The sequence below is a fragment of the Phaenicophaeus curvirostris genome, chromosome 5 (genome assembly GCF_032191515.1).
Source record: "Phaenicophaeus curvirostris isolate KB17595 chromosome 5, BPBGC_Pcur_1.0, whole genome shotgun sequence".
NCBI lineage: Eukaryota > Metazoa > Chordata > Aves > Cuculiformes > Cuculidae > Phaenicophaeus > Phaenicophaeus curvirostris.
Genome location: NC_091396.1, coordinates 50229080 through 50301168, shown reverse-complemented (window position 1 = coordinate 50301168; position 72089 = coordinate 50229080). Strand labels below are relative to the sequence as shown.

The following is a 72089-nucleotide window of genomic DNA, read 5'->3' as shown; positions in this document are numbered from 1 at the left end:
TTCTTCCACATACCTGTCTAAAGGAAACATTACCCAAATAGAACATAAAATGTGCTTCAATTTTTTTTTTAATGGAATTCAAAGTAAAACTTTTCTTACACAGACATTTTTTTTTACAGTGTAAAAAAAATGTAAAATTGCTCAAACTTGGAAAATTTGAGACAGTTCAAGTCAACCTCATTTTATGAAAACAATGTATATTAAAAGGTCAAAATCCATGGATTTTTTCCTGACATCCTGTGCCCCTTCGTGGTGGTTCATCTGCCTTTCCACTACTGTCCAAAGGAGACAAAGTTCAGTCCCAAGCTGTATCACAGTCATTCACTGAGGGGAAAGAGAAAAACAATTCACATAAGTAACAGTCCTCCTCGTCTGTAAAGATGATTTGAGAACTGATTCGCATCCTATCCCTGTAATGGTTAAGACCCTGCAGATGAGATTAAGGCTTAACTGATTTGACTGCCTCCCGCTTTGGGAAGTTTATGAAATCATGGATAGATGATGGGAAGGAGCTGTTCTGCCAGAAACACTTGCGAGAAACATCTGACTGTTATGTGGAAAAGACAAATAAAACAATAGTAAAGAAGAGCTGAAGCTGGATTTTCAGCTTTATTCAAATAAAACTCAGTAAACACAACTTGTCAGGATTCCAGTGACTCAGCCACAGCCAAGCTGCAGGGCACTTGTTTTTCAGTGTTGCATCACTTTAGTTAATGTTTATACTACTAAACCCAATTGGTACAGGGTTCTCTCTAAAAGAAAGATGCCTCTAACAGATGTCTGTCTTTGTACAATCTTCATTCAGCACACACCCACCCACACGTTACTCCTGTGAGTAAAACTACATTGGTGACTTAAGTCACAACATAAACTCTAAACCTAACCAAGAAAAACAAAATGAAAGTGCCTCACCTGGTTTGGGTTCGAGTCCATTTCAAGGCGTGGCGTGGAGGTACAGCAATAGTTGGATGGTAAAAAGTGCAGTCTGGTCTTGTACACTGGGTATTAAATCTACAATGCTAAAAAATGAAAGCATTTCAGAGAAGGCTACACAACACTGGTTCTCTGAACTCCTGAACAAGCTAACCTAGAATGTATTACATGCAAACTTGTATTCCTGTACAACATATCTGATGGATCAATGAATCAACTGCTACATAGGCAGTGCTGTCAGTTCAACCCCCTGACAGGTGGAAATCCTTTTTCTAAAGTATTAATTAAATTAGATGCTCCAAAACTGCCACTGCACTAACAGGTGGAAGTTCCTTTGCTTTTATGGGTTTACAGACTTCAGTTTTAATTTATCTGTTGTCTACAATTTAGGAGCATGACACAGCTTTATCTGAAAGAGAGAGGAAAAGATGGTGAATCTGGCTAACAATATCAAGCAAGAGTCCTGGGGACCCAGTGCATTTCAGCATCGTTAGGGCTTCAAAAAGTACTGAACTTATTAAGAATATACAGGGACACAATTCTGTAGAACAGAAGTACCTGAGTTATAAACTCTTGCACTGTATAAATCATATTAATATACATTCCAGGGTAACTGGGCAGTCTTTAAAGTTCTTGTACACCACAGCCCACCTGAATGAAGAGTCAAGTCTAAAACTAATTCCTTCCACATAAGCTACAATTTCACCTTCTCTGGGCCCAGCATCCTGGCTGGGCAGATTTTTGACAAGCGCTGTGGCTGGCTGCCTGTTTGAAACTCCTCAGAACATCCCATAGAAAGGTTTTTTTAAAATGTAATTTTTTAAATTCTTTAAATAGCTGCTTTTCATGTTCTTGTTTCTGAACTGAAGTTAAAATGTGGAAAGTACAAGGAAAAGGTATGAAACGTTAGTGACATTTCTTGACCCACAGTAACGTATTTCAACTACCTTTCTGGCAAGGAAGGGAAGGAGTAGGAGATAATTCTTACTTTTGGATGGTAAAACGGACATTCCATTTTCTTACAAGCAGGAAAAAACTTGCACAGTGGATTAGTGGAGGACGGAGATGGCACAGGTAGTGGTGCTAATTGTAGAGAAGAAAAGAATGGGAAGTGAGCCTGGATCAGAATAAACTGCTGTTTTTAATATCGTTCCACACAAACAAATACATCAACCCTTCTGCAAGAGATTACATTTTATATTACCCCAAAGTTCTGCAAGAAACTGGAAGCATACCACAATCCACTAATCATTAGTCTTGGCTCTTTGCTGTTTCAGGAGAGAAGGTACCAGTCGTGGCAATGCTTCCAACAAATTAAGCAGAGATTCTGGTAGGCAAGGACATTTAAATGTTAACTGGAGACAGCAGCAAGCCAGCTAACTGGACTGAAAAGCACAGGCAGTGCACTTTCCAGGAATACACAAGGAGCTGCTGGAAATGATGCAGGAGATAAGCACGTGGTGTTCTGCTTTCTGGCAAAGATACAAAACTGCATCGTGCTATGTCTAAGGGCTAAACCACTTCCAAAAGATCATGACTTCAGTGGAGTAAAGGTCCTCCACCTTGGCACTGTTCAAAGGTGCAGGAATACCAACCCGTAATCCAAACACAGCTGCTGCCTTCACTGGGTAACCTCATCCTCATTGTTACATAAAGTTAACTCCTACTGGGTCATTAAAGAAAATAACGTTCACACAGAGACAGAAACCTGTTTTCAACTGGTGTCAAAAGCTCTCGGTACAGTATGTATCTAATTTAAGAAACGAACTGTGGTAAAACTACAGTGCAGGCTAATCCCTCCAGAAGAAGGGACAACTTGTACAAGTCATCACTTCAGCCTTGCATAGATTTCACAGGGACTCTTGCGTAAGAGTGTCCAGGGATTTTTCCAGTAACAGTTTTTGTGGTAACCATGGATTATTATTCTTCATCTAGCATTAAGAGTTGAGAGAAAACTAAGTCAAATCAAGCAAAAAATTATTCCCTTCACCACTGTCAGATTCTGCTTCCAAAAATAGCTTTCCCCTCAGCACTTTCATTTAAAGCTTAGAAAAACAAGAGGTGCTTACCTGGTTTAGAAGATGTATGGGTGGTTCGTCGACTGGCATGAGTGTAGGGACAGTCTGGCTTAGTGCATTTTGCGTCATATTTACAGTTTGGATGAATGAACAAGCATTTATCAGCAAATTTGCAGTTAGGAAAAAGTCTAAGGGAAAAGAAATAGAGTCATAAGCCCAGACTCAGAGCAAAATCCTCAGATAGCTGTTGTGCATGAAAGCCAGAATATCACAGATAGCCAGAGCTACAACCAGGCTTGCTTTGGTGTCAATTAACGCCAAAAGCAGGGCATGCAGGTGTGTAGTGTGCTGGCTGTACACAAACAGATCTGTATTTATTTTCCCTGCAGATGCTCTTTATGCCCAGTAGATAACTGAGCTACCCCATGCTCAGTGGAGTTGAGTGGCAACTTACTTATTGCAAGTGAAGAGGTATTGTTCTTAGTGTGCAGTGCAGAGCAGCAAAGGCACTGTGAATTCAGACCTTCGCCTAGAGGGGTACAGAACTCCCTAAGCAGCACGACTCTTTCACTGAAGAGAAAGTGTTATTTTGAATTTAGTTGTGTCAGATTTTAAAAGAGAATTCAAATATCTGAGTAGATAATGCTACCCAATCTTATAGCACTTATCTTAAAACAGAAATTGTTTTTCTAGATTCTTGCTGCTTGTGGAAGAGAACTGAAGGCACACTGCATATTCAAGAGTCAGCCTTTGTGTTCAAATAAAAACAATCACTGCATTACTATGTAGCGGTACCCTAACATGCTTAAAAGCATTCTGACAGCTAGCAGAAGAGTGCCTGTTGTTCTGAGACATCAATTCCCACATCTCTAAGCAACATAAAACCACCAGCCTGTATGCCAGACTGAGCCTTCTCTTCATGAGCACAGTTGTGACTCTACTTACTAGAAACATCACTGTATTCTGACACAAGTAGATGGAAGGAAATCAGCAGAAATTACAGTGTGATATTCAAGCTCTGATCCTACCCCAACAGACTTAAGCAAGTGGATGAGTTTTGCACTACTCACTTGCAAGGCAGTGTGGGGTGATGGTACACACATTCGTCTCCGTTTTTACAGGCAGGCCAGTACTTGCAGCGCTCAAGAACCTTCTCCTGTTTTTGCAACACATTTAACTGTTCCACATCCCCTAGGAAGGAAAGAAAAAAAAAAACCAAACACAACACCCAACTTTTATGATTCTATATTGTACACAATTTAGCACAATGGAAATTTACACTATTTCTTCATCTCCTTCTCCTTTTAACTCAGTTTTTAATAAGCCTCCATTAATCCAAAAAAGTCATGAGAGTAAAAATTTAGGTATGATCATACTATCTGAAGAAAATTTCCAAAACTACGAAGTGAAAGAAGCCATAAAATTGGGCTGACAGCTGCCTTTTGGTAATAGATCAAACTTGCATTGTTTACAAGCAAAATAAATCAATTTTCTTCACAAATCCAAATTAAGGTATGAAAGTCAAACAGACCAGATGTCAATCAGACAAATCAAAGATTTTACAGCTAAATCATAGTTACAACTGTTCTGCTGAGCCATGTGTTAATAATAGCTATGCTTCCTTTCTCCATGATATTTTTGGCTCTAGAAAATTATTTCAGGAGATAAAGTAAAAAGTAAACTTTTACATTAACCAGATAGGATTTACTAGCATGGGGCACACACCCAAAAAAGAACCACTTTCATGTGATTTGCTTGGACAGATATCACATTCACTTCAGTAACCTGAGCCCAGACTCCAATCCAAAATGTATTTTAAGAAGCTGAAATATTCAATACCTTCACTACTCTTAGGGGAACCTGGGACTTTGACTTTCTCATTTTTTAAATTATTTGTAAAACCTTATTCTGCAAATTCAAGCACTTAATCATTCACTGTTCTTTTAGTTTCCCAAATATGCTTAAACTTTTGGATCTTCCAAGCTTTCCAGGACTGCTGAACTTACCTCTCTAACCTTCCTAGTGACACCTTTACTCCATCAACGTTCCATCCACAGCCTTATTTGTGCCTTCTCCTGGCACTGCACTGAAGCAAAGTAAAGCTCTCCTATCGTAAACCCACACCGCTTGCACAAATCACTTCCACACTGATCTGATTCTGTGCGAACTTCAGTCACACCTGTGCTACTTCTGGCTAAGGTAGCTAATTAAATAAGAATCCCTAACAGAGATATAACTGTAAAAATAACACTCTTCTGTACCAAACAGCTTTAGTCAGGAGTATGAAAGAGACTATACCAGTAAAAGCAAGGATTTGCAAGGGTACTCCTCTAACATGTATTTCATTGTACTAGTAAAAATGTGCCTATGCCTTGATTTAAGAGATAATTACCCTCATTGCCTTCTAGCTGCCTGGCTACAATTTGCATCTGCTGCACTCGAAGGCCTTTTAATCCTTTGCTGCCACATATATTTTGGGTAACTGGCTTTAATCCTTCAGTTATATACATATCTTCCTCTTCTTGATCAGAAAGGTATCCTGGTGGACTGGGCACACCATCCAGTGTCACGATGAACTTGGGACTGCCAGGTTTCTCTGCCTGTGCAAGCTGGTCTCTATCAAACAAAAGAAATGTAAAAATAGATTTTCTGACTCAAGAGGTTTGAGTAAAAAAGTGAGCTGCACTAGTAACTAAAAGTAGTACAAGCTAATCTTTGGAGAGTCACACAGTAACAAACCTTCTGTTAATATAAGACTACTAATAATGTACTCCAATTAACAATTTGCCTTCTAGTCTCCCTGGAGCACTAATAGGAAATACAGATTTCAATGTCATACAGCAGAGAATTTGGCAGGTACATTTCAGTTTGTTGCATTCAGCTCAATAGATAAATCCAAAAACTCATTTATAGACACAGTTAGAGTAAGGAAAGTGATCAATCTTTTGAGGAATTCACAGTTTTGAGATAAAAAAAAGGGTAAATATCATTCTTGGAATCGTGAACCATTTAACATGCCAAATAGGCATCTCCTCAAAAATTTCCATGATTTCACAGATCCTGACTGAGTGATTCCATCTAAACCACAAACAAGCATTATGACCACTAACAGTCCTAAAAGAAATAATTTTTTACCGTGTCTGTATTAAACGTCCTGAGAGTACTCGTATTGCCTCTGTGGCCCTCTTCCCCAGCTGCTGATTCTGCAGCACTATCTCCTCAGATAACTTAGGCTTCTTCAGGATAAATGACCTGGTATCTGTGTGGACCATAGATTCTGCATCATAGTAATCTGAATTGGGAGAAAAATCACATAGCAAATTGAAAAATAAGGATGTAGTGCTCTTAACTTATAGCATATTTTTAATATCAATTTACCTGGTCGATAAGCTGATTTTATTTCAGTTTAACTTCTTATTAGTAGCTTCAAAAAGACATTTTTACTTCCAAGCTAATTCCACAGAACTGGATCAACAGGAGCCATAAGCCATACCAGACCAGAACAAGAAACTATAGTACTGAAATGGCTGTGTTGAAACAGCATTGAAGGAGTCTACAGGCCTACAAAATCTCTCAGGTTTTGAACATCTACTGATGGACTGCTCTTATTCCTTAGAGATGCAGAAAGTAGAAAATACTAGAGATTCGTATATTTAATTGAAAAGGAATTTATAGTTTAACATGCGGTGGCCAGCAGTATTCAATTTGAAAATAAAAGATCACAAGACTTCACCTTGAGTCACTTGCAAGGTATCTTCAATCACAGGATCAATCTGGAGCTGACAAGAGAGGTCTTTTTGTTCAACTCCTAAAACAAACAATAATTAGAAGCATATTTTACTGCATGTCAAAATGAAACTATAAAGAACTAAAGCGTACTCTTCTAATTCCTTTGATTAAAAAACAACAAAACCCCCTTCACAGTTCCAACAAAAAAGCCCACTCTCATTGTTATGAAACCCTTTCACATTGTTTCAGAAACAGTAACAATTTTCTCCAGACAGATGGCATAGCAACATCTAAATACTCAAAGACTTTAGTCTGCCCCATGATCATTGCTCAATACAAACCAGGTCTGTGGGTATGGCAACTTTTAAAGTCCAAATTCTTCCTCCTCATTTGTAGAGGTGTGGACTGTTCAGAGAACACACACACTGGAGAGCAGCCAACTACAAGGGACTACTTTATGGTCTTCTTAAAAGAGGTGAAATAAATCAGAGTAGCACTGTTCTACATGTGACTTATGGTTTAAAGAAAATTATTTTGCTTTTTGTAGGTTTCCTAAGTAAGCTGCCATTTCCATTTCAATGGCAAAAGAGCAAAAATATATATATTTCATAAATACTTTCTGTACATTAATTCAAAGACTGATAAAACTTCTTTTTATGTAATTTAGAGATAAAATTTCTGCTATTTTATGTTGGCAGAATGATTCCAAACACATTAATATGACAAATAAGGGACTGAAAAAATAGATTTTTTTTTAATAACAGATGTTTTCCATTCCTTAACAATGACAATGGCCTGATATAACAAAGATTTTACTCAAGCCAAATTTTACTTGACAATCTAAATATCTAATCACTGAGCAAGAGTAAATTAAAGAGAATTTACCCCAATATAAATGGATACATTTGCTTATTGCATTTGCTTATGCAAATTATTCTTCAGTGATATGCCACAATGCTATACCTCCCTTTGCTTACTGATTAATTCCTTTGAGCTTATCTGCGTGTGTACGGGTTTGTGTGTATCTATCTTACAGCCATACTTTAGAAAGCTTCTTGGTTTTCAGGGCATTTCCACACGCAACCTTTAATGTTGACTTAAAAATTAAAAGCATTTCTTTTCTCTACTCAGCCTGTTGTAAAATGGCATGGCCTGGTATAAATTTTTTAAGAACATTATCAGGTGACCTTGAATTCCTTCAACTGTCTGCTCCTTTGGCTCTTCTACTCGAAGCTGAGAACTCAGAGCAGGTAGTCTGTTTTGCACATGGATTGCTTCTAACTGTGATTGTTCTGGGCTAATTCGAGTTCTTGGTGCAACTGGAACAGTCTGTTTCTGTGGAACTTTAAATAAAGAAACAATGTTAAATCATTTACATACAACTCAGTGACACAACAGTACTAATTTTACTTGGCGGTGCTAAAATAACTCTAATAAATTCCTACACACACACAAAAAAAGAAATCCTAAGCATCTGTCTCCTCAAAAAGCATCATGAGCTATCTGTAAAAGTCTTAGTATAAAAGCATATTCATACGTGTTCATAGAGCACTCTTGAGTGGCACCTCAGAAAATCTACTTGTAAAATAAAACAGCATCAGAAGGGTTAGAGTGACATCAGAAAACTATTAATTCATCCACTTCTACACATAATGAATTTGGTACTTTTTTATGGTATTGCAATCAATCACTTTTCATTTCACCTTTCATATAAACTGTCACAGATTATTAATGTGTGTTTTTCATATGGTGCCAGCTACCCTATGCTAAAGTGCTAGCAAATAGAATAAAACTTGATAGTAGTAAAATCATAGAATCATTTAGGTTGGAAAAGACCCTAAAGATCATTGAGTTCAACCCTTAACCTAACACTGCCAAATCCATTACCAAACCATGTCCCTAAGTGCTACACTTACGCATCTTTTACATACCTTGAGAGATGGTAACTCCACAACTTTCCTGGGCAGCCTGTTCTGATGCTTGACAACCCTTCTGGTGAAGAAACTTTTACTAATATCCAACTGAAAACCTCCCCTGATGCAATTTGCAGCCATTTCCTCTTATCTAATCACTTGTTACTTGGGAAAAAGAGACCAACATCCCCCTCGCTACAACCTCCATTCAGGTAGTTGTAGCATGGAATTTGAGGGTAGCAGGACAACAGGTTGACTTCTTGACCTGCCTTCTGCTAAGACCATCAGAACTGGTTGTAAAAGCCAAAGCATATTCTTCCCTTGCTGAATATCACATCAGCACTCAACTTCTAGCACATACAACTAAAAGAGACAGCTCAGTACTGGGTTCCTAATCTATGATCTTACCATTTAGTTTTACCCACATAGTTCAAATGAGCTTATTCCGCTATTCAAAATACTTCAAAAAATACATGAAGCATTTGAAGTGGAAGAGCTTGCACGATACTTCAGATAAAATTCACACATTAGCTCTATATTAAACTGCAAAGGTATCTTTTTGGCCTCTCCACTGAAACATTCTCCTGTTGTTAAGTAAAACTACAAAATCAAAATCTTTAAAAATCTGTTCACAGGACATGGAAAATCTTTTATGTGTATCACTGACATCCACTACTTACCATTCTGTTTTATCTCTAAGTGCTGTCTTTAGCTCGGACTTATAAAACAACACTTGGAAATATTATTGCTTAGCACAAATAAAAATAATGCTAATTACCAGTGGAATAATTGGTTGTTTTTGTAACCGATTCCTGTGCTTCAGAGATTGCTTTCAGTATTAAATTCTTATTGGCCTGTTTTGAAGGTGGCAAAGAAGGTCTAAGGTAGATTAAAAAAAAAAATTAATTGTACATGAATTGCAACAGCAACTGTACCCATGTTAAACACAGATATTTCAACAGGTTAATGCAGTTGTACATAAAACTGATAGAAATTATCATCTAAAATCACTTGACTGAATTGTTTTCAGCTTGTTATTTTATTCTGAGTGGATGGAGGTCCACAAATCACTCTCAAAAAGGGGTCCAGCGGCATGATTTCACTTCACATACCAAGGTGCTATGAATCCATGCTGCATCTGAAAGGCACATACGCTGCCATACATTTCATCCCACCTCTGCTGTTCACATGCCTGTTGGCTACATTTGGGTTGGCACTAGAAATTATGCAGTTGCCCTGGGGAGCAAGATCTAGCTGAAAACTGACTTTATCAAAAACATCTTAGTTGCAAAATAAACTTTGTTTATTGTTTTGTTTGTCTTTCAATATCAACAATAAGGAAATTTTAATCAGATAAATGTGCTGTGGTGCTCAAGATAAATTGAGTAAGATTCTATGTTAAAACAAATCTTATCCAAGCTAGCACTGTAGATCAGTAGAACCATCTCTTCCCTAGTTTAAATGTTCTTCCTCTTATTGTCAAAAATCAGATTAAAACCATTTATGTACTTTGACTGACACCTCACATTCAGAAAGAAATAGGGAGCAGGAAAAACTTCAAACCTCTCAATTCTTTTAAAAAGTTAAAATCGCCATAAAGAACAACTGATAATTGGTTTGAAAACTATTCCAAAAATAAACACAAAGCAATTAGAACTCCTCTAAAATTTTTTTACCACATTAAATACCTGGTCTGAAACATACTGACATGAATCTATACTGTATAAACAGACATCTCACTCAGAGTTGCAAGATAGTACAAAAAATACAAAAAGGACTTACTGAATCTTATCTGTCAGTTCTCAAAACTGCAAACAGTTTTCTCCAATTTCCACTTTCAAATTTTTTGTTATTAAAATCATTCAGTAAACCACAAGGAATCACCAAGATCTTAAGTACCTTCTTTCTGGCTTTGCAGGTACAGACACACTGCTGGAGATGCTTCCAGTTCGCAATCCATAGTCTTCCTCCTCCTCCTCATCTTCCCCATCGTTACAGAACTTTTTCACTTTAACTACTGAGCTTACAACAGGCAATCGCCTCTTCCTGGAACCTTCTTCCTACAATAAACAGAGGAGCCAAAACAACTCAATCAATACATAGAACATATATAAGCGAGAAAGGAAAATACTGCAATTCTAACTATATCCAGAAGATGGAGAACTTCCACTCAAGTTGTGTGAGTCTAGGACTACTGTACTGTCTACAGAAAAAAGTGACAGCACTAAGAGAATTTGAAAATCAGACATATTTACACTGAAACATCTTATTAAAAATGTAACAGTATATAAAATTTACAAAAGGAGAAGTCTAAAGTACAGATAATTTATCCAATATCTACAAACAAAGCAGGGTTTTCAAAAGGAATTCATACTACCAGTCTAGCTGCACCTGTTGAAAGTCTGACAGAGAAAAGTGAAACCAATATGAATGACTTTCTCCTCTGTATCAACTCTTATTTCAGATTAGTGTAAGAATTAATTTCTAGCAAGCCGACATATTCCAAAGGATGCCAATAGCTACACAGGGCCAGTATGGTGCAGCTTGGGCAGTGCAAGGTCCCTGTTCTGATACAGCCACTTACCACCACAACAGGACATGTGGTGGCGACAAATATAAATGCTAGGCTCTGTGAAAGCATAGGAGAAAGCACATGCAGTAATTCCTGTAGGAACCATCACTCAGCACCGAAATACACAGGAGCACAACAAGTCATCTGGATACTAGGTTTGTACACAGTAAACTTTAAACTATCCTATGTCCCCCAAGAAGAAAGGAATGTCCTAAGGGATGGACCTAAACTATACCAATAGAGAAGCTTCATACAGTACAAAAATCCAATATCTAAAGAAATCACCTTTTTAAAGGTAAAATTTCCCAAAGCAGAACTTGTCTAAAAGAAGGCAGAATACAGCAAAGGTCCACCATTCTAAGAAACATTCCTGAAATAGCCCTATTCTAGACATTAATGAAATAGTAATAGAGGAAAATAATCACAAGACCCTTTTTTCTAATATTTCCAAGGAAAGAAGTGGCTGTCATTCATCAATGACTGATGTACAGCCTTAAGCAAATCACTATATTCTCATTCTCATTCTCACTACCCCATCTTAAAAACCAAAAGACATCAGCCCAGGTATTTGTAAAACACTCTAGATATCTGAATAAAATTTGTTGTCCTTTATATAGAACTAAGTAGCAGCAAAGACAGAAAACTATGTAAGCAGTAACAAACACAGATACATTTGAAACACAAAGTATGTAAAATTCTGTTATGGCTGCTAAGGTTGCAATGAAGCAATCTTCATTCTTCTCACAAAGAGCTCTTAACTGATTCGTATGGGTTAGTCTTAAAACTACCAGCTGAACCTGCCTGGCTCAGTCTGGCCTCCAAAGTATGGTAGGGCAACAACCACCTTTTAGTTTGCCTTTGTACAATACCAATCCCAAAGAGTTCTTAAACGCCATGGTTCTAAATAGTATAATAACCCTAATAAGCAGCATATCTGGGCTTTGGAGACTATACCTAGCTTAGGTATGAATACACAGCATTCCAAAAATACTGACTTAGAGAGCTGTGTAAAGCTGGAGATTTACATAGCACTTATGGAAGATCATGCTGTGCCAGTGATCTAGAGATCAAAAATATTATTTCTGATTCATCACACGCATCGTAACGAAGTGTTAACCCGTTAGTCCAACTCAATACGGCATGAAGATGTACAAGCTAATCAACTCTGAGATGCAGAAACCTGTCAGGTAATAGAGTATGCAACCTCTTTTTATTAGTGGACTCAAAGAATGAAATCACAAACCTACTGTTATCAGTGACCGAAGTCCTCCAATTTCACTGAGGTCAAGACCTTACTGCAAGTGTACATTGCAATTTAGGTTCCTAGCAAGTGTAAAACATAGCAATAGTTTACACTCTACTAACCTCACTGCCTACTTTATCAGCACTAAGTTTGAAGGTGGGTCTGTAACTTTCTGCTAAGCTGCCAAATGCTTCTGGATTGCACAGCTGGCCTGTTCCCAAAGACCTGCAGCTTTGTGTGTCTAACTGCCGGCTCCCCTGTAAGTTGCCCTGTTGTGACAATCTCTGCACATGTGTATTGCCATCTGCACTCCTGCTAGCTGGTGGTCTGTAGATTTCAGCAGAAGGACGAGAAGAGCCATAAGTTACAGTTACAATAGGTTTCTTCCGTGACAAAGGATTCTCCTGCACGAAGTTTAGGTCTTCATCAATTAGATCATCTGGTTCAGGTTTAATGTCAATTACAGCTTCTGAAGGTGACAATTCCCTCAAAGGCTTGACTGTAGAGGTTAAGCGGGATGCAGAACCATCTTCACAAGACTGTCTGATAAAAAAAGAAATTGTCAACTATTAAATAACCTGCAAATAAAGTTCTGGAAAATGAGAACAGTCTTTTAAACAAAGCCAGCAAGGAACAATCATTACGGTACTACTGCCTGTATAAATCTAACATACTGATTGGTATTTATAGTTTGGCTAATTAATCTAAGCTCATCTGTTGCTTAAAAAAATGGAAATGAATTCCTGATTTAATTTTTTTTTATGCAACAACTTGTAGCAATGCTTTTTTTTTCTTCAAAATGACTGATTTTTCCAACCATTTGTGCTCTTCAGAATGGCTACCACAGTCAACACTACTTCAAATGCCTGAATGTGTGTTAATAAGTAAGCAGAAACTTTACCGTGAAGTAGTGTTCCTTTGCTCCTGTGAGCTAGTTGAAACTCTTGAGTCATTTCTTTCAGTCTGAGTGCTGGAAACTGCAAGAGGTGGCGGGACATCCTCATGCTTCCTCTCATCACTCACACAGGAACTGCTTTTGTTGGAAGGAACGTTGCTCTCAAAGATATTAGATTCTGAAGATTTTACACTAGTTGGTTCTGTGGAGACAGGTATCTTTTAATTTTACAAAGCACAGATTTTGCAGTAAATGTGGCTAAGAAACTGCAAACAAGACACATTGCACAGCTCTGAAAATATTACAAGCTGAAAGCATCAGCAAAACCATGCAGAAATAAATTCTGGATTCAGAAATAAGCTCTACCTCAAAATATAAAGCAATCTTCTAGAGTCAGGACCCAAGAGACCATATAAAAGAGAAACTTGCTTTCTCTCAAAATTAATTTTCTTACTTACCAGTAGTCACAGATCGCAGCTTGTCCAAAACACCATGAAGCCTGGAATAGATGGGGGACAGGAAAGGAAGCAAAAGGGAAAAAGGAGACATAAAAGAACTTTAATTTACATTCAGAATAGTCATCTTTCAGAAACCAACTCAAACCCCCTATAAAAAGCATCTCATTTATCTAAGACTTCACTTTCCGTCAACTGACGGACGTTTAAAAGGGAAGCTTCAAATATCTTGTCTCCAGTGACTCTTCATACACGCAGGTGGGGTACACATCACATCATCTACTTTTGGCATTTAGTTGGTTTACGTAATTAAAGCCAGTACTTCCCACTCTTTCACTACAACTCACGGTGCGAGCTAAGTGTCTTTAAAAGGAGTGATTCAAAAAAACTAAGTTACAAGCCTAAGGTGTGGCTGAAAATTTTACTTCATATTTGAAACTTTAATTGCATAGGAGAGTTAAACATATTTCTAAATACAAACCTAAACAATAAACAATTTACAGCATTTGACATGCTCAAGATTCTTCCAGCATGCTTTGCCTACATCAACAATATTCCTTGAGACATACTGGTAAGCAAAAACATTTCAGTGAGGTACCAAATTTGCTGTTTGCCCGTGAAAAAGGCACCAAGTTGAAACAATACCAAAAATCAAAAGGCTATAAAATAATACGGCTGTTTAAAAATAAACACACTTTACAGTAAGAAGACAGAAAACCTCAATACCTCCTACTTAAAATTCAAACCTGATCATGGGCATTTCTGTAATTTAAACTGAGTATCAGAAAGGAGTTAAGGAACAAAAACATATTGACAACTGGGAAAAGTAAGACTGCATGTTAGGAAGGCTTATACTCACCTCCTTGTGAGTTTTCCCTAGAACTCTCTTAAAAGTTGTCAGATGAGTTCTGCTGATGCATATCGATTTTCACACTGGCCTCCAAATAACTGTGACCTGACATTTGGTTCAGAGCAAGAAGTGTTGGCCAACCAGCAGGACTGCCAGGTTTACCATAGAACTGCTGTGAAACTTTTGCCAGCTGACCCAAATAACCAGCTACAGAGAAAAACCAAGGGAGTCAGACCTTGCTGAGTATCGTCTTTGGCCAAAGACCCAGTGTTTAAGAATGTAAATATTCTTGGTTGTCTTTAGGAGAAAAACTCCCAACCGCGACACTATTTAACATTTTGCCACATTTTGCACTCTTGACATTGAAGTTTTATTTACAAGCAAATGTGGATACTGAATCGAGATGAAATAGCTCACTATACTTGGAATTTAAGCAGGTGTCAAAATCAGCGGGAGATATTGCATCTACATACATTTGATATCTGGTTCTAAATATATATATATAAAAAATGTAGATTTCTCTACATATTTAATTTTTTTCAGTAAAGTTTTAATTTCATTTATGAAGCCATAGAATTGTTTTCTGCTATGTGCTATTGTGTTATTTCTTTCTGTATATCAGGATTCAGTCAAAACCCTACTACTGGAGTTACCCTCATCAACTTGTAAACCTCACTAATCTGTTTAATTGACTCCCAAACTACTATGAGAAAGACAACAGCATGACTTACTCCTCAGAGAAACCCAAGCATTGCCTAGGCAGGCCACAGGAGGGAAAAAAGAACATCAATGCCTGTGTACTTTTCAAAAAAAGGGGTGCATGCATTACTTTTCTATATTTTTGACAAACGCTGGGAAAAAAAATGAAAGCTTTGAAAGCAAACTCAAATCATATCCATACAAGTAACACCGCCACATGGAAATATATCAGTTTAAATAGTTACAGAGATTTATAATAGCTGGAACTAATTTTCACTCGTTGTCAATGTTACGGCTTCATAACATACCCAAGCTATAAAATGATTCCCTCTGCTATTTAGTAGCATAAAAGCTCTTAACCAAATAAAAAGGAACTAGACTAATCATGTCAAAGAAATACTGGAAGTGAATGTAATCTGTCAGGATGAAAATTTCAAAGGCAGCAAATTGAAAAAAGCAGAGAAAATATAGTATTTCTCTAATCTATACAAAACAAAAGAACATTCCTTGAAGCTATGTTAGGTTAGAGACTCAGAAATAAGATTAACCTGAAAAAATACACAACTCTGAAAGCAAGAAAAATCTCTGGAATGAAATAGCTGTTTGAATACTCTGAAACAGGGAGTTAATTGAAGGTTTATACTGTAAGCTGAATTCAATATTACACAACGTGTGAGAAATACAATGGCTAAGGTTGTCAAGGAGCATAGCATAAATTAATCCGCACTGTCATGAGTTTAGAAAGGAGTTAATCTGTTGCTAACTTGTCCTGCTCACAATTATTATAGGGTTCTACTTTTGTTTTCAAGAGCCGAGTAGTGATAGTAAATAAGCAGCTTGAGAGGTAGGTACACTTAAGCATTTGGTGCTCAAGCCTTGTCAAAGACAGGCACAGAATTAGATTCATCGCTCACCTGTCTATAGTAATTGCCAACAACAACAGCAATCGGAAGCACTATGAGCATAAAGGCAAAGAAGTTTGCTTTTGAAGAAGTATTTTACACCTAACTACACTGATTCAAAGATTTGACTGAACTTATGAGCAAACACAGAATATAAGCCCTCCAGCCCTTTGCCACTTATATTATCACTGGAACCGTGCAACTGTAACAGACTAAAAATAATTTACTTATGAGAATTGCAAAGTAGAAGTTTTTACAGTTTTTACACAGTGGGAAGATACGTAACTTCTTAGATTTTCAGGTTTCACTTACAAAAAGCAATCCTGATTGCTGTTAAGAAGTGTGACAAGTAGCTTACAAACATACCAGACAGTAAATCTGACAGTATTATTTCCAAGGAAAAGGGAAAGGTCTTCTGTCATCTGTTCCTGACTCTTCTTATTGGCCACCATGACCATAATGTAATCAGGGAGCTCTTCATCTAAGAGAAAGAGAAATATGTTGTTTTAAAGTATAATAAATCATAAAAGGCATGGCAAATATCCTTTAACATGCAACCAGAATTGTGTTTCCCAGTTTTACTATAAAGATTCTGTAGGCAGAGGATTAGGTGAGCAAATTAACAAGACTTCCATTTCCTCTGAGGTTCAATAAAAGTTTCAGCTATGAGTGAGAAATAAAAGATGGTCAACTTCACAAGAGGATAAGCTGAAGGGAAGATCAAAGCATTTAAAAAGTGATTAAATAAAACACAAGAAGAAAAGATAAAAGAAAGCCACTCTGCTGCCTATATCCTTTTACATGAACGCTAACAATCATCTACAATTTCCATCACTTCTAATATTGCCAAATATAGCTCCTTACCCTTGTCAAATTTCTTTTTGTTACAAAGACCAAACAGATAAATATCCCTTTCTGATTTCTGCATTAAACAAAGTCAACACTGTATTAACTTCCAGATTTTCCATCAAAAAACCAGCAACCCCAAGAGTCTTGATTCTCTCACTCCCTAACACAGGCAATTTCATACACAGTGAGAAATCTATTTCCTTGCTGGACTGCTCATACAGGGTACACATAATTATCAGAAAGGACAGGTTGGTCTCGGAATCTGAGGCTTTGGGTAGTTTGGTATTGGACTTTGCACTTTGGCCTAGCTGTGGGCTACTCTGATGGACTGAATGGTGGTTTTGTTGCTTGAGGGCATTAGCCATGCTTCTTGAGCACACATTTCAATTTAGTTTAATCAAACACCTCATGCTCTCCAATACCACGCCAAGACATGAACACTACAATGGTAAGTGAAAATAGTTGGGAAATCCACTCCAAATTGCGAATTCAAACAAACATACTAATACAGCTGTTCTCATTTCATCTAGTTAAGCCTGCACACAATGTTAAGAAGACCTAAAAAATGAAAAATCTTAAATAGGAATAAAAATACAGATCAAATTAATCACCTTTCTTCTACATCTCTCTACATACCCTGTAAATAATTTATCTGTACCCTATACTACAGAAATAACATTCATATATCGCACCTGCACTCCACTATCACTATTCAAGTGCTCCAACAACTTTTTCTGCTTTTTTTTTTTTTAATGGAAACTACAAGTTGCAGGTCTAGGAACTTAGAATGAGTTTTACTTTTTGGCCAAGCTACTTTTAAACCTGATCTGCTCCTCAGGTAGTTCAATATATAATAAAGAAGATACTTTAAGTATAGACCGAAATGTAAGTTGGCACCATTACCTGTAACCCTACAATGGAAGATGGAAAGAAAGAAATTTAATAACTGCTTCTCTCAAGCGACTACATTGACTTATGCCAACTGAAACTGTATACACTACTATAGCCTTTTGAAAATTTTGATAGTTTGATAGTTTATATTTATTTGCTTCATAGATAGGAATTCTTCCCATGTAAGTTCTACAAAACAAGGAAGTTTCAACACATCTTGTTGTAGAAGACTTCCTGTAACTACCAGTTCTTTTCTTTCAAGAAGAAACAAAAGCATGGTTCTTGCTCAGAGGCTAGAATGAGGGAGAACAAACTTCTACCAGTTGCCTAAAAGAAGAAATAGAGAAGTTTGGAAAAGTGTTACTTGAAAAGCTATCCAAAATATTCTAGTTAAGAAAAGAAACCTGAAAAGCGACAGAAATTCAGAAACAGTGGTTTAAAAACAAAAAAAAGAGGCCAAGGGAACTCAAACCAAGTGATAGAGAATATGAAGTTACTTAAAGAAGTATAGAAGCTGACAGAAAAGAAAATGCAGAATGTATGCGACCATGGGAACTGCCTTCTGAATACAGGAAACAGAAAGAAAAAAAAAAAAAAGAAAAATCGAGAAAGAATAATCAGGCATACATGGAATCAAACATTACTACTATTCTACCAGCAACTTGGTATTACACATAAGAAAGATTTTTTTCAAAAATACAGGAAAAAGCAGACAAAGAACAAAGCATGGAGAAACTGAAACCTGGAATGACAATAAAAAAAAAAAATTTACTGAAAAAGACAACTTTTGATATGGTGTAAAAGACAACCTTACAATGAAAAAATTCTAAACACAGCACCTTGGCACCTGCTGAGTTCAGAACATCAGCTCGTAGGTAATTCCCTTCTACAGAGTCAGTGTATTTTGATTCCATAAATACAATGGTCCACTCTATACAGGAAATAAGATAAATTCAAAATCAAACTATAAATTTCTAACTTGGTCCTGCAACTCAAGAGGTCTCTGAACCATGCTCTCAATGCCTTTCCTTTACCTGAAATCCAAAAAGTATCAGAAACAACAAGGCAGTTGCAAGACTGAGGTATTCTGCTTCCGAAAGAACAATCTGCTAAGTTACCAACTTTTACTGTTGTAAAATACAGCTTTCCACCTCCTAAAAGATCCAGCCTATCTCTATCTCACAGTAATATCTTTCCCCCTAATTTAGACAAATGTCTCACCCTGAATTCAAAAGGCTATTAAAAAGATGCTTAAGAAAGGCTGATTCCATCTCACAGTGGTCACACGTAACTGCTGCTACATTGCAAGGATATTGCTTTATATAATGTTTGTCCTCAAGCTTCAAAGAAACTTCCTTAAATATTTGCAGACATATCGTTACTTCTTTGTTTTTCTTTCAAATCATTTGCCACCATTTCTCCTTGAAAGGGGAGACTACTAGCCTTCTTAGTTATTTTCTTTTAGTATCTCATACATCAATGTCCAGACGCTGCCTCCTCTCACACTTATATGTATCTTAAGAAGCAGATCATTTTCTTTCATACTAACCCAACACCTCTGATAATTTATCTCATGCTTAAGCCTGCTGCTGCAGTAACACAAATAAGCAATTATGTTGTTCCATTAACTAGCCAGTTGTTTCCTAAATAACAATGAACCCAAAGAAGATTGCTGAACGCAGGATAAAACTTACCAACATAAGCCCCCAGCTCCTGCAACTTTCCTTTTATAGCACCCTAAAAAATAATGAAAGAGCATTTAAGAGATGGAGCAACAGTGTTTCTAACTGCAAAGCAGTGGGATACTTCGTAAAATTTGTTCATTAACTGTTAGAACATGCTGGTTTAACAGGCTGCTTTTCATTTTCTCCACCGCTCCTGACATAAACCCGGTAACAGCGAGGGATTGACAGCAGGGCAGCAGGAACAGCCAGGAATCCCCCACTGAACACCAGATCTCCTACACACCAGTTCCTAGTGCTACCACACAAGCCCCAAGTCCCAGTTCAAGCACAGACCACCCGGGCTCATAAAGTTGACAAGAAAACGAATCCCAGGAGATTCGATAAAAGGTCATCCCGGCTCAGCAAAGGAGAAAATAAAAACAGCCGAGGGACAGACAGCGGCTGCCTCCGGGACACGGCGGGACCCAGGCCCGGGGAGTGCGGAGGTCGAAGGGGGGTGCGGGAAGCGGGGTGCGGAAGGGGGTCGCGGGAAGGGGGGGTCGCGGGAAGGGGGGGGTCGCGGGAAGGGGGGGTCGCGGGAAGGGGGGGGTCGCGGGAAGGGGGGGTCGCGGGGCTCGCAGCGGCTCAGCTCGCCCCCCCCGCACAGCAGGGTCCGGCCTGGCTGCCCCCGCTCTCACCCGGATCTTGCGGCTGATCTCGGTGCCGATCTCCATGGTCGCGCCGAGCCCCCTCCAGCCCCTTCCCAGCGCGGCCTCCTGCCCGGCTCCCGCCGCAGGACGAAACGGCTCCAACCGCCGCTTCCGGGACACCGAGAGAGCGGCCTCCGCCCGCAGCGCCCCCTGACGGCGCTTCCGGGACAACGAGCGCGCGGCCTCCGCCCGCAGCGCCCCCTGACGGCGCTTCCGGGACAACGAGCGCGCGGCCTCCGCCCGCAGCGCCCCCCGGCGGCCCCCGCCCGCAGCGCCTTCACACCAAGCGCTGCCTCCTGAACGTGACGCTGCTTTCAAGCTGCCCCTTTCTTCATTCCTGGTTTTCAGAAACCCAGTTTATAAAGTCCTGCCGCGTGGCTTATCCCGAGCGTGAACGCCGTATGATTAGCCACAAGGTTATTTTAATCTTAATGCTTTTTCTTAAAAAGTTTTAAATATCTATTTGGTATAATAGATAACAATAGATATCAGGTCTTATGAGGAGCGGCTGAGAGAGCTGGGGTTGTTTAGCCTGGAGAAGTGGAGGCTGAGGGGAGACCTCATTGCTCTCTACAACTACCTGAAAGGAGGTTGTGGAGAGGAGGGAGCTGGCCTCTTCTCCCAAGTGACAGGGGACAGGACAAGAGGGAATGGCCTCAAGCTCCACCAGGGGAGGTTTAGGCTGGACATTAGGAAAAAATTTTTCACAGAAAGGGTCATTGGGCACTGGAACAGGCTGCCCAGGGAGGTGGTTGAGTCACTTTCCCTGGAGGTGTTTAAGGCACGGGTGGACGAGGTGCTAAGGGGCATGGTTTAGTGTTTGATAGGAATGGTTGGACTCGATGATCCGGTGGGTCTCTCCCGACCTGGTTATTCTATGATCTATGATAAAATACAGCATGGGGATACACAAAGTAGCAAAGTAACTTATAATGCCTTACTACAAAATATTTTACCATTGAATTTTAGTTTTGTGACCGCACATTAGACCAATCAGCACCCTGAAACAACATTCCTTTTTTATTATTCCTTAGAATGAGGTTGCAGCATCTACCAGAGTTATTACTACAAAGCATCAGTTGCGCAGGGAGGGAGAACTCTGGAAGTTCACAGAATCATAGAACATCAGGTTGGAAAAGACCTCTTGGGTTATCGAGTCCAACCATTCCTATCTGCCACTAATACATGTTTCTGAGCACCTCCTCTACCCGTCTTTTGAACACCTCCAGGGAAGGTGACTCAACCACCTCCCTGGGCAGCCTGTTCCAGTGCCCGATGACCCTTTCTGTGAAAATATTTTTCCTGATGTAGAAAGTTGTATTCGAGATCTACCATTTGCCTTTTGCACCAGTGTCCTGGCTTCTCTTCAGTTGAGTTAGTGAGCAGTAATGTTACGGAAAGCCCAGCCCACAGATGAAGGGTCTTTTACAAGTAATGCCACTGGGTAAAATAAACTTCAGGCATTGTAGTTAACAGCTGTCTTAATCTCCTTTGCATCACTGTTCCTAATATAAACCAAACATCATACAGAAATAACCTAGACTAATTATTGCTAATGATCTGAGCTATTTGCCTGACTATACTTATAACGTACTGGTGTTAGAGTGAGATGCAACTAGTAACGGATTAGTTTAATTACAAAATTCCATCCTAAGCTTCAAGAGATGCATTTTGTTTTCTCAAGATTTCAAATACTTTATATTTATCATTGGAACAAGAAAACTAATTACTGAAGGACAGAAATAGGAATTTATTTTATAACTAATGGATTTACTTTAGAAAGAAACATTGTGTTTGGAAAAAAATAGTATCCTTTGTGAATGACAGTAGAAGCTCATCGCTTCAAGTTCAGCACTGTGTTATGTGTAGGAAAACTGCCTATTTCCTTCTAGTAGGAAAATTCTATAACCTTAATTAGTTAGTAGAATGTGGTTCATCATTTTACAGTGCCTGATAAGGAAAAAATGAATCTTGCAAACATGAAATTTCAGGCTTCAAGCATGTAATAGACGTATGCTCATTTTTCTAGGACCTTCCATTTTCTCCAGTAGCATTAATAAATATTTAATGATGCACAGAGACCCAGCTGCCTCTTGCTTTTTCACAACTAAGAAAGTTAAGGCTTCAGACACAGGGCCAAAACATAGAAGGGATGAATAAAGTGAATTATTTCAGAGAACAGCTTTAAGAGTCACATGTAGGATCAGAGTTATCCTAGCTTTTTAGTTCATGAAGACACTGTTTTGCATGGCTAGTGAGTAAATTAAGATAGTTTTCCACATGACTTCATTGTTTCAGCATCCTGGGAATAATCCTTTATCTAGCAGGTTCTAGATTATTGTGCCTGTTATCACAAATGGATAACTCTCCACTAGGCTGAGGAGTATGTATGCACACACACCATTTTTCTGTCAGGAGAGCGATTTCTGCATCCTGTTTGGCTCACTTCCAGCTTTCTGTCGTACCACTAGTTAATGCAAAGACCTGATGCTGGACAGATTCGGAACAAGGCGAATACTTGCGTCAGCCTCCATCCTGTTGACTGATACATACATCTAAGTGCAATTACAGCTTTGGACCAGGATGAGGAAAAAAAAAAAATCAGAACTGCCCCAGAAAGGAAAATGTCAATAAGAAAAAGGCAGGTTTACCTCTGTTCCACCATGAGGAAGCTGTGGTCAACCATGAAACTTTACATTTATAGAACAAGGGATGCCACACGGGGCTGTAGAACATTAGTCTTTTCCTCCCATAATCTTCAACAAGAGAGCAAAGAAGAGAGTACAGTGAAAGGTGTGTGTTTCTAGCCATCAATGTCATGAGTGTTGACTGGGGGTTAAAGAGGTGAGGCAGATGCACAGTATGTGTCCTGAGGCAATCATGCTATGTCTTATTAATGTGTCTTTATCAGAGTTCATCATATGTTCACAGACGCCTTTGTCTCTGTCCCTTTTATTAGAGTTGTTTGTTTGAGCAAAGCAGGTAATGGAGAGTTGATGAGGCAAAAAAAATAAGATAAGGAAAAATGGAGTAAGGGCAGAAAAACCACAAAGTTAGGGTACAAACTGGGGTTATAGGAACCAGAAGGCGAAAAAATTAATAAGAGTTTGATGAGATTCAAAAGGAGAAAATGCAAGCTGCAGAGGAGCATATTGGCAACATCCTTGCTGTTTCTTTTAAGAGGAGGTGTTATCTTTAATGTAAATGCTAGGAGACAAAATGAAGCACGGACTAACTATGGAAAGAAAGAAAACGCCAATAAACGCGACTTCCAGGCTGGGAATCAAGCAGGAAATGGGTGTGATTTAGAATAGGAAATGTGACAGATAAGAGAACTGAAACTTGTTTCCAGTATGAATTGTTCAGAAATAGGAGGGGTTGCCTTTGTTACCCTGAATTTTCATGGCTTGGATTTGTTATGCATTGTATCAGTCATTTTTCTCCATCGAGAAAATGCAGTTCTGGCCTGTAGCAAATACCATTAGAAAAGAATAAGTGCTTAGACTAGTTCGGATTAGTTTATTTTACTTAACATAAAATTCCCCTGCATCAGTTCTTTTTTTTTTTATTTTGCTTATGGACTGCTCATCATAACTACGGCTGATGTGTGGAGGGGAAATCGCGATATTCCCCTCATATGAGGAAAAGCCATTGTCTCTAAGAGAAATAACTCAGAAGAATTCATCCTAGTACAAAATTATCAACATATTTCAGCGGAAATTAGTGTCCTCTTGAGTAATATATTATTTGCACAGCAGATCTGCAGGTTAGACCTGCTCAGACAGTAGCATGTTTTTGAGCTTTACTTTACCAAAACACTTTCTAAAGTTTTACAGTCATGAGTCAGCATACACATACTCACTTTGCCTTTTTCCTCACCCCTGACCTGTTTCAAGTCTGTATATGCTTTTGCCTTGCTCACACAGTGTGAAGAGCCACAAAACTCCAGATTGCATCCAGTTGCTGCTTTCACATGCACACACACACAGCTTTCCATATACTTGTGGGACTGGAGTGCAGCCTCGTATGATGTTCATATTGGTTAATATGACTTAGTTGATATGCATTTATTGCTTCCTAAGACAGGGCATAATTTCTACTGACACCTTTGGGAGTTTTAAGTGTAAGTAAGGGCTGAAAGATCACTCTTTGATCTGCATTTTCTTGCTGTGTGTGTGGCCAACAGCTGAAGCTTTGCAAGGACTTTTGTTTTTAGCTGCAGACATAAATGTATGTGCATATGTCATTTGGTACGACACATTCAAGTTAAACCTTGAAAATATTTCCAAGCTGTGTGAAAGTAAGAGAGACAGAATTTTTTTTTTTTTTGGTATAAGATTTGCCTTAATTGGAAAGGCTTAAAATAAATGATCATATGATTTTAAAAAAGCAAGGATTGCCTGGTATTCGTTGTAACCCCTATTTCTGTAACGCCCCTGTAGCCAGAGAAGCAGCTGTTCATTGCTGACATTCTCCCTGCCAGGCATTCCAACTCTCTGAGGTAATGGGCTGCAAGCATACGGGGCTTCGCTTTAATTCTTTCAGCGTATCCTTCCGCATGGATAGAGCGAGGGGAACGCCTCCAGGAAAAGAAATTAAATGCACACACAGAGAGGCACACAGAGACGGGCTATTTGAAAATATTCCTGAGAAGGCAATTTGTGCTCATGCAGTGCAGTGTCACATGAAAGAGGCTGCCTGAAGTGCTGGCTGGCACAAGTTTATTTGGTTGTAATATTTTCTTCCACCCCCAGCTCTTTACCCAGTGGAATGATATCCAGAGCAAGTTTTTTGAGACAGGAAGTGAGGAATGTTTTCACTATGAGTGATCTGAGAAGAAGGTGGCTTAGACGAGAGAGCAGCTGTTTTGGACAAGAGGAACACAGTAAGTCTGTTCCCGAGGAATACAGATGAGATGGCTCTGGGAGAAAAAGTCTTGGAGCTCTGTGTCTTTTTTTGCGGTTAAACGTATGTGAAAGGAGACTTGTCGTCTTTGGATCGCTGCAAAAGGTAAGGGGAAAACAGCAGGCACAGTACAAAAATAGAGTCTCATCATCTCTGCTCTGTACTGTAAGGCTGAGGTGTTTCAAGCATTTACTTTTTGAAAAGGGAAGGCTACAGAAATGTGCTTCTGGAGGGAGGGGAGGTTTGAGATGTGTAGTTATTGCTGCTCTTTCAGTCCAAGAGTCATGTCAAAGACTAACTGGTAAAACAAGGGGAGGGTGGAGTGTTCCGGGTTTTTTTGGCTCTCCAAATAATTCTGAAACAAACATATTTATTTTAAGCATTTTAAATAATAGGAATCTTTTCCAGTGTTACATATTGCAGTTTTATTTTGCACGCTGACATTTGCGCAGGCTGTTTAAAAAAATCTTTACAAAGTGGAATCCTAATTTTTGAGGGGAGTGTGGGAGGTGCAGGTAAAGGAGAAAGGTACCACGGTGCTCAAGAACTGTGTCAGTCATGGACATGTTGCTGAAATTCTAATATAACATTTTTGAAACTACATGTTTGTGTTGAAATATAAATGTACAAAGACTGGTCACTAAAGACATTTTTAGCTGTTGTGTGAAAATTCCGGGCTCGCTAAATAAAGGCTTGTTATTGCAGAGGTCACCAACTGGATTTGTACCTCCTGGCGATATGTCGTTCCTTTTTGCTAAAGTAGCTTTGTAACAATGCAGATATGTCCAAATTTAAGGTAATGCAGAAAGCAAATATGAGAGCACTTAGGATAGCAGAATGCACAGCTGTGTTTTTGAGAAGTAGACATGGCTAGCAGTAGAAGTTACTAAACGATAACTCAGTGTTATTAATCAAATTTACTTTTATTCTATAATGTTAATTTATTGTATGCCAGAAGTTATTTTTCTGGAGTTGGTTTTTGTGACATGGACTGCAAGTTAATTACTTAAGTCTTCCTTACTATAAATGTTTTTTCAAAAGTAATGAAGGTTGTCAGACATCTACTGAGTTAAAATTAGGGACGTTTAGGGTAAAGGCTCAGTAGAGCAATAAATACAAACAGCAGATCTTAACCTGAAGAGCACTCCTGGTACGTTCTGAAAATTTTGCTCTAAACTTCCTTTCTATGCTTGCAAGGCTACCCATCAGCATAGCAAAATAACTGAAAGTCCTGAAACTGCCTCGTGTCAGCATTAGGTGGTCTGGGAATTTCACTTGTCAGGTTAGACTCTGGTTAGTGATTTCTTTTTTTTTTTTTTTCCCGTGCCCTTAGAGTACTTTGCTAATGCCCTGTTGGGGACGTAGGAATTTGAATGTCTTTCATGATGATACTACACAATAACCAAGATTAAAACAGCACCGCACTTCTGACTGCAGCTTTCAAAAACATGAGTAAGTTGTTTTTTCTCACTGCTGTAGCACTGAAGAAAGTGCGTAACTGTGCACAGAATGTATTGGAAAACAGGCCCCAGGGACGTGAGCGGAGGTCAGTCAGCCAAAAGTTTCTCTGCCAGGAATAAACCCTGTGTGAGATTCTGCTGGCAGTGGGCAGGAAACTAAAAGCTTCTGTCTGTAGAGCATTCCCTGCATGCTGCTCTGGGGAGGCAGGATTTGGAGGATCAAAGTGCAGCACGAGTAATCGAGTGAGGAGTCCCTGCATATCCCTAAATTTTTCAGGAAAAACTGTTGCTATCTGTTGTTATTTATTCTAGAACCGCATCCAAAAAATAATTTAGTGTCTAGGTCAGTTTTTTTTTTTTCATTTGATTAAGATTTTAGGTGGTTATCTGTTGAGGATGGGGATTGCATAGGCTGGTAGAACTGCTTGTGGATTTCTAGAAACGTGGTCATGAAAGATGCTTATGGTCATTCTTGGGCGTAGGGTTGCAAAGATGTCATTGAGGAAAAATGCTGTGCTACCTCCTCCTTTTCCCTGTTTTAGGCCATTAGCATCTTTCCACCTCCGTTTCTTCTTTGCTGTGCTACTTACAAGGTGGTAGGGAGCCCAATGTGATATTTGCAGCCTGAAGAGTTTGTGGTTGTGTTGAATAACATGAAATTTCTCAGTGTGTATTTAAATGCACAAGTAGTATGTGACTAACTATTTGTTTATAGTTATACCTTCGAGTTAAAAATGGGAGTGCTAGGAAGGCTCCTTCTTCTGATTCCTTCACTCCAAATAAATGCATATTGTAATATTATTATTGTCTGATATTGTCTTCAGAAATAACACTCCACCTCCTAAATCATGCCACTAACACAGACCAGCCTGAGAAAAAAAAACCCTGTAGGTGGTTGTTTTCTTCTCCCTTGCCGGCAGTGCAGGTGCCACCAGAGGCTCTGCCTGGGCAGAGCTTCCCCAGGGCAACAGCGGAGAACAAGGACTGGGGGGCCACCCCCGTGCCACCCCCCTGCTTAGCCAGGAAAATCTTTTTTTTTTCTGAGGGAAAATTAGAAAAGAAGTGGTTCTCAATTCACCTGCCGTCTCAGACAGAGCGTAACCTGAAACATCACACAGAAGTCAAACATAAAGAATAATACAGGTGGCTGTAATGCGGGGAAAATTAGAGGAATTGGATTTTAATTATCTGGTAGGAAATGGCCAAGGTGTGAGCTTCAATGTCTTCCTGCCTCGTTTGTGGTTTTTTTTTTTTTTTTTTTTTTGCTTAACTGTTTAAGGGCTTGTTTTTGTGCTTAATCCGACAGATAGCAGCTGAGGCTGCACAGCTGCTCTGAAAAACAAGTCAGGTTGCTGGGTTTGCTCATAGAGAAAACAGCTTTGTTCATTATTAGAAATACCTTAGGCAACCTGGACTTCATAGAGGTATTTTCTCAGTTTAGAAATACTTATTTTAAGACATTGCAGCCACCTTTGATTAAGAATCACTCTTGTGAGTTTAAAAAAAAAATTGCCAAAGACCCGTGTCGTCTGTGGAAAAACCAGAAACTCTGGTACTCGTTTCATTATTTGAATGCATAACAGCTCTGCATTTTGGAAAAATAGACTGATTATTTAGATTTAGAAAAAATGTACATGCTATTTTTCCCATATTACCATTCCCCTTTCAAAGGGTTTCTGATTCTTGTATTTATTCTCTTTCTGTTTTGCTTCTTACTAGGATTCCAGCAGATGCCTCTTCTACTTGTCTCTTGGTGGAAAACTTGCCTGTCTTTAATGGATACTGCTGCTGCTGGTTGATCTCTGGAGACTTTACAGCTCCTTACCTTTTGAGAGGAGATAGCCACTTGTCCCCTCTCAAGGCCCCTGTGGGAGAGGCTATTTATCAGTAACCATCTGTGGGGGAAAAAAGAAGATGCCTCTACCTTTTGGGTTAAAATTGAAAAGAACTCGACGTTACACAGTATCCAGCAAGAGCTGCTTGGTGGCTCGTATCCAGCTGTTGAACAATGAATTTGTGGAGTTCACGCTATCGGTGGAAAGCACAGGCCAGGAAAGTCTGGAAGCAGTAGCTCAGAGGCTTGAATTGCGGGAGGTAAGCAAACTGTCCAGTGAAGGCGTGATTTTTGTCTCTGGTGCTAGGTGACCTATGCGGCAAATCCTTATCGTTTGAAAAAAAAAAAGTCTATTTGATGTTTTGGGCTGATGAAATGGGAAAGGAGGTTGTAACAGAGACTAGCGGTAGACCTCTGCAGACAGTCCTGAAAAGAAAGGGGTGAAAAATGATGCTTAAACCACTAATATTAGCAGAAAAAAAAGAAAGAAAAAAAAATCGCATAATCTGCCTCTCTGATCACTGCAGAAGCAAATGTTTGTATTGTATTACCAGTAATTTCATGGTGGGCAAAGATAAATGACCTTAGATTTGACGTATGCTAAAAGCAAGCATTACCATGGCTCGGCTGACTTTTAGGAGCTTGTTCAGTTGCACTAAAATGTAAGTTTAAGCTCCAACAGCTATCCTGTGTTCCTCTCATTTCTTCACATTCTGATCTTGATGGAGACATGGTTTGCTCCAAAACAGTTGCAAAACTTACATTACCGAGCAAGGAAATCCCCAAGAGGAGGATGTGAAAGAAGTGGCAGAGAGTAGAAGCTTAGCGTGATAAACAAAGAAACTGCTTTTTAAAGCTGCCAGTGCTGAAAATGCTGTTTAAAACCACCCAGAAAGCAACACCAAAAAAATATTCTGTCTAAGGAATGTGATTAAGAATTGCTGGGAGATTTGAGGTGACCTTTTAGCTAAGGATATAAAAGAGAGTGTTATTTGTGTGCATGTATTTCTTTCTCACGGATTAGTGCTGTGAAAAGAACCTAAAGTGCAAAACCTGATAAGTGTACCAGCGACCAACTATTCATATTGCTTGTTCAAATACCACAAACATGTTTACAGACACTGTCCTGGAGCAAGCATACAGTCATTTAGATTGAATGCTGGCTTCTTGAGGAGGTGTGGTTTGTGCTAGTTAAATCTGTATGTGTGTGTGCAACCTGCCTTTTCCCTCAAATATCTCTTACTTGATGTTTTGAAGGATCCTTTCACAACTGATATTTACTCTTCTCCCACAACTTTAGAGGTTATTCATACATTTCCTATATTAAGTCAACTACTTAAATGCTGAGCTGTGAAATGTTGTTTACAGAAATCTGCATAATTACCAACGTATGAACCAATGTCATTGTTTTATAATTTTGTTAAACACAAGTGGATTTGATTGCAGTACTTGAATGCAGCACAAACACTTTTGGGAAGTGGAAGAGAGAAAACTTCTCGTAAAAGTCTTGTGTTGCTAGCATTGCTCTCAAAAAGATGCCTTTACTCTGTTACGTGGTCTGTCATATAATGGTGTTTTGAATATGGGATTCAAATACAGGATAAAACCCTTAGACTTAGGTAACTGAAATAAGAGTAATTGTGAAAATAATTGTTGGCGTGATTTTTTGAAATGTTACATTTTCATTGTCATACAATGGCAATTGCTTATAACTTTGCTCAAATATTGAGCAAATAAATTTAAGACTCAGTCCTGCAAACACTTAATGGTGTATATAGCTTGCATTACTGTAGGATTTCTCAGGAGCAAGTGCTATTTACTATCAGTTGTTTTCAGAGATTTTTTTTTTTGTCTGTTTGGAGAATAATAAATAAATTAAATAGATGTGAATCCATTAATCTCTGTTTGTTTACTGTGGCTGCTTTCAATCCCAATATGCATTCTCCAAGTATTTTTTTTAGTGTACAGAGATTTTTGAAAAATCCAATTCTGTACAAGGTGACACAGGCCCATGTCAGGTGGAACACAGGTAGTTCCACCTGAACATGAGGAAAAACTTCTTTACTGGGGAGGTGATGGAGCACTGGAACAGGCTGCCCAGGAAGGTTGTGGAGTCTCTTTCTCTGGAGATATTCAAAACCTGCCTGGATGTGTTCCTGTGCAACCTGCTGTGGGTAAACCTGCTTTTGCAGGTTTTTTGGATGATCTCCAGACGTCCCTTCCAACCCCAACCATTCTGTGATTCTATGACTTCTTTTTATCTTGCTCCTTCTAGCAAAGGGAGAATCTAAATTCTCTCGTGGCCACAGTGTTTACTTACAACACATCAGATATCATGTATGTAGAATTCAGTTATTGCTGTGTTTGAATGGAGTTTGTCAATATTATATGTCTACTTTCAGATGTCCTTGCTAAGTCAACAGAACTAGAAATTAAAGAATTTAACTATATTTGGTTTGCAAAACACAGTGGCTTTTTCTTACTGAATGATGACTGCTAGCTTTTATTGAACTATGCAGGTTTTTCCAGCTATTCTTCATTATCTCTTTCTTTGGAGCTACTCGTAAAAATCTGTTTTAAATGGCAGTTCCCTCAATTAAGAGTCATATATCAGTCTAAAAGAGTTGGCAGAACCCTATTGAACTCTGAGCAGATTCCTTCAGTCATGCATTCTTGCATGGATTATTTTGGCAGGAAAATGTGTTGCAGTAAAAGGGAATGGAAAGTAGGGATATAAATTACTTTACAGAGCTTGCATTCAGAAAATGTTGTTTTGCCTTTAAATAGTCACATTTGCCAAGGAGATACTGGATCATTCCTGACTGCTTGCTTAGCTGAAAGTTTTCAGGAAGAAAATTTTGCTCAGTGCTTTGCTTCAATCTGCAAAACCAACATTGGGCCTTGATACTGTAAAATACTAAATACTTTCTGTAAGCCGTTGCATATCGTTAATGCACTAAGCACCGTTAAAGCATGAGTGTAAATACAAGATGTTAAACATGGAAGTATGTCTGTTTATTTGAGTCCTATGACTTAATGTAGTTATGAAAACCAAAACATCAGTTTTGGATAATTATAGATGGGCACATTACATAACATATACAATATGTTATGACCTGCAGTTCCCATGCTTCTTGAAAACAGTTTACTGCAGGAGGTAAGAGGGAAATCTCTACCTTTTTACACATCAAATGCTAAAATTTCTAAATGTCTCTTCAGTGTAGTCTGTAACAACTGAATTTGGGCGGTGAATTGAATGGCTTATTTATAATGCTGTGCCTTCTTTTTAAGATATTTCTTTTAAAAGATCTTTATGTAGTTGAGAAGTCTTCAAATTATGCTTTGTGTGGCTAAACACTGTTTTTCTTTTCATTTTCTAGTTAATGCTTCTCAGTTTCCAAATTGTATACTAGTATGGACACTTAGAGTTTAGGAAGTCTTAAGTAAGACAGTAAGACAAGTAAGTCTTAGGACAATTTTATTTTTTACTGAATGATAGGCTTTACAAAAAGGTGAAATGAATGCATTAAACTAAGAAGAAAATCTTCTGGTATTGACAGAATGCAACTCGTCAGCAATCAGGTATGTGATCCAGCTATCAAACTGAGAAGCTGGGGAAAGAAGCCAAGAGGAACAATGAACATAAGTACGCACTCTTTGTAGTGCAACATTTGTAGTGTGGTCTTTTATCCTGTGAGAGAACTGTAACCCAATTTGATTTATGCAAAAAGCTGAATTTGTTGCAGAAAACCATTCAGGAATTACAAGTTTTGAAAAAACTGCTGAGAGCTCTGATTTTTAACTACCATAAAATTGTGTGCAACTGCTGAACTTGTATCTGGTGCATGAGTGTATAGGAATGGGTTTTTTAAATGCTAATACAGGTATTTATAGGATGTTTGGCAGGAGATGTTACAACTGATTTGCCTCTCTCGCTGGATTGTCGTTTATTTCTGTTTTCTGCTACCACTTCTAAACAAGGGGACAAATGCTGTTACTGTACACAAGCAGAGTCTGACTCAAATGCAGATATGTTGCAGAGATTTGGGCCCAAATTCAAGAACTAATGCTAGGGAAATTCTGTGGAGAGTGTGTTGTGCGTATGCAAGTTCCTGTGTTTGTTTTGGACATGAACAGGAAAGAAAGAGTCAAGGTTATCCGGCTCCTGAATAACTTTGAAGTTCTGAAACAGTGCTTCAGAAATGCTGGAAGTATGCAATAAAACTTCTCTGAGTTCTGAAGTATCACCTCTTGTTTGAAGAAAACCCATAAAATACCTTTAATTCAATGTGGAGGTTTCTTAAATGTGTTCTGCATACACAAAGAAATGTTTTTAAAATAAGACCAATACAACCATAAATACTCTTGCCTGTATATGTACCAGTAAACATTGACTGGCAAATAAAACTAGGCTGAGTTATGACACAGGGGTCACTAATATAATTATTTCTATGCCTTGCATGAAAGTCTGACAAAATTTTAGCTAATGCTTAGAGAAATAAAAGGAGAAGCAGTGCTCATAGTTGAACTGCTGTGGTTGCCTCTCTGAACCGAACTTTCCTTAAAATTAAGGAAGGAGAAATTGTCATGGATAAAGGTATATAAAAATGCAGACCTTCAGTGTGTAATTTAATTAATTTAGAAGATGCTAATTTATTGACAAACAAACTTGACTTCATCTAAAACATGTATTAATTATAAATGTGCTATAATTGTAATTTAGAAGCCAAGATAAATTGAAGGACAGAGCACTTAGCTACAAATCAGCAGTTGCATTGGTGAAATTATTGTAGTTCTTCCTTCTTCCAAAGGAAAAAAAGCTATACATTCAGGTACAGGATTTGCACCTGGTGTTTTTACAGTGAGCAACACAAAAGCAAGGTATGAGAGCGATAGTGGCCACTAGGAAGCCTTGCCCCTGGTTTCTTTAGCTTTTTTATAAAGCTAGGTCAGAATTCGAACATACCTCTTAATTGTATTGTTTCACTGTCACAATGTTTGCAAATTACTGTGTAGTTTTACACTAATTTTGACAGAAGAGTTGTGGGTTTTTTATTTCTGAAGGAAAGACATTAGTTTATGTTTAGTATTTTTAGACTACTTTGAAATTTTGCTTTTCTCTGTTGTAAAGCAACCAGAATTTAAGCCTCTGGTGAATGGGAGCATGATACTTATTTTAATGTCAGTGCTGTTTAAGGTGTGAGTCAAAAGCAGATGAGCAAGTCCAGCTTTCTCGGAGCCTTGGTCAGCAGTGGGAAAAAGTAACACAGCTCAAAAAAACCCAGTTTGTTTCTGCATTTCTTGCTGATTGATAACTGATCTGTTTTTGCAAGTGGTTAAAATGTGTCATGATGGGATATAATATCTTCTATGCACTGTGAAGATATTGTTCTTTACCTTGTGAATTAGCAGGTTTACCTTCGTCTGACATAGTGATGAGTAGAAGCTGCCTCACCTGTCAAAAGACCTTTTAGTCAAGATATTTGAAGGGTGCAAAACAGAGTGTGTTGTGATTCGTGCAGTGTTTTAATTTGAATAAATTAGAATAAGTCAGATTACCTTGCAAAATATTGATTTGGCTTGTTTATTTCTTATCCCTTCTGTTTTGCATTAAGCTCTAGTTGGCTATTGCTTTATTTCAATAGCATTTGTGAAACCCATATTGGAATAGCTAGTAGTGGGGTGTTGGAAAAAAAAACGTTTACGTTGTGAAAGAACTAAGATTGAAGACCAAATTCTTTCTGTGTTCATACAGCTACCCTGCTAAATTCTCCCTCCTGCAGTTAGAGTTGAAGATCTTGTCAGGACTAGAACAACAAAAATAGAATAAGCAAAAGTACCCTGAAATTAAGAGCTCCAGGATGGGGAAGAGGGTGGGATTTTTATGAGGCTAGCCAGCGGTCTTCCTTTTTCTGCAAGAATTGGTCATGGCAGTTTGTAGAGGAGTGCAGCTTTCCACTCAGTGGCTGGTACGTGGCAAGACTCACAGTTTTTTTTTTCTCCACTGCTTCCACAAAGTCTTGGTTCTTGTACACTGAGCAGTCCAAGCTGCTCCAAATCCTTTCTCCTCTGGAGACAGGAAAGATTTGTGGAGGAGATTGTCTGCTGTGATGAGAGTGGAGTTGCTGGAAAATTTTCAGGACCTCCTGCCTTCTTCTGTAGTTCTTAACATTGCATGTATGGTAAAGCTTTCATTTGGTATCTGGCAGTTGTGCATAGTACAACATTATTGAGCCAGTTCTCCTGCATGCAGTTTATTTAAACTGTGATATCCTGATGGCAGGAGCTGTTTTGTGTCCAAGCATATAATAAAACTAGATGCAGTGGAGCCTTTGGGTTAACTAGGATTTTGTAAGTACAACCGCAGTGCTTATCCTTCAATAATTAGAAGGTGTTTTCAGCACTCTGCATTTTATTGGTATCTACAAGTGTAAAAGAGGAAAATTCTTCTGCAAACCCTGTTACTGTTTTGTTTCTTATAGTTTCTTGCCTCACATCTTAGAATGGTGACAGGTCACTGTACCCTTGAGGCAGGGGGCAGATTGTATTAATTAGAAGGCACTGTACTAACAATTACAAAACAATTATTTTTTTCCAATCTATTTGTAATCTGTGAGATATTGTGTAAGATTTATAATATAGGATATGGAAATTACCTGGGAAATGTATAATAAAATATGTAAATTCAAAGTAAACTTTGGACCCTGCTAAGGCTCAGTGGAATGTGTGGTGAAGTCTGCGTGTCCTCCCTGCTTCCATCCACAAAAAATGGTTGTAATTTTTTGCCTTCAGTCTGCGAGTTTATAGAGAATGATTTTTTTCCATTTTTCTTTTTTTTTTTCTTAAAGATGGCAGCAATGGAATTGTGTCCATATCATTAGGGACATAACTTTTTCTGATACATTGCCAAAAAATGGAAGGCACGGTTGAGTCTGGGGGTCATAATAGATGCTGTTAAGCTCAGGTGAGAAGATGACACACATTTGATATCTAGTATATACACTTGTGATCTCTATTTCTTTTCTAGATATTGTAAACTGTGACCAAAATAAACCCTGGGAGTCTATATTAAAACTTTTTTTGTACTGCTAATCAGAATAACAGGTATATAAAAACTGTGTTTAGATTCGAGCCAAAGTGTAATAATGTTAGGGATGAGGCTGATCCACAGTAAAGAAAATAAACTGAAATGCAGCAATTATTGTAGCTAACTTATACCAGGCAATTCGTACAAGGAAGAAGGATTACATCATTGATTGAATTTCAAATTACAAAGTGGGTGAGGAACAGCAAAGTTTGCTCAATAGATGTGGAAAATGATGAGAATTTTCAAATTTAAAGCTCAGTTTTTAATGGGTTTGTAAAGGATAACATTTAATTTACATCAAATAATTCCTCAGTAAGCTGTTTGTCTTTGTCAGCACCAGTTCTCTAGCAACACAGAACCATGAGTTGGAAGGGACCTCTGAGGGCTGCATGATCCCACCCTTTGCTCAGGAAGGCCAGCTTAGACGAAGTGGCTCAGGCACTGCCTGGTTGAGTTTCAGTGCCTCCAAGGACGGAGATTTGACACGTCTTTGCGCTAACTGTTCCAGTGTCTGGCTAGTCCTGTTGTGAATTTTTTTTCCTAATCTAATTGGAATTTCCCATGTTGCAGCTTGTGCCCAATGCTTTTCATACTTGCAGTGAGCACTTCCAAGAAGAGTCTGGCTCGATCTTCTCCGTACCCTGCTCTTAGGAAACTGAAGTCCACTGTAAGATTTTACTTTAGTCTCTTCTTAATACTGATCAGCCTCACTTCTCTGATCCTTCTCATACATAGAATCATGGAATAGTTTGGGCTGAAAGGGACCTTAAAGATCTTCTAGCTCCAATATGGTAGAAGATATGATATAGTGACCTACAGTAATGTAGTTTTGTGGCACTCATACGTGATGAAGCTTCTTTGCTTTGCTTAGGGAATGTGGGTGACTTCACATATGAAGTCACTTCACTCCCACCAACTAGTGTGTTGCAGTACTGGGTTAGACTTCTGGTACTTTTGCATTCAGTTTAACTTTTATTCAGAAATGCTTACTGTTTCTGTCTGTAGTGACAGAAAGGAGCTAGGTAGAAAGCAACTGCGCAGAATTCATGTATTCTTTTTATTTCTACTTGATTTTCTTTAAAAGGGTTGGGTCATGAATAAGTCACTAAAGTCAAAATACATGTATTGGTATTAATGATTTAACATATTTTAAGAATTATGTCATGACATTCATTTTAGAATTAGGTGTTGTCCTGAGCTTCTAATAATAAAATGTATTAGCAAAGAATAAAAATGGATTCTATTTTAATCAGTGTGACTATTCCAGGGTGCGTAAGCTCCTCTGAAAACTCACAGGATCAAATTGTGCCCTTGAAGTCGTGAAAGGTTTGCATACAAGTTAGAAGACAGGGGCTGGTCCATAGTGTTTTGCTTGGCTTTCATTTTGTTTTTCATAGTCCAGATTGGAGGAGTTTGTAAGGGAAATAATATGGCAGAAAAATCATGTTTAAAGATATGCTGAATTCCAGAGAATATTTTAAAATGCAGAAACATTTTTCTTGGTCTGCTGTGCCAGTCACTGTATGGAGGCAAGAAAAAGCAGTCAGTGTTTTAAAGAAATAGACCAGTTCAAGTGGTCATTGTGCCTTAAAATCAGGCTGTACATTCAGTTTTGACTTCAGGGTGTAGAACTAGGAGTATCTTACCTCAGAGAGTTTGAAACAGTTGCATTGGTGACAGAAGTTTGTGCTTTTCCTCCCCTTTCTATTACACACCTGTGCTTCTTTGAGGCTTAAATACACCGAAGCTGCAAATTGAAGTTATTTAAACAGTTGTTTAGAAATTTTTGCCTACATTTTCAGTTGGTTTCCATTTGTGTCATATCTTTTATAGGAGACTTTCAGCTTTGTTGGCATGCTTCTGCAATTCTGTAGCTGTTACCCTTCCATGTCAGCCTCTGCCTTGGCCTCTGCTCTGCCCCAGAAGGTTGTGGTTCGATGTTCCAGATCCACACTTGGCTCAGGGCTGTTGGGCAGATGGACTGCGTCAGCACGCCAGGCTTTCTTTGCTGAGCTCTTCCTAGCAAGTGAGATCAAGTAGCTCATGGCTCACAGTTTGACTTTAACTGTTACTCTTATTTTTTTGGTCCTCTGGTTTACTTGCCATCTTTCATTATATATGTATTGCATTTATCACACTCAGAAGTTACAGGGTGTCAGCATCACAGTCTGATTTCAGCTCTTGTGTCTGTACGTGTGGTGGTAACAGTTTTGTAGCGAAAGAGAAATATACCTTTCTACATGCATTCCTTTCTTCATTCAGTCTGCAGGAAGGACTGAGCAGTAGTCATTCAGTTAATTTTATCCATTTCAGTGTGTGCCATTGCAGTGAACATAATAATTCTTTCTTAATGGAGTTCGTGTGGTACGACTTTTATAGTTCCTAACATCTTATGGAATCTTAAGGTACTGTCTTGTCAATATCCTTGTGGGGTGATAGAGGTTACTGTACACTGTCTTATGGCTGGGGAACTGAAGCACAGGAATATAGGCAAATGTTGTCAAAGGTATCAATAAACTTTCTGCACCTGGACTGAGAAATGTAGAAAATGGTGCCATTTGTAGTATTTGTAATCAGACCCATATTCATTTTGTCATCTTGAAACTGGAAGTATTTATGTCTTTTTAAATTTGACTCTTGGCTCTCAGAAGTGAAGAACACAGTGCCCACCAGTGAAACATTTGTTTTGTAGGATTTGCTGTATGAGAGAGCTCTGCTTCTGATGTGACATGCAGTCTGTTTCTCTACGGTGATCTTTAAACTTTCCCAACCATGAAACTGTTTTTTATATATATCAGTATTTTGCCTTTTCTCCACATCTCGCTGTTCTGAAAAACTTCTTTTCTTCTATGAACAGTTCTAATTTAATTCAGATTTTTTTATAGTACAGCCTGCCTTTTTATCAAATGGAACCAGAGTTGTCTTAGAGTTTGCAGAAAGAATCTTAAGTAAGGTTAAATGCGCAGACATCATCCTAACATTTTCTGATTTTCTGAGTACTGTTTTTTCAATTACATGGCAGCAGTCATTTTAATTTATAGGATTTTTAAAAAAGTATTAGGGGAAAAAAAGCCCATCAAAACTCACCAACGATTACTTAAAATTGTGCTGGTACTAATTTAGGGAGGGGCAAAGAAGTACGTTTTGCTAGTATGCAATGTCAAAGGACCATTATGCCGTAGAATTGGCTCTTATTTTCCATTTTTGCTAATTTCTTGGAGAAAATGGTTTTATGGAATAGGTGGTATTATGAATTTAATGCCACAACTTTACTTTTGTGCCCAAAATTACTCAATGATCTGTGCTGAATATGGAGCATTGACTTCACTGCCGTCTGTGAAGTCTGAGATGTAGCATACCTACCCATGCCGTGGTTCTTAGACGCATAATCAGCCTGTCAGAGCTGTAAGAAATAGACAGAATCCCACGAGGGCAGATGCTTCATCCTGTTTAGACTATAAGAAGATGTATGTTTTTGAATTTTCAGATATGTATATGGGTAAGTTTTCAGAGAAAAGTACTAAAGTGGCCTTTCTCTACTACCAGCTGTCACTTCCCACTGAATTTCACACATATGCTGTGAAGCATCAAAATGCTAGAGCTTCTGAGAAAAAAAAAAGTAAATACTTTATTTGCTAGGTAGACTATTTTCCCAAGTCTAATGTACAGAAACTGTTGATATAAAAAAAAATCATTATTATGAATAGTTCTTCGCTTTATAAAACTTCATCCTTAATTTTGTATGAACTATTTATTTTGTGTGAGTTAAAAATATCTGAAAATATATAAATAAAAGTGTTGGATTAAAAGTGTTGGTATTTCTACCATTTCTACATATAATACTGCGTATAGAGCAAGGACTTGAAGAATTTCCATGTAAATGCCTACAGACATAATAGGCAATTCATAACTTGCCCTTATCTCCTTCCCTCAATTAAAAAACCCCTTGTAATTATGATTTCTAGTTTTGCTATGATAATGACATTAGTGTTTTCCATTCCCCGTCTCTTTGCTGGTCCAGAACAGAAAGAAGTAAGTGCTGCAGGAGAAGATTTTAATCAGTGTAAACCTAGCCGAGAAATTTAAATGTGAATGAGTGGCTCTGCAGTGTGGATTGAGAACTATACTGTGGAGTGATAAAGAAGTATTCTGCTCCAAACTGCTCCTCAGAGGAGATATAATCAAAGTTAGATGTGCTCAAGATGATGTCCAGTGGGCTTTTGGCATTCCAGGGACGGACATTTCTCAGCCGTATAGTGTGCTCTGTTCCAGTGCATGTTGTATTTTGTGTTTTGGCTTGGGCGGGAGTTGCCTGCTCAGGCAAGGTAGCTTGATGCTGTACCTGGTCATTTTTGTGCCATACACGTGCTTTAATGAGTTTGTCTTTGACTGACAACTGTCCTGTGCTTTTTTGTCCTTCAGCATCCTGCGTGAGCCTGCCACTTCCCCAGAGAAGCCATACTTTGCTCTCCTTATGTCCAATGTCATTTTCTATTTGCCTTCCTCCCTTCCCTTAGTTTTGCTGTCACACGTAAAGGCTTACTACTAACATCTGTGAGTTGCCACAGCAGGGTCAGGGACTGTTTGTAAAGAGAGTAGGTTTGGTAATGTTTTAGGTGGGGCACTTTATGTGCGTAGATTCCTTATCTGGAAGTTGTATCTGCTTTTGATATTACATCACTCTCCAGTTCTCTAAGTTTTCAGTAACCCGTAGCCTTAGTCAGTGTTTTAAAACTTCTATTTCTAAGGTGCAAGTCATTAATACAATTTATTTTACCTCGTATCAAAATGTTAACTTCCATCATTGAAATGTGTCTTTTTCAGATTACATATTTCAGTCTGTGGTATTATAATAAGCAGAATCAGCGCAGATGGGTAGATTTGGACAAGCCTCTGAAAAAGCAGCTGGACAAATACGCCTTAGAGCCAACTGTGTATTTTGGAGTAGTGTTCTATGTGCCTACAGTTTCTCAGCTTCAGCAGGAGATTACCAGGTAAACTTTATATGTGTCTATAATTTTGCTTTAAGCATTCTGATATTTATGGTTTATTTAACCATTGACTGCTTTCACCTCTCCCATTTCTATAGAAACGGAAATTTTTACTTTAGACAGAATTTATGTTTGGAGTGTGTATTTATTTCCTCTTTAATATTTCGAATATGTGATAAGCTCAGCAAACAACTAATTTTTTGTGAACTTAGGAATCTATTCAAACCTGTTTTCAGTAATAGGCATAATTGCATGGTCAGACTTCTAATTGTTTTAGTCCCTTCATGTTTTCTCTCTTTTTTTTTTGAAGAGCCATTTGTTGCTTTTGGGGATGTCTATCCTGCACAAAGCCCATGCAGCTTTTAGTGAGCTATGCTTTCCTTTATTTTGCTTTCTGTACTTTCTGTACTTTCTGTACTTTCAGTACAATACATTGGCAAACTACAGGTCAAGCTTCAGCTTGTGATTTTTCTGTGAATCAGTGGAAAATGAAGGTGGATGTTAGCTTTGATATCACCTATCCATTTCTGTTGTGAGTCTGGGGAATTTCCCATAAGCAGTGCTTACTGCAGGGGAAAAATAAAACTAAACATATTTACTGACCAGTTATTCCGATGGGCCTGTACATTGGCTGTAGAGTCTTCATGCGTTTAGTTGTTCTGATTTAATTATATAACAGACAAATGAATGTAAAACCACTAACTGAATTACAGACATATATGGTTATTTCAGAAATATATGCTTGCATTAATTAACCTGTTTAAGCTGGTAACTTCAAGTCCTATTTTGAGTGGGGAGTTGAACCAGATGATCACTTAGAGGTCCTTTCCAGCTTAATTTATTCCGTGGTTACGTACAACTGTATTTATATTATATATTCTGGTGCTAAAACACCTTGCCAGGGACTTTTCCCACTAACTGTAGTGTGAAAGCTCTTCTGGGAGATAAGCTTCCTGGTGCAGACACCGGTGCTGTTATGTATTGGTCACTGTTTGGCAGCTTTAGTTTTTCTTTCATGTGTAATTTCTGAAAGATTATTTTCTTTCTTTCTGAAACTCTGAAACGTTGGGCTTTTTCTCAGCATTTTTAGTGGTTTAAAAAGTCATTCTAGTGGTCTTTTTTCTTTTTTTTTAAAAAAAATCTTGGCTCAGATTCTGTGCTTGTTAGTGTACTAGGAGGCATTAAAGTAAGATAGTATCATGGCGGGGAATTGAATAGTTAAATTGCCTGAAAAAAACTTGGATATTCTTCTCTGGCATTTATTTAAAGAATATGGTGCTTATGCTGGAGCTTTAACAGCAATTTTGCAGTATTGCCTCGTGGAAAGCAGGAATTTATGTGCCAGCCTTAGGCTCAAGTCCTAGAGGATGGTATTTGCTTTGATGTGGAATAGTGAGTCTCTGGATTAGTTTCAGAAATCTGTTGAGATTCTTTATTTTAAGGGGTAGCAGTGTTTGATTCTGCAGTGATATGTGAAAGCCAAGGGAGGAGTTAGTGAAGACCATGAAGCAGTGGGTCTAAGTGATGAGGAAGACAGCCCTTTACGCAAACTGGGGAATGCAGCAAAATAGGAAATGCAGGCATTTTCATCTGCACTCTCTTTTTAAATTAAGAAGTCTGTGTTAGCTTTTCCTTTCTTTTTCCCATGTAGGTATCAGTATTACTTGCAATTAAAGAAAGATATCTTGGAGGGCAACATTCCTTGCACACTGGAGCAAGCAATACATCTGGCTGGGTTAGCTGTTCAGGGTAAGTTGTGCCAATTAGATAATGTTGCAGAAGAAACTTTGGTGATGGATTATCTATTGCACGTTTTCTGTTTGTTGTTTAAAGACCCAGTTCAGTACGTTATGAAAGGCTTGCTCCATAGAACTTCGTCGTAGGGACTGAAGAGGGAGAACAGTGGAATCAGTGGCCCCAGACTTGCTGGTATTTCTGTGCAGCCCTCAGAAGTGTACCTGGGTATCTAACATGTATTTTCAGGAGCTGGGTCTGACTTAGACATCTGAATTCCTTTGGGGCAAAGACTTTAGTCATCTGCTTACATTGACAGATCTGTCATCTATTTCTGTTAATGAAGACTCTACTGTGACATGGTGACAAAAGAAAGAGACATGTTTTAATAAATAAGCAAATTTGAACATGCAGTATTACTTGTATCTTCCACTTTTTCTCCCAATATCCTGACACGTAAGATTATTTCAAGTTAGTGTGCAAGACTGTTAACAATTCCTGTGTTCAAATCACTCCTGAAGATCAATTTCTGTGATACCTACATGAAAATGGCTGCTTTATTTTCCCTAACTGAGGTCAGATGGGATAGAATGTACAGTGGAGAACCACCAGTCCTGTCTGCCTGCACAGATTATGTTCCCTGCTAACATGCTTGTTAGATCTTAAATCTCTCAAAATTAGAGTTTTTAATGACAACAACTTTGTTTACTGTGTTTGTATGTTGCTTCACAGTGAATGCCACTTCAGTATGTATAACAACAATTGCAAATCTGCAAAAATTGAAAGGGACTTAAAATCACTAGCAGTATATACAACTTAGGTTTTTTTGTCTTTTTTTTTAAAATTATATGTGTTGATAGTATCACATTAAAGATGATGGTTATGTTCTTTGAAAATGTAGTTAGTAGGGTGAATTATATTGGTGTCTTGTTTATGTAACAGTGAATCTCTTTAATCCAAGCCAGGATTTAACAATCTTCAGTTGACAAAATCTTGCTTTGTTATTTTCATATCTTTGGACATTTTAAATGTCTCTCTGCTCAGTGAATTGTTTATAGAAAATTTTCAATATAATCCTCTTTCCAGATGGAAAATATTTATCCTTTTAGGTTTCATATTCCTTTTTTAAATCTTATGCGAGGGAGAAACTGTATGTGTTGATTATACTGTGAAAAAAACAACTCAGAAAAAAATGCAGGTTCTTAATAATTGTACTCCGATGACTGAAGTAGCTTCCACCAGGTAGTTTAGTTAATTAGTAGTTGTGGAGTGAACAGAAGCAGTTATTTGCTGTTTCCAGTGAACTGATTTCAAGAATGATCTTTGTTTGAAATAAAGCAGTGTTTAGAACTGGTCTGTTGTAATTATCTCAGGTGCCGCATTTGTGTAGTGTGTCACAAATTTTCCCCTTTCATCATAAATCAGTTGTGTATTATTTGCTAGTGCTTAATACAAAATTGGTTTCTAAATGTCTCTAAAGGTTTACTGTATGGAAGATAATATGTGGTAATGTAAATAGCATCCATATACTTATGGATTGCGTTTATATTTTTTGGGAGCAGCCATTCTATAGACTGCTGTTCCACAGTTTCTCCTTTGAGACTAGTACATAACTTTTCCAGTTTAGACTATTTTATTTCTCTTCTTTGAAATACTGGCTAGTGTTTTTTTCTTTGAAATAGAGAAAGAGGCAAATTCCTTAGATGCCTTTTGGAATAAAACCAAAGCTGTTAAATCCCTTCTGAGCATGGCCTGGTGTCTAGGAAGGTTTCTAGGTCTGAGTGCAGGGAGCTGTAGAAGGCTTCAGAGCTGAAGGAACCAGTGTTCACTGTGCTCCAGCTGCTCCATGCGGTGTTTGAGTCCAGCTGCAAGTTAGAGCAGTCTGCTGGTGCTATACTGCAAATAATAAAGTATCTGACAGGAGAGAGTAAAGAAGATGGAACCAGACTATTCTCAGGCAATGGGCACAAATTGAAATGCAAGAAATTTCATCAAACAGAAAATTTTTCTGTTGAGAGAATGATGAGACACTGGAACAGGTTGTCCAGAGAAGTTGTAAAGCCTCCATCCGCTGTATTGAAAACTTGACCAAAGAAGGCTCTGAGACAAACTGCTGTACCTGACCCTCCTTGGGGCTGATGGGCAAGATGCTATACAATCTCCAGATGCCCTTTCCAACCTCAAATGTTTTGTGATTAAAAAATCAAACAAATAGAACCCCAAGGAACTCAGGAACTTGAAGCAACATTCTGATTGTTATATCATTACTTTTCCTTTCCTACACACAGGGAGAGTTATCAGTTTTTCTGAACAATTAGAAAGATGAGATATGTTTTTACTTTTTCACTTAATAAACATTACTAGTTAGTTTGTTTCATTGTTTTACTTTCAGATCATAGTTCAATAGGATGGATATTTGCTACTTGGAAAACCTGCTGCAATTTATTGGGTATTGAGTAATTTTGTTACAAATGTTTGAATCCAAGACATGTTTTATTTTTTAGCTGATTTTGGAGACTATGATCAGTATGAATCTCAGGAGTTTCTACAAAGATTTGCTTTGTTTCCAGTGGTAAGTATGTAATTCAATAATTTTAAATTCTTGATTTGATAATTTAAATCTTTCATTAGATTGGTAAAAGTAAATCATTAATAAATACTTCATCATCCATCTAGCTTACTGCTCCCTAGATTTTAAAATTTAGTGGAGGTTTTCTTTGAGACTGGAGTGATGTATACCTTATTACACAGAAGCTATGATATTGCAAGATCTTTTCAGTAAAACCACTTCAAAACAGTGTTTGTGCTTTTTGGTTTTGTTTGTGTGCGTAATACATCATCTAAACTCCAAGATTAAAATGAGGAGTTTATTTGCCTCTGTAGAGAGACTATAACTATTTATTTTATTGATTTTTTTGTGTATCATTCTACAATTGCTATCTTACCTTAAGGGCTGGCTACAAGAAGAAAAAATATTGGAAGAAGCGACTCAGAAAGTTGCCTTGCTACATCAGAAGTACAGGTAATGTTTCTGAAACTCTTTATTGCTTAATTTTGACTTCTTCAGTAGCTCAGAAATTTAGGAATATCAGAAGGCAGCTGCATTAATTTCAGCTCCTATTTAAATGAGTTTTGCACTTACACATCTGCATTGAAATTACAAGAATTCATGCTGAATGGAAGTGAAAAGAGAACAGAATTACTGTGAAAATAAATGAGAGGTTTCTGCTTGGAAATGTGACCTCAACTGTGTGTTTCTGAACATTGTTATATGAAATTGTGATCCCAGTAAGGATGTTTCTTGATAAACAACAGCAGCAGATACTGAGGGCAGTAGAAATTTCAAGACAGTCACTGTGCCAGAATGCTTATGATCTTAATGAAAAACTAGCTAAGACACAACAGTCCAAGGCAAAGAAAAGTTAAATTCTCTGTTGTCAGTTGATCAGTGAAAAATATTTATGACTATGTGAGTAATACTGATTATTTTTCTCCTTTATTGTTTTAAAACAACAATTTGAAAATTGCAAGGACAATTGTCTCCTTCTCATGTTTTCAGACCATTAAAGTTTTAACAGCATTTAGAATACTAGACTCTCTTTCCTGAAATGTGAAGCATTAAAACTTAATATTGGTCCTAAACACATATACTGCAATCAGAGAAATTCAAGTCTTGAACACGTGTGCAAGATTAGTCATTCTGATAAAGTGAGAAAATATGGTGACAATGGTGGATTTGAAGAAGGATGTAATAATTGTCTGCCTTTAGTAGAGGCGATAAATTTGACTGGTCTTTGTTGCCATTTACCTCTAGAGATGCTTGAGAGAAGGAAGTTACTGAGGTTGAGACAAATATATCAGGCAGTGGTACAGATGAAAACAGCATGGTTTGATGCTTGCCTGGATGTCTTGGGGATGCTTTTTACGCTTTGACGGTGTCGATCAGAGTAAACCAAATGTGATTCTTTCTTATTGACAGCATTAGCTGATCATTGTTTTCACTTGTAGAGGCCTTACTCCTCCTGATGCAGAAATGTTGTATATGCAAGAAGTGGAGAGAATGGAGGGCTATGGTGAAGAGACCTATCCTGCAAAGGTAAACAGGTCTTTGGTCTTTGTATCAGTTGCTTTTTCCCCCTCTATGTAAACAGGGTAACTTCCTGCCAAAAAAAGGAAAAGAAAAACAAAAGCTGTACCACTCCTTTTCTCCTCCAGAATTGTAAAAGTAGTTGCTTCCTACACCTCGGGGTGTTGGTTGACAGCCAACTGAACGTGAGCCAGCAGTGTGCCCAGGTGGCCAAGAAGGCCAATGGCATCTTGGCTTGTATCAGAAACGGTGTGATCAGCAGGTCCAGGGAGGTTATCCTCCCTCTGTACTCGGCACTGGTGAGACCGCTCCTCGAATCCTGTGTTCAGTTCTGGGCCCCTCACCACAAGAAGGATGTTGAGGCTCTGGAGCGAGCCCAGAGAAGGGCAACAAAGCTGATGAAGGGACTGGAGAACAAGCCTTATGAGGAACGGCTGAGAGAGCTGGGGTTGTTTAGCCTGGAGAAGAGGAGGCTGAGGGGAGACCTCGTTGCTCTCTACAACTACCTGAAAGGAGGTTGTAGAGAGGAGGGTGCTGGCCTCTTCTCCCAAGTGACAGGGGACAGGACAAGAGGGAATGGCCTCAAGCTCCACCAGGGGAGGTTTAGGCTGGACATTAGGAAAAAATTCTTCACAGAAAGGGTCATTGGGCACTGGCAGAGGCTGCCCAGGGAGGTGGTGGAGTCGCCACCCCTGGAGGTGTTTAAGGCACGGGTGGACGAGGTGCTAAGGGGCATGGTTTAGTGTTTGATAGGAATGGTTGGACTCGATGATCCGGTGGGTCTCTTCCAACCTGGTTGTTCTATGATTCTATGGTTCTATGTAACTTTGCTTTCAACGACCTTTTTCTGTATTTGCATAATTTTTTGCAACTTCTTACAGGACAGCCAAGGAAGTGACATATTCATTGGAGCATGTCTTGATGGTATCTTTGTGAAACACAAAAATGGTCGTCCTCCTGTTGTATTTAGGTTAGTATTGTTCTTTCTTAAAATATTTTCATGCCCTTGACGTTTTATGTGTTCCTCACTAGCATGAATGGCTGTTTGGTATGATGTGTAGTTATTCATTTGATAAACCTGAACACAGTCTTGTAGTTGTCATTCTACTGTGAATACTGAAGTCCATGGGATTTTTTAAACATGTTGATGACAGGATGAATCTCTTTAATCCAGATTAATTTTAAGAGATGGACATTTAATATATATTCCATTGCAAAATTTTATTGAGTCAAAGAGTAGCAGTTCTCTGCACATAGAACATAAGACATCCTGAGGTGGACACATCAGTTTACTTAGAAATAGTCAATTTTAAAGTGATCAAGGAGTTCCTTTCATATATTATGTATAAAAGAAATAAAGAGTAGAGTCACAGGGTAACATTTGTTTCATTATTTTGGTTCATATGTTGTTTTAGTTTATTATTTAATGTTCTGATATTCTGAATTCTAGTCGCAGATGTGTCCACAACTTTACCTAACAGTGAATATTCCGTTTTCATGTGAAATGGTGTGGTTCCTACTGACTTTAAGAGGAGTTACTTGAGCATTGATGAACAGAATTTGGAATAATTTTAAATTTCAGAAAATATATATTAAGATTTTTTAAAAAAATTGAATCTTACTTATCTGTAGTTATTGAGCAGGAAGAGTTTTATTGCTAGTGAACTTTAATCTTCCAGAATTTAATTTTTGGCTGCATGTGAACAGAATCTTGGAATTAGTCCAACAGTTACTGGAACTCATGGTGAATTTCTGGGGTTAGGGGAAGCAGCAACTGTATTTCTTTTTGTTAATGGTTTTGTTTAATAGAATTTATAACTTTAGCATTGTTAACTGTCCCTCATAAAAATCTGTCTCTGCTTCTGATAGCAAAGCTGATGCCAAGTTCTTTTTATTTGTGTAGAGTGGTAGAATTGCCCTAGTCTTGCTTTCTTGTAAAATGAAGCAACAAAACCTCTGCTGCCTGAAGTTCTAAGCACGCAGGGCGGAGGAATAAAGCTTTGGCCATGCATTTCACATAATTCCTTAAAGAATTGTGACTGTGTAAACATAAGAAAAAAGTTGCACATTTGAGAACATCAGAAAGTATTCATATTCTGATTTCAGGATCCAGCTTTCTTCTCTATTGTTTATTTGTCGTTGCTCTATTGTTTATTTGTTGGGCAGTTTTAACAAGGATGGATATATCATGATATTTACGTGACAAAAAAACATCAACAAATGACCCACCACTACTACTTACAAAGGCTGGATTATGCTTGAGATTGGTTCAAGTAATTTCATAATTGCATCCATAAATGCTTATGAACCAAGGCCTTAAGTTGGAGGGATCTTTGTTTGACATCAAAATAGGATCATTACTGTTTCCTTACCTTTCACATATGATGGTGAATAGCTTCAGCAAATACTATCAGCCACATCTACATAATGAAAATGGAAGTAATAGAAATGCCGTTAGAGAGTCTGGTATGTAGGTCATGCTTTTTCCCCTGTGTCTGTGCACTGCAGAACATCCTTTTAATAAATCAATGATAGAGGCTTTATTTACACTAATATAACACTGATGGATCAAACTACATTTGTATTTATCAAGAAGTTGAATACATACATGGTATTATATTTCTTGCAATCTAACTTTTTCTTATCTGTCAATATGCAAATGATGTCTAGAATATATGCATAATAATGCTTCAATGGCTTTGTTAAGTGCAGATTTTTTTCTCCCTAGAATTTATGGTTTGCTTCCAAGCAGTCGGGGCATTATAATTTTGTGATAACTAAATTTGTCTAAATTTGGTTGTGTTGTTTTTCTTTCTTTTTAAAAAAAGAACACTTGGAAGACTTTCAAGTAGAAGACAAGTAGTAAACTTATTACTCTACATGTTATACAATTTCAGAAGAGTTAGACACATGCTCGATTTCTTTTCAGTGGTCACTTAATAGATAGTGATGGTCTGCAAGTTGTTCAGATAGACTGATGAACTTTTTATTCGTCCTCAGTTCTTTATTCATATTCTTGGTGGTGGTTGTGTTCTTAAGTTGCATGTTCTGTGGTTTGAAAATCAGAGCTTGCCAGTTATGTTCTGTCCTTTTTGTTTGTAGGTGGCATGACATTGCCAACATGTCCCATAACAAATCCTTTTTCGCACTAGAGCTGGCAAACAAAGAAGAGACAATCCAATTTCAAACTGTGAGTAGATTTCTAATTTTTTTTTTTCACTAAGGCATCAGTAGATAAAACCACAAATTAGGACTGCTAATTTATCTCGAAAGGTAAAAGTTATTTTTTGCATATTTAGCAATTTTGAGCTGCATGAGTGAGTCAAAAGCAATAGTAATAATATCTCTGGCTACCTTTCTCTGGGAAGGCATTAAAAAAATGACCTTTTACACTGAGTTCATTGACAAGTTTGGTTCAGGTGGTGATAAACATTTTCATGTGTTCCAGTAAAATTTCTAGCATGTCTTTTTGACTTTCAAATCAGTAGCATTTAAATATCAACATATTCTTTGCAGAATTTTATGTAGCATCTACCAGCTGTCATTGTCAAGGAAGCAGCTGTTGACAATCTTATGGGATGATATACACACACACACAGAGTAAATCATGTTAGTATTATAGTTGATAAGAGTGCCTTTAACAAAAGGCATCTACTTTTGACTTTCATAAATCTCATAAAATTGTTAGTCTAGAGTGCATGTTTAGGCCCACAAAGTACAATTTTAGGGAAAACCTGGTGACAGTAATGAAGTTTTATTAAAATGGAATAGGTCAACATTTAATCTTAAAAAATTCAATGGCTTATCTGACAGTAAGTAGTGGGTATGCACATTTTGCCTAACAGGCAAATCTTGTTTATGTTTTTTTGGCAGGAAGATATGGAGACAGCAAAATATGTGTGGAGGATGTGTGTGGCTAGACACAAATTTTACAGACTAAATAAATGCAGCCTGTAAGTAGAATACATTAATTCCTGGCACCCTTGAAGCTTCCATTGGGAATTGAAATCTTTTATAGCCTCTGTAATGTCTTTATTGTCCTTTTTAGATGGTAGGAATGAAAGATTTGGGTTTTTTTTCTTAATCTTTCTTTGAGAAAATACTCAAACATCTTTTGCCTTATAAGAGAGGACAATATTATACACTGAAATCATGCCAAAATTAGTTGTATTTGGCCCCGGCTGCTGGATCTCGGTGCTGTGACAGACTTTAGTTGATTTGAGTGCTTCTATTGCTGGAATGTATGTGAGATACTGGAATAACTGCGATTTGGACCTGGGTTTGGGTGAACTGCTCTGAAAGGACACACTAGAGGGCTTTAAAAGGGCGGGAAGTGTATGTGAAGCACTCCTGAAATGTGCTGGACTGACAACTGAGAGGTATGTAGTCCTCTGGATATCCATGGAATCCGTATAGCTCAAGTAGCACCAGTGCAAAGTAAAATTAGTATAATTCATCAAATTAAAATTTAAGTGGGCTGGTCTCTAGCTTGTAAATCAAGGACTGGAATTTGAGCTACTCCACTGGTACAGCTTTTCTTCAGTTAACCTGCTTCAGCCAAAGAATAGGGAATTAGACCGCATGAATACAGTACTTAAGGGCAAGGGAGCCCATGAGGGCTGGGAGCTCTTCAAAAAGGAAATCCTAGCAGCTCAGGAGAAAGCCATCCCCATGTTCCGGAAAAAAAGCTGGCAGGGGAAAAAAACAGCTTGGTTGAACAGAGAGATCTTGAGTGATATCAAGAAGAGGAGAAACGTTTATGGGCTCTGGAAGAGGGGACAGGCCTCTTGGGTGGACTACAGGAGGGAGGTGAGATTGTGTAGAGAAAAAATCAGAAGGGCTAAGGCTCAGCTAGAAATCAGATTGGCAGAGTCTGTGAAAGATAACAAAAAATCTTTCTATAAATATATAAATAATAGAAGGAGGACTAGGGAGACCATACAGTCCCTATTGGACACAGAAGGAACAACAGTGACAGGGGATGAGGAAAAGGCTGAGGTACTTAATGCCTTCTTTGCCTCAGTCTTTAATTGTAAAGAAAGTTGTTCTATCTGTGTACAAACTCAGGAGCTAGAGGAGCAAAATGAGGCTCCCATGGTCCAAGAGGAGGTGGTCAGAGCCTTGCTAGCCCAACTAGACAGCTACAAGTCTATGGGGCCAGATGGGATTCATCCAAGGGTATTAAAGGAGCTGGCGGATGTGCTGGCCAAACCCCTTTCCAACCTGGTTATTCTGTGATTCTATGATTCTATGAATAGTGTGTCATAAATTGCATGGTTCCCAAATGTTCCATTACTCCTCTTTGTACACAACAAGATAGCTATTGGAGGGGTTGGTCCAAAATTTGCTGGGGCCAGTGGAAAGATAATGGAGTATTTTGTACTGCAGATGACTCACTAGTATTTTTAATGATAATTTATTTTAGAAAAGTAAAATTCATTTGGAATAGAGTAGACCTGATACTTTTAAGTTTGTAAACCTGGCTGCGTTTGGAGAGATAAGAAATATTGGTAGAAATAGTGCATCTGTGGGACCTGTGCATTACTGTCTGAATAATGTCAGTTCTCTAGTTCTATATTGAAAGTCCGTCTCTATGATTAATTATTTTAACCTTTCACCACAGTTTCATTAATAGGAAAAGACTTCAAAAAACTTCTCTAATTATCTCTACTCTAAGATTCTCTGTCATCTGGTCCTGCTGCTGAAAACTGTCTTATGCACGCCTGTATTAATTTCAGATTTTTTTTTCTTTATCTGTACATGCCTTGTCTTTAGAGACTCCCTGGACTCTCCACCTGAGGAGGGCTCTCAGAAATCTTCCCTCATTCTTTCCCTTCCACGCTTTCCAATCCTTTCTCGTCCTTCACTTCCCAAAGGGTGAGCTGAAAAATAATCTTTCTCTCTGAAATCTGGCAAAGTACACATGCTGTGTAGGATAGGGAAAAACAAGCGTGAAGTTCCTGAACTGTACATCCTGGAGGCAATCCAACAAATTATGAAAATATATTTTTGTTAGTTTGAATATTCATGCAGTGTAGTTGCACTTTCCAGTTCCTTCTGCATCTGTAACATTACATTCTGTAAACAATCTTATGTCTGGTCTTGTAGAACAGGTAACTTGGAGTATGAGATTTTACGTGGGGTTCAAATTTGGAACCAGTCTCCAGTTACTCTGCTGCTTTTTCTGCCCTGCTGCACTGCTTCAGAGACGTCTCCTTTTTATGCCTCACAAGAAGGAGGCAAAGAAATAACTAATGTACTTTGATCTTGGTGTTGTTCTTGGCACATTCTGTCTGTAGTGGTGGTTTATACACACAGTTCTTCCTTTTGAAACTATTGGGAGGACTATTTAATGCAGGGCCTGGCTCCAAGAAATGTAGAGTGATTTTAACTGAACCAGGCTGCACTTTCCAAGGTTTGACACAGATCTTGGTGATGTTAAGAATGATTTCTCACCATAAGATTTCTTCTGTAGGCAAACCCAGCCCATTACAGTGAATCCTGTTAGAAGGCGGTCTTCATCCAGGATGTCTATGGTAAGGAGACCAAATAGTTCTTCATTTGCATTTTTATGGATATCTAATAACTTTGAATCAGACATTACTTTCCTTCAGTGAAATAAAATGAGTGATGAAAATGTTGTCTAATATGCAAGCAACTGGTTATGACTTGTAGGAAAAGCTGCTACGTAATATCTCAATAGTGGAATTAAAATAATTGCAATGAAAAATATTTTAAACACTTCCATTTTTAGTTTAGTTTTTCTGTCTCTACGAGACTCATATAGAAGTCTGTCCTTGATGTCAGATGGCAAGATACAGCCTTGGGTTGGTGGTGCATTTTTTCAGTTTTGTTTCTTTTCTTTTATTGTTTCTTGTGTGACTTCACAGGAGAAACTTACACTGCAGATTTAGAGAAGTGGTTTACATATGATGACTTTGTGTGTATTATATATTTTATTTATGTATAATATTACACATTATATAAATATTAAGAAGTCCTTGAGTCTTGTTTTTAAAATATATGAGCAATTTTTAACTAAAAATAAAACGCTTGCTTTTTTAGCCCAAGCCTCAGCCTTATATGATGCCTCCACCACCTCAGCTGCATTACAATGGTCATTATACTGAACCATATGCATCCTCCCAAGGTAAGTTCATTTAACTCTAAGGAAACACTACACAGCTTTAGAAAGTAAAAACTGTAACTTGCATTTTACAGCTTCTTTAGCTACAGCTGAATGAATTCATAGGGTGAACATGAGATAGGTTTCTACTAAAACACTCATTGATGTTCTTGCTGCTACTCTAGGCTTATAGGCTGATGTGAAATGTGGGATATGAGCAAAGTTAATTATGGTAGTATATACTCCCAACTACAGAATGTAGTCCCTTGTGCAAGTTTAAGCTGAGTGTTACTTTCTTTCGTTTATGTACCAAACTGGTATGTTATGGCATTCTGAGTTCCTTGCCCATATAGTAACTGCAAAGAGTAACTGAGCCCCCAGAAAATTAAAAAAAAAAAATTAAAAACTTATCAAACCCAGAATCTAAGAAGAGAGATGTTTCTCTGAGTTTGCTAGACTACAGGGTGCTATGGAGTTCGAAGGCTAAGTAGGCTGCAAGTTGCAGGATTGTTATACATGTCATTGAAAAGAAGGGAAGAAAACCCCAAAACCCAAACAAACTCTAACTGGAATTCTGAAAGAATGCACACTCCTAATCTAAGCAGTTTAACAATGGAGTCGTGGCTGCTTTCTCTCCTTTTTTTTGGATCATTGTACATTATGTCTTTAACAAAGTTGCTGCCCAAAAGAGCTTAATCTGATCTTTTGCAAAGTTGCAAAGTTTTGACAAGGACCTTCCGCACCTGTAAGTCAGCTGGATTAAAAATATGCTTATAACTCACTAGTAAGTAAATAAGCACATTTTCTGTCTAAATACAGTTACGCAAGTAATCATGAAGATATAGGTAAGTACATTCAGAATGTAGCTGAATTTTTTCCAGTATAGTGTTGGAATTATTGCTGAACACAGTGAGAGCTGTCATGCTTCTTACTTGCTACTGTACACATCCTATTTTTAAGCAATTTTTTCACAAACAAAAGAATTTTTGACTGTCTACAAGTTCATTACTGTAAGTGTGACAATGATTTTGGTGAACTTGAAGAGTTAAATCATGAAAGGCATCTGAAGCAATGACTTAATTGTTCTCTTCTGGAGCCTTTTTTTCCTTCTCAATTCAGTAATTGCTAAGAATAACTGAGATTTTTTAAATGTCTAACATTCATTAGCTGCATCTTAATAGAGAATGTCTTTGTTTGATGTCATGGACATAAAGGTTGTTCTTAAACTTTGCTTTCAGATAACCTCTTTGTGGGCAATCAAAATGGATACTACTGTCACTCTCAGACTAGCTTGGATAGAACCCCTCATGACTACAGCGGTCGGATCCGCAACGGTAGTGTCTATAGTGCACATAGCACAAACTCCTTGAACAATCCACAACATTACTTGCAACCATCCCCCATGTCCTCTAACCCAAGCATTACTGGAAGCGATGTACTCAGAACAGATTATGTCCCATCACACAGACATAGTGCACTAATACCACCTTCTTATCGTCCCACACCAGACTACGAGACTGTGATGAGACAGCTCAACAGGGGGATGGTGCATGCAGATAGGCAGAGTCATTCGATGAGAAATCTTAACATCAGCAATTCATATGCTTACAGCAGGCCTGATGCCTTAGTTTACAGTCAGCCTGAAATACGCGAACATGCTCACTTCACTTCCCCACAGTCTAACCATTATCCGTTTAACCTGAACTACAGTTTTCATTGCCAATCCCCCTATCCTTATCCTGCTGAAAAGCGCCCAGTTGTTGGGGCAGTCAGTGTGCCTGAGTTGACAAATGTGCAGCTCCAGGCTCAGGACTATCCAGCACCGAATATAATGAAGACCCAAGTCTATCGACCACCTCCCCCATACCCATACCCAAGACCTGCAAACAGTACTCCAGACCTTTCCCGACATATCTACATTAGCAGCAGCAATCCAGATCTTATTACAAGGCGAGTGCACCATTCTGTCCAGACATTTCAGGAAGACAGCCTGCCTGTGGCACATTCTCTTCAGGAAGTCAGCGAACCTCTAACATCAGCACGCCACGCTCAGCTGCAGAAAAGGAACAGTATTGAAATAGCAGGCTTGACTCCCAGCTTTGAAGGAATGAGAATTAAAGAGAGGACCATGTCAGCTTCTGCAGCAGATGTGGCTCTTCCAAGAGTTATCTCAGAAGGGTCACAGCCCAACATTCTGATGGAGAGAACAAAGCAAAAAGAAAATGAGCAAGAAGGTGTGAACTGTGATCACAAGAAAACTCTTTCAGATGCTACTATGCTGATTCACAGTAGTGAGGAAGAAGAAGAATTTGAAGAAGAAAACAAGGCTAGTACAAGTCTTTCTCCGCTCCCTGAAGATCAAACCCAACTTTCATCCATTATGGGTGGTTATTCTCATGATTCAATACTGAACTACCCTTATAGCTCTGTTGCTTCATCTGCTGGCCCTTTGCATATTCTTGAGCCTAAATTGCATATTGCAGAGACAGAAAAGAGAATGAAAGATATAAGCCCTGTTCACTTACTAGTAGAAAGCCAGGTACTGAGAAGAGGGGAAGGACTACTTACTCCATCTATGTCAGAATCCGACCTTACAACATCAGGGAGATACAGAGTAAGGAAAGATTCAGGAAAGAAGAGACCTGTGTCCGACCTTTTGTCTGGGAAGAAGAATATTGTGGAAGGCCTTCCCCCACTAGGTGTAAGTGGATATTACTCTTCTTGTTTCGAGTTGGTTGTTCTGTAGCAGGAATTGTGTGGCTTTTTGTTTGAGGCTTGGGTTTTTTTGTAATCAACCTGATATTCTTTTAAAACATGTGAAGTAAAGGCTACCTTAAGCTTGACATTTGTTTTTCCGGATTTTTTTTCCTCATTGTCTTCACTTATCTGTCTTTTCCTCCCTTCTCTGTCATGTCTGAGTTCTGTTTGTATAGTCCTCCTTCATAAATTTAGCTGTGCAGACTTCATCCATCTGATACCCCTAACTTGGCTAGCAACTGTAAAATAAGCAAGTTTAAAGTCTGTTCTAGATCCCAAATTCTGCCCTATCCTTATCTGGAACAGAAATAACTGCTTCCATTTCACTACCAGGGTTCTAATCTTCCTCTCAGTGAAAACTTGAATGTAGATGAATGCTCAATTTGATTCATTTGTTTTCTTCTTTTAACCTAAGAGGGGGACCTAATACATTAGGTAATAAAGTCTCTCCTTGCATTCTCTTCTTTCCTCCATCCCTTCCTCTTTTCATATCCTTTCAGTTTTGCCTTGCATTCAAGCTGGTTTTATCTCGCTGTGTCTTGCTTGCCAGGTCTCTTTTCTCCTACTCCAATCCTATGAAGCCATAAGTAGTTAATAACTGCAGGTTTCACCATCCTTGCAATTCCCACCTTGTAGAACCATGAACATCTATGTGGGACTAGAATTTCACTTGCAGTCCTCACCACTTGCTTTGTTAAATATAGTCTGTAGCATTTTTCAGGTGCTAATGGAGGGAGACCATTTTTATTATTATTTTGCCTTTTAAAATTGATTGTTGTTAACTCAACCTGACTGAGTTAGTGTCAGATAGTTTTCTGCACAAATTGAACTGCAATGGAACTACCGTATAACTTCTGCTGCTGTAGTAACTGTTACAGCTGATGCTGCAAAAGCTAATCTGGAGTAAGGTATGTGTTTAAGTCTGTTGGAATTCCTGTACATGGAGCTGTACACAATGAAATGAATCTTCATCATCTTCAATTGATTTTATAATTGTGTATGCTTTTTGAAATCTCCTTCCTCCTGTTTGTTTTGTGCATAAAGGGGATAAAGGGTAATACCTTTCTCCTTGTGTTCACACTAAAGTAGTCTCTTAGGATTTTGTTCTCCAAATGATATGTTTTCAAACAATGGTGCATCTACCAAAATCATACTCTGCCTTTTCCTTCCGATAGCTATGTAAGTATGCAAGTCAACCTTTGAAATTAAATTCATATTTAAACTTTTTTTCACTGGAACTGTTCAGTAAAATGCTTTCTAGTTCAGTTATATTTGAGTGCTGTTGTGTAGTTGAGAATAATATTTTGTTCGATATTGAGATGAGTATCCTGGTAAGAGAGCTGGCCCCTACCAATGTTTGCACCTCTTGCTTTCCAATGAACTCTTGGGGTTGTGTTGTGTATGTATTTACTTCGCTTTTAAATGTGGTCTCATCCTCTTAGCTTTGTCATCCTACCCCATATTACCATTTAGCTTATGAAAGGATTGCTTATAATTCAAGCTGCATATACCTCACATTTTCAGGGTATTTTTGCTAACAACCAAACCTAGAAACTGCAGGAATGATAAAGCTTTCCCTTTTTAAAAGAATAATCTGAATTTATTAATTCACATAAATTCCCCTTTGCTATTTTTCTCAAATAATGAATAGTAACTTCAATCATTTAGATTCATGGCATGGTTCAGGGCTCAGATGTGTGTGAAATTCTGCATTCATGCTTTGTATGTGCAGTTTGTTGCAAACTTAGTCAAACATTTAACTATACCAAATATTTTAAAGGCAAATGCTCTTTGTTACACTCACTTTTAGGGAAAAAAGTGCCTAGAAACTGAATAGTTTAGTAAAGAATAATTTTTATGTATTTCTGTAGCTCAAAGTGATTCCAATTCTGTACAAGAATGTTAATTATCCAGAGCTGTCGTGTCACACCCTCAGTTGTGAGCTTTGTAGGAAACAGTATTTGCTATTCTCATGCAGTTTCATTAACCTGCTTGGAATGAAGACAGACTTGTGTTGTGTCCTTGGAGGAATGTAGTCCCACCACCCTAATCTCTCTCTGCAGTGCTTATCAGGAAAAAAAATCAGAGCAATTTGCAGAAGGGGTCAAAGAAGTATCCTTTACTTAATTGAACTAATCTGGTTTCTGCTTTATAACTTAATCAGTTATTTAAGAATATTTAGAAGTTTTAACTTTTGTTTTTCAGGGTATGAAGAAGAACAAAAATGATGCAAAAAAAATAGGGCCACTAAAGCTAGCTGCCCTAAATGGACTAGCTTTGACTAGAATGCCTTTGCCAGATGAAGGGAAAGAAGAATCAACGAGAGCAACAAATGATGAACGGGTATGTTGAAATTTTTTAATGCTTGAATTCCTTTTCACACTAGTGATTTTTCAAAACAGAATGCAATATGTATGGTGCTTTATGTTGACTTTAAAATGCTTCCGATCTAAAATAACTCAAACACTAAGAATAGAAACAAAATTAAGAATGAGACTTCTGGCTGATAAAACTTTGCTCTAAGTGTTGGGTGTAACTTAGGTTTTTCGTAAAGATTTAAAATGACATTGATTCAGGTTGTGGTGTTCCTTTTGAACATGTAGAAAGCAAATTAACTAGTATCTACTGATAATTTTTTATGCCAAGTCTTTCTGTTTTCTCTCTTCATTTTTACTTTTTTTGTCCAGACTGAAAACATGAAAATTAGAATTTTTACTGTAAGATTGAACTTAATAGTAATTATTAAATAATACAATTTTCACAATAAATTTAGTCATCAAATTGCGTCCTGAGGGTACAGCTTGTGCAGATCGTATTTATCTCTTTTTCTCAGGTGTATCCATTAAAATATAGATGGAACTTCTGTAATCTGCAGATATTTTAAATTCAGTAAAGGTTCTCAGATCACTGAGGTGACATCAAGTTCTAGAAATTGAGGGTCATTCTTTGAGGAATACAGGGCTCCATCTGCTTCTGTCAGGGTAACCAGCATTAGTAAATATACTTCAGACTGCCTTGTTTATCATTAAAAATATGCAGGAAAGTGAGATAAAGTCAATATCCAGCGTGGAAAGGGCTATGTATAACAGCGCTGTCATACATCTGTCCAGGGAGCAATTACATACACCAAAGTCTACAGTGATTATTATACACTCTGTGACCAGCTGTGTCTTTAGAATCCTGTTCTGAGTGGCTGGACATCCTTAGCTGCACACTCTCTCATGCTCAATTTGTTAACAGTCACTAGGCAGGGATTAGAACCTGAAAGAACAGTCCTGCTCTCTTCAGCTGCAGTTTTAAGGAACAGGCTAAGAAAATTAATTGCAAGCCACACAGTAGGAATTAATTTGTGGAGTTCGAAGGCTTGAAGTGAGATCCATAGGAGGGGGTTGTGACTGTTTCATTTCAATGCAGCTGACGTTCTTTTTGAACTATCTATGTTCCTTAAAGATGCTAAGTTACAGGAATTAACATTGCATTCTCAAGGTACAGTTCTACATTTACTATTTGTGTTGGTTATTTCCTCTTATTTAGAGCCATCATCTCTTCCTTGACTGACCTTTACTGAAATCAGCCTTATTATTATTCAGCTAGCTCTGCACAAAGTGTTGAGGTAAAAAGAACCAGAAAGTCATGAAAAAGAAATGTCATTACACTTTCTCTTCAGGCAGTCATGTAGAGGCAGAAGAGATGTCACAAAATGGGAGTAATTCCTAAAGCAGTTGAGAAGAGGTAATGCAAAGTAGACATCTGACATGAAAGAATGACCAGACTGGGGATATTTTAGAATATAACTTTAAAGTTGATTCAGTGCTTGTTTCATTGCTCATCTTCATGTTATTGTTAGTTTAAATTAGGGAATTTAGCCTAAAGATAGTAAAGGATTTTGTACAGTTAAGGTATTGATGTGTAAATTGCATGTGATTGAGGTTTTACACCTTCCTCTGCAACATTTGGCATTACAGTTATTTGATACAAGACACTTTTGTGATCTGATACCTCAGAGAAGTTACTGTGAGAGGCTAGGGACATGTGACATAGATGAAATTTTCTGGCTAAAATCTTACATGGTTTTCCTCTAATTATTGTTGGCAAAGAGCTGCTGAAATTCCAGAAGTGTCTTATGATTTAGAAAGAACTCGGTTTCGAAAGAATAAACTGAGGGGAGGAGGGTGAGTGGATTATTTATATAGTGGTAGAAAAAAAATCCTTGGTTTATACCTCAGCTGCAGACAGAGGTTCTAACAAGGCTTTGCTGCTATATTCAGAGTTTACTATTTTCCACCTAAAAGAAAATGTGTAATATTGGTAGTGAATGATAAGTTTACTGACTGAAGCAAGTGTTTTGTTTTACACTTCTAGAGTCTTCCTTCATCAAAATGACAAGGTTGACTTAATTTTGGGTTTTTTTTACAAGGTTAAAGAAGACCTTTTCAAATCTAATGCACTATATTGAGCAGGAGGCTTAATGAGTATGTCTTGCTCAAAGGTATTTGAGGCAGTTTGTAGTATAGCATAGCTACCTGGCTTGGCCAGATGTTTCTTCACACAACTGAGTTGTCCTTAAAGAAAGTATGAAATAATTTTTCTTTCACTGGTGTTATTCACAGTCTTTGTGACCTAATGAAGTATAACGGGCTTTTTAGTTTTCTCTTAACAAAATTCTTGCTGTGTAGGGTTGCTTCTAACTATTCTGATATGTTTATGAAAATATTAAGTGCTGGAAAAGCGTTGAAAAAGTGTGTAGAAGAGGAGAGTACATACATTTTATCCTTCATGCATTCGCTGTTAAAAATAAACTCACTTTAGAATGTGACTTTGTATAGTTACCTGTGTTCTGTCTTTCAGTGTAAATTTCTGGAACAACGGTTAGAGCAGGGGATGGTGTTTACTGAATATGAGCGCATCCAGAAAAAAAGACTTGTAGATGGCGAGTGTTCAATAGCTCGGCTTCCTGAAAATGCTGAAAGAAACCGTTTCCAGGACGTCCTTCCTTATGATGATACCAGAGTAGAGCTAGTTCCAACCAAAGAAAATAACACGGGTTACATCAATGCATCTCATATTAAGGTGAGAGAAATACTGTTGGAGAAATGTTTTCCAGTTCATGTGGTGGCTGAGAATGGGTTTGGCCATCAATTTTGGTTTGGTCAGAGAGTGAGAATTCCTTCATCTCTTGCTTTGACTCCTTCTGCAAATGTTTCTTTGGGTAAAGGAGGAACCTGTTTTTCCTCATTACATAGAATAATGGAGGGTTTATTATTGGAACGATCTTCTGCATTTCATTTCTGTATTGCTTTACTGCTTCCTTTCTCTCTCTGTGGATTGGTGCTAAAAGAAGACATGACAGCTCTTCCTGGAGTTAAGAAGACAAATACCTTTACAACAAACTGGGATCCTTTGCAATGATTATGATATTTTTGAATGACAGTGACAATCCTTATTATCTCTTCCTCTTCTGTACTCTTGGACTAGATCCACAACAGGCAGTTAGGTAGCTCCTAGCTTAAGGTTTTTTTGATGGTTAGAGGAATAGATGAGCCGGGGTAAATCTGCTCTTTCATAATCTTCAGTTTCTCTCTTTTCCCTGGCTTAGCTCTTTAAACTGTTCAAAAATAAAAAAATTTCAAGAACCTTTAAGGCGGTTAACAAATTTTCAATGCATTTACCTACTTAAAGTGCAAGTTGGCTTCATTCTTTCTCTGAAAACAATTGAGCTCTTCTGAGTACCAGTTATAGTTATGGTACTGCCTTTTAAAAATCCTATGTTTTGCACACTGATATGGTACCATAGCTTCTATACTTCAACTCATTTACAAATGTTCAGTAATTCTTGTGACCCTTGACAAACAAGATAATATTTTTTGAGGAAACATCAGCTAATTCTGACTTTTTAGTGCATATAATAGCACTTACAGTGCCAGGGTATGAAAGCTTCTCTAAATATGAATTGGCTAGAATACGTTAAATTCACAGAAGAGGAATACAATTTTATTTACTTAATTTTACATTATGCTGATGTTATAAAGTACATTTATTTAGCTATGTGCCTATATAATTTTAAACATTGTGCCTCTCCTGCATCTAATGTGACAAGATCCAGCTAAAATATGGGAGACAGCTGTAATTAACAGTGGGCTCCTATTTCTGCAGTGTTGCTGTCTTTTTTCAGTTTGGCTGGCTTAAGGATTATGGAAAGGGGGTCTTCAATAATTATGAATCTAATGTCTTTCTTTTTACAGATCTCTGTTGGTGGCATAGAGTGGGATTACATTGCTACGCAGGGCCCTTTGCATAATACATGTCAAGATTTCTGGCAGATGATCTGGGAACAAGGGATTGCCATCATAGCCATGGTGACAGCAGAGGAAGTGAGTATAAACTGAGTCAAGTATCTCCCAGAAATCCCTTAATGGTTTTGTCATGATTTGTAGAGGAGGAGGACCTTTGCTCCAACAAGAGCAATAAGAAACGATAAATTTCTAGTTGCCCCTTTGAAATTTTGTCTTGCTTTCCTTGGCAGAAAAATGTAAATCTGCAACTCTTCCTGCTGGAAAGTTGGTTTACTCAGTGAGAAACGGTAACACTGTAATAGTACTTAATAGAGGGGAAATACAGTTGTTCCAGGAGCATCAGTTGTGTAAGTGTTCTTATGTTTCTTGTTAAGCAAGTGTTTTACTTTTAAGGAAAGCGGGAGAGAAAAAAGCTTCAGATACTGGCCACGTCTTGGTTCAAGGCACAACACCGTAACATATGGCAGATTTAAGATTACCACAAGATTCCGTACTGACTCAGGCTGCTATGCAACTACGGGTTTGAAGATTAAACATCTTCTCACAGGACAGGAGAGAACAGTTTGGCATCTGCAGTATACTGACTGGCCAGAACATGGCTGTCCAGAGGATTTAAAGGGATTTCTCTGTAAGTCTTATTTAAGAGCTTTCTTTTGTGGCTATTGATTCTGGGTTTGGTTTTGGTTTTTTTTCTAATGCCTCTTAAAATGGCGGTTATATGTGAATTAGCTCTTGATAAGTATACCAAGCATTCTGCTGAAAAAAGTTTCTTCAGACCAGCAGGAGATACTGAGTTATATTTTTGGTAGCAATATACCTGCCAGTTTTTTGAAGTGAGTGTTTATGTTCAAAGCCAAATACATAATTCATGAAAAGGTCATATAGATTAAAACATAACTGCATCAAGTAGTACAGATCTGAATATGTTACAGAAGTAGCAAGATGGCAATGAGCCACCTTTGGTGGGGAACAAGGCAAGGAAAGCCTCACAGAAGTTATATGGTGCTTATAGACCTGTATTGCTTTGGTTGTGATATGATGTGATTTATACAGCATGTCATTTTTCTGTGGGGTGTCATTTGTTGAATTACTTCTGGTGGTCATACAGCATAATATCATGTCGTATCATATCATATCGTATCAGATACGGCATGACCAGCAGGTCCAGGGAGGTTATTCTCCCTCTGTACTCGGCACTGGTGAGACCACTCCTTGAATAGTGTGTTCAGTTCTCTGGGCCCCTCACCACAACAAGGATGTTGAGGCTCTGGAGCGAGTCCAGAGAAGGGCAACGAAGCCGATGAAGTGGCTTCAGAACAGGCCTTATGAGGAACGGCTGAGAGAGCTGGGGTTGTTTAGCCTGGAGAAGAGGAGTCTGAGGGGAGACCTCATTGCTCTCTACAATTACCTGAAAGGAGGTTGTAGAGAGGAGGGTGCTGGCCTCTTCTCCCAAGTGATGGGGGACAGGACAAGAGGGAATGGCCTCAAGCCCCACCAGGGGAGATTTAGGCTGGACATTAGGAAAAAATTTTTCACAGAAAGGATCATTGGGCACTGGAACAGGCTGCCCAGGGAGGTGGTTGAGTCCCCTTCCCTGGAGGTGTTTAAGGGATGGGTGGACGAGGTGCTGAGGGGCATCGTTTAGTGTTTGATAGGAATGGTTGGACTCGATCCGGTGGGTCTCTTCCAACCTGGTTATTCTATGATTCTATATCATATCGTATCATATCATATCATATCATATCATATCATATCACATCATATCACGTGGCTTCATCTCCTAAATTTATTATTCTTATCTTTTTGAACTTCATAGCATACTTGGAAGAGATACAGTCAGTGCGGCGCCATACAAACAGCACTGCAGATCCTAAAAACTCTAATCCTCCTCTGCTGGTACATTGCAGTGCAGGTGTAGGACGAACAGGAGTGGTCATACTGTCAGAGATCATGATTGCTTGCTTGGAACACAATGAGGTGATCTGTTTTTCTTTCTCATGCTTTAAATAATGCTAGATAGTGGAAGAATAAATAGCCTGCCTAATAAACTTTTCATGGCTGCTTATTTGAGCTTTCCCAAGATGTGGCCTTTGGAAGAGCACTTGCAACTATGGTTGCAAAAGCTCTTGGCAATTCAACAGAAGTTAATAATCTTCTAGAGTTGCCCACTTACACATTGGGTGCTGGAATGCTCATTTGGATTCTCGACTACGTAAGATGTTGAATCACTGAGTGGAACAAGGTGTGCCCTAGGCTACTAAGCGTATTTCAGGATTTCACTCTGTCTTTACTACTTCATGCCTTAGTTATAATGGATAATACTAAAGAACATGCCTTTTAGCTAGTCTCTGTCCTTGCTATTAAATATTTTGTTTCTTAGTGTAGTAGTATCTGCAGTGTCAGCCTCAGCAGAGGACAAAGATGTAGTTTAATAGAATATAACTTGGTCTTATCAGCCTTTAGCCAGAAATGAACAGCTGTAAAGTGTTTATTAATAATATAATATGCCAGTTGAGACTCGACAAGGTGATTTTTTCATTGTGTAACCCTGTCCTAACACTGTGACAGATCTTGCGGCCACTAGATTTGTGAAGACCCATACCCTATGAGATAGGTAAATTTAGTATTATACATATTTTTTGCAGATGGGGACACTGAGGTAGGCATAGTCAGAGGTGTAGTGCAGTCCGTACTGCAGGCATGGGCAATGAATTGTCAGAGCTGAAATTATAGCAGTGGATTTTGTCCTTAGATCACTGATAGTTCCCTGAACTACCTGCTGAGAAAGTACAAGCCAGTTGTATTGCTCACCAGTCACTTGTAATTGTTTCTATTCTTCCTTCAGATGCTGGACATCCCACGAGTGCTGGATATGTTGAGGCAGCAGAGAATGATGATGGTGCAGACTCTTTCACAGTACACTTTTGTCTATGGAGTTCTCATTCAATTTCTCAAAAGTTCTAGACTTATTTAATCCCTGCCACCTCCTAAGGGACACTGCAAGAGTTTACATAAAGAAAATTACAATTGTCCAGGCAGACCTGCTCTCACTGGTGTTTTTTTTAATACGATGAATCACACAGTTGCCTTTTAGGGCTGGTATGTGACATGCGAATCATGGTAACAGCCCCAGCAAAGCAGGATCTTCGCTGGACTAAATTCTTTGCATGTTCAACTACAGTCATATTAGGGAATGATTTTACTTGTACCAGTCTGTAGTACTTTCATACGTTCTTTAGAGTGGTGTTACTCTGGGCAAAGACATTATCTTATGGAACGGAAGTACACGGCACAATTTTACTAAAATTATGTTTTAAAACATAATTTCATGACAGCTAAAATCTATAGATGCACATGGGGTGGGAAACCTGTTCCTTGGGAATGTCAAGGTCTTACGCGGCTTCAATTTGCTTTCAGTTTTCTACTTAGAATAATACATCTATATTTTTTAAATGAACTTTTGGTTTCCTCTGGTTTTTTTTCAGCAAAATTAACAGCTCTTAGATATTTTAAGCTGTTGCTTTAAGGACAGTTATTTTTATATTCACCATTTTTTAATTAAAAAAAAAACACCAGCACCACAATCCCAAACTTTTTAAGCAGCATAATATTTTCAGAGAAAACTGACAATGTTTGAACTAACTTTTCAAAAATCTTGTATAAAATACTAGGGGAAGCCATTGGTAGTTAGTTGTAGTGCTGTGTGGTAGAACTGACAGGTGAAAGATGATGTTAACTGTTGATAAATTCCATTTGAGCGGAGACATGTTTACCTATTGAGTTGTGGGCAACAAGCACGGGGAAAATATTCTAATTATCTACAAGGTTATTGGAGACAAATGGATGAGAGAAAGTACGTATTCAGTATTATTCATTTATTTAGAGGACCGTTTGATTTTACTGGCTGAAATCAAAGAGGATGCAAATGTTTAAGCACTTTTTTTTTTTGCTCTGTTATTTATGTAGTTAAGCATAGAAAGTATAATCATGCATTGTTTCATATGGTAAAATACCATTACTAACTTGTTATTTTAGGAAGAGCCTTTTAAGTTGATGAAGTGAGAGTACCAAAATTGGAGTAAGAAGGTGTATACTGCTGAAGTGGAAATGATAGTATGAAACATAATGGAGGATGTGTGGCAGCTATGATTGTTGGTTTACACAATGCACAGATGACCATTAAAATTGCTTGTGTTTCCAGTGAAGAAAGCCTTTAAAGCACTGGAGGTTCTGTAGACTCCTCCAGAATATTTTGTCAGTACTAGAAGAAATTTTCCTAATGCTGTGCAGCATTGCAGTGATGAATATCTGCAGAAGCCATTTGAGAACATCTGGAGAGCTCTTAGAAACAGCACTGCAGACACAGGTATTTTAGTAGCTGTGTAGGTGGCTGAGTCACTGGCTGTGTCATGGACCTGAAGATAAGTTGTACCTTTGGTAGTTTCTGTTTTGTCCCACGGGTCTAGTCTAATGATAGTATCCCTAAAAAAAAACCTCTGTCTGTGGTTTTCAGATGGGGACAGTGTGGTTTTACCTGCCTTTTCAAGAGTTTTGAGATGCTAAGTTGAAAATCCCTATTCAAAAGTGAGCTATTAGTTTGTAAATATCTGGTTTATTCTAAAAAACCCGTTATGGCAGACCAGTCTGCAGGCATGTTGAAGTGCCTGTTTCCCTTGACGCCTGCTTAGCAAGATGAAATGAGACTGAAAGTCATTTTTATCACTAGTGGAATTATGTTTTCAGTCAAGGATTTGGAAACTATTATGATTAATTAAACCCCTTCAAAACAATAATTGTCTCCTAAAACATTAATTAGGAATGATAAACAGCTTACCTCTATTTCCTCTGTAATAAGCTACTTCCACAAAGAAAAACACACAGTCTAAATGATGTGCTAATATGTCATTCTATATAAAATGTATTATTTTAAAGTACACTAAATTAATCTGGTGCATATGGTCTGCTTTAAGACAGTCTGAAATATTCTATTCTGAGTAAATGTAAGACTGAATATTTCAAATGGGGGAAACGGAGATAATTTTGTAACTATAAAATGCCTAGGAAGCATAAAGTGCAATGTAAAACTGGTGATCCAGAGGAAGTGAGTTACGGAAGACTTACTCTTCATACATAAATCTTGCAGACAAACCAATTTGACATATATGTGTTAACAGAAGTATTGAAAGAAAAAACCCCATACTTAGTTATTTGTATCATGCTGTGTTTTAAAAACATTGCTACTTTTTGCCACAGTTCACTTCAATCTTCAGAAATAGTTTTGAATGGGAAATGCTCTAAATTGTAGCTTGTACCATTTCTAAAGTCTGGAATGTCATCTTCATAACCTGACGTATGCAGCTTTTAATGAAATTGTATACAACCACAACTTCAAGTAACAATTCTTAGCTGTTCAGTAGTTACTGGGGCAGAATGTCAGCTGTGAGGCATTGAAAGGAGCAGTTAATACCAGAGTTTATGGGATTATTTGAGGTGAGTGAGGAAATGTGTCTCTTGTCTTTCTTTTCTGTTTAGCTGAAAGAAGTTGTTATCACCTTAAGAGGAGGTTTCTCACTTGTTTGGTAGTCACAGGCTTTATTTATTTTTTTAGGCATGACACTGCTACCTCCTCCACTTCAGCTTTCAGATCTGTCTGTCAGCAGTCCGTTTTTGCATTAATAGGCTTGACCTTGATAGATTTGACTTTATGGAAGTTCCTACTGGAGACAGCAGGATTACTTCTGTGTATAAGCATGTGGCTCCAAATGACTGTTGAAAACCAGGAGTTTCTTTTCTAAAGGTACCAAATGAAAATAAACTTCACAAGCTCCTTTAACAAAAATACTGTTAAAACCATTGTGTAGATTTTCAGTTCATTTTTTAAAAAGAAATCAGTTTTTAGCACTTTGCTCTGATCTTTGAAAAGGGATACTTTCGATATGTATTTGTGCTGGGTGCTTCATGAAGTGTTGGACATTATAAGAACATCCACTGTCCAAATGCAGTCACAGCATGAGTCAGAGATGGATTTGTTTGTCAAAAGCTTAGAATTCCACTATAACCCTGTCCATTTTGCCAAATGTGTTTCTGTTTTTATGAGGATGAAACCAGATTATTATGTAAGATTTGAGCTGAATTTTTAGTAAGAAAAGTTGTATAAAGACATTCTTGCTGTAACTGGCAAAAATGACACTGATCTCTAGAGATATCAGAACTCTCAGGGATAAAAATAGGTGCTACATACTGTCCAGACACAGGTTTGACTGTCTTTTTGGGGCTAAGTGTAAAATGCTTTTTAGGATCAAATTCTATGAAAAATCAGGAGAAGTACACACAAAGTGTAGTAAGGGCTGCTACACATTTGATTTCTTTCTCGGTTGCTCTGACGAGAGATTTTTTTGGCCAGTGAATCTCTGTAGTCTTGGACTAGCAGCTCTTCTCTAAGAACATAAGTCAGAGGCCCATTCATTGTAAAGATGTCACGGACTTAGCAAGCTTAACTGTTGGCTGCAAATCACTCCTCGCCCTGTTCCACGAGGGAGAAGCTCCATAGTACAGAGGGGAGGTCTGTGTAGCTTTTCTGCAGCCTGCACAGCTGTGCCCTCCTTTCCCTGCTGATCCCTATGAGGAAGAGGAAAAGTTCTATGCCTTCGTCTTGCTGTCATTGTGATACCTTTTGCACAAGTGACTGATAAAAACTACAAGTGCTGGGTGCAATATCTAGAAAAACATTTAATTCAAAGCAGGTGAGCAAGGCAGAGTTCCTGTAAGTTCTGTGGATGAAAAGCTGCTCTAAGTTATCGTTAACATTTAGAAAAAAGTAAATTAGTAACAAATAAAAGTAAAATAAATGTTTAATAAAATAGAAAAAAACACATTTGGTATTTTGAAAAATGTATTTTTATCTCCTCTAGTAATCCTGTGTATCTATGTAGCGGCTGCTACATTTTTCTTGTTGAAGCAGCTGTTAAAGTTGAGTGGCTCATGGATTTCAATGGCCTCTGGACCAAACTTGGGAACTGCAGGGTCGTTTAGCATACAAACTGTGTAATTAGATCTCAGTTTTACTACCAGCATTACTAAAACCCTGGACTTAAAATGGTGAAGTCGTTGTTACATTTCAATAGGTAGTTCAAATTATTAATTTAAAAGAAACAACACTTCAGTTGCTAAGAACTCTGTGCTTTAGATTTAGGGTTTGGGATTTTTTTTCAATACTGTAGAGCCCTGCAAGATGCAAAATTCCTCAAGTTCTTCCTGATATTATGAGAATTGAAATGGGCTTCTTGCTAATGAAAGCTTGAGCCCTTAAAGCAGGAATACTCTCATGTCTGCTTTAAATTTAAGTACAGATTACAAGAATTAACTGAAAGAATGCAGCAAGAATGTGCATGTGTGAAGTCACAGCATTCAAAGGAAAAAGTAGCTGAGATAACTTGGAAGAAATTCCCTTGTGAAAGGACAAAATGTTGGAAGTGGAAAGTGAGGTTTTGAGGAATGGCTGAAAGGATTTGGAGGAGGATTTGGAAAATTTGTAACCACAGTAAAGCTGCTAGAAGGGTTTGATTCATATGGTATGTTTTTTCATGGCATGATAGGGTGAGTGAATGTGTAGTCATAGGTGTTATTTTTACTGGCTTTTAGAAATGTGATTTTTGAAACTCCGAGGATTTTTCCAGAGGCTCTGTTATCTTCACATAGCTTCCTTATCAAACGTATTTAACACAATCTGTCAGCTCAGTTTCTGTTTACTTATTAAAGGTCAGATTTTTCTAACCGTGGTCTCTGGGTTTACACATGTAGAGGGAAGAGGCAGATGTGCAATTTTGCAGTGGTTTCTAATGGATGCAGGTAAGATGATTTGAAAGTCTAAATACTTTATGGATGCAGCCAGGTATTTTCCGTAGGTGAGAATTGCACCAGGTTAAGGCTGGTCTGAGAATCGGGTCCTTGAAATGTGGAATTTGAGATGTACTTATGTGGTGAAATTATGTGGTGATGCAGCACTTGCAACACAGCGATATTAAAACTCCAGTGAATCTCTAATACCAGGCTAAGGTAAGGGAAAATATCTTGAACCTTTAATAGCTGTTGCAAACGTATCTGTTAAAAAAAAAACAAAACAGAATAAAGTTTCATAGTGAGATCCTGTTGGGGAATAGTTAGGTGCATTCTCTTGGCATCACACATGTTACCTTAAGGTCTATAGGGAAGGGTTTGTTAACTTCAATGAGCATTTCAAAAAACAGTTGCTAAATGGCCTTTGCTTTTATTCTTTGCTGTTTTCCATGTGATGCTGTGTTCAGCAGCAAAGAATAACCTCCAGTGTATTTGTTCATTAGAAATCCATTCTTCAGCTCTAATTAGGGAATGAAAATAGAAATCAAATGCAAAGAACCTAAAGATTACAGTTTACAACGGATCTAGCCTGTGACAAGTTAGAGAGCAAGTCTGTAGAAACCACAACGTTATTTTGGTTCAGCTATGCAGCAGTCAAAACTACCAAATTATTAATTTTATGAGCACAGTTTCAGAAGGTGCCTAGCCTTTATAAAGGGAATTTAAATGCTATTTTTCCATTTGGAAATATTTAGGTAAGATTAGGAGACTTTTAAAATACTTTAAAGACTTTGCAAATGCCATTAAATTGTAGAATGGTAGGAAACTTGATGGAGGAAAAAACCGTGTAAAATCCTCCACTCTCTCTCCTTGCTAATCCTGTATTGTGACAGGTGTATATGCTCTTCACAAAGACATCTTCTTAAATTGCTTTGAAATGCCCAACACATCTGTCCTTTTTATGGAAATTTTAGAGGCTTGACCTGGCAAAGCAGTAAGTACGTACACTCCTACACACTGCTGAAATCTCTTCATTCAGTTAAAGCAAATTGGTGTTGGAAGTCCTTTCAGCACTTTCTTAGGACTGAGTCCTTAATGTCAGAGGAGTGCAGGGTCTGGCTCCATTTCCTTCCTTTTTCACGTGAGCCAGTATGCAAGGATTGAAATGGGACTTGGTTTAAACAGTAGCAAACATGAAGTATTACTTTCTAGTACTAAGCTAGTGGTTAACATGTCTGGTTTTGCTGTCTTGCCACCAATACTGGAAAAATGTATAATCAAAACAGCTTTAAGTCTTGTAAAACTGAAATTGGTTTGTAAAACAATGTACAAATGGTGTTTCATAGACAGAAAAGCTTGTATTACTGAATGTAATATATGTGAAATGAATATATTATAGTCTATTTTTGCCATGGAAATAAATATTTGAAGCAACTATGAGTTTTTATTGTTCCATTATTAAAATAGTAATCAGTGAACTTAGTTTTAATGTGGAGTCCAAGGTTGGTACTTGACCTTCTGTTATCCCTCTTCTGAAGTGCTGCAAGTACTGTCCTGCATCTCAGTATGAAGACAAAACTTTTACTGTCAAATGCTAATAGCCGTCACCTGTGTGGCAGGAAGGTCTTGTACTCTGCTACCACTATCCTATCATTA

The 72089-nt window shown here is 38.0% G+C and overlaps 2 protein-coding genes across 4 annotated transcripts; one reads left to right on the top strand and one right to left on the bottom strand.

Moving 5' to 3' along the window:
• Positions 1-50: 50 nt before the first annotated feature.
• ZC3H14 (zinc finger CCCH-type containing 14) lies at positions 51-20441 on the bottom strand. Of its 2 annotated transcripts, none has more exons than XM_069858646.1 (17): positions 20312-20441; positions 19644-19686; positions 16576-16690; positions 13762-13802; positions 13310-13505; positions 12531-12951; positions 10493-10653; positions 9372-9472; positions 7868-8023; positions 6685-6759; positions 6087-6243; positions 5344-5567; positions 4022-4142; positions 3003-3139; positions 1922-2016; positions 913-1019; positions 51-324 (listed from the first exon to the last, which is right to left on the bottom strand). In XM_069858646.1, exons 1-17 carry the CDS (start codon positions 20345-20347, stop codon positions 318-320), a joined length of 2193 nt encoding a protein of 730 aa, XP_069714747.1. In that variant the 5' UTR covers positions 20348-20441; the 3' UTR covers positions 51-317. The 2 variants fall into 2 exon arrangements, with proteins under 2 accessions (XP_069714747.1, XP_069714748.1); XM_069858647.1 differs by having other exon boundaries at positions 12783-12951.
• Positions 20442-24897: 4456 nt separating this feature from the next.
• PTPN21 (protein tyrosine phosphatase non-receptor type 21) lies at positions 24898-71868 on the top strand. 2 transcript variants are annotated; one of them, XM_069858644.1, is made up of 20 exons: positions 24898-25333; positions 28408-28782; positions 40434-40603; positions 42252-42349; positions 44839-44906; positions 45286-45356; positions 46343-46430; positions 47303-47391; positions 49524-49611; positions 50295-50374; positions 52197-52298; positions 52897-52957; positions 53487-53571; positions 54786-56248; positions 58510-58647; positions 61153-61374; positions 62547-62675; positions 62991-63225; positions 64414-64574; positions 65443-71868. In XM_069858644.1, the coding sequence occupies exons 2-20, from the start codon at positions 28603-28605 to the stop codon at positions 65569-65571; spliced, it is 3657 nt and encodes a 1218-aa protein (XP_069714745.1). In that variant the 5' UTR covers positions 24898-25333; positions 28408-28602; the 3' UTR covers positions 65572-71868. The 2 variants fall into 2 exon arrangements, with proteins under 2 accessions (XP_069714745.1, XP_069714746.1); XM_069858645.1 differs by lacking the exon at positions 52197-52298.
• The last annotated feature ends 221 nt before the right edge of the window (positions 71869-72089 follow it).

Bases quoted from the DNA above. Each gene is read 5' to 3' on its own strand.
- ZC3H14 (XM_069858646.1), bottom strand. From the start codon at position 20,347: ATGGAGATCGGCACCGAGATCAGCCGCAAGATCCGG. The intron at 9,473-10,492 runs GTACTTAAGATC...AATCTACCTTAG, and splicing joins CCTGCAAAGCCAGAAAGAAG to ACCTTCTTTGCCACCTTCAA. The intron at 5,568-6,086 runs GTAAAAAATTAT...TTTGTTTGATAG, and splicing joins GGACGTTTAATACAGACACG to AGACCAGCTTGCACAGGCAG.
- PTPN21 (XM_069858644.1), top strand. From the start codon at position 28,603: ATGCCTCTACCTTTTGGGTTAAAATTGAAAAGAACTCGACGTTACACA. The intron at 53,572-54,785 runs GTAAGTTCATTT...CTTTGCTTTCAG, and splicing joins ACCATATGCATCCTCCCAAG to ATAACCTCTTTGTGGGCAAT. The intron at 63,226-64,413 runs GTAAGTCTTATT...TGAACTTCATAG, and splicing joins GGATTTAAAGGGATTTCTCT to CATACTTGGAAGAGATACAG.